The following is a 72,089-nucleotide window of genomic DNA, read 5'->3' on the forward strand; positions in this document are numbered from 1 at the left end:
TAATATTAGTCCCATTGGATGTTGCTATTGTAGATTGAAGTTGCTTAGTGTAGTGGATTGTTGTAGTATCATTAAGGGACGATTTTGAAGTATGTTGGCTAAACTACTATTTTAGAAATGAATTCCATGATGTTCTCGTAAGTTTCAAGCATGGTTGGCTCAAGTTCCTAATTCCTATGTTCCGAGTTATTCCTTATAAACTAGACTATTCCGAATGAGCCTTATGTCGAAAGATATATGTTCAAAGTACGGGCTGTATATTAAAATATTATGGCTTTGAGTCGTGTTCCAAATTAAAGCTAGTATGCCAAATTGTATGAGAAAAACTCGACATACTTAAGACTCTTAATTGCTCATATGTGTACCTAAAGTCTTGATTGGAAATGCCTTGATGTTGATAATCTATAAAGATGCTCGAAAGTAAAAGAAGTGAGTTGAAGATATAAAGTGTGGCCACTGTGCCAAGAATGAAAGTTATACTTGTGGCTAGAGGTGCCAATGAAATGAGATGATGTGAGAAAGATTATGAAATGAGCCTTAATTCAACTATTCCAAAATTACTTAAAAGGTAGATTTTCCTAAAAGCTTATGTCCTCAAGTCATGCCCTAATGTGGCTGTTTTAACTAATGTTATGCTTTATGAGTATTTTCAATATGTTTTGCATTCTTACTTATTCGTGAGTGGAAATTGTGTATTGCCCTTTTTGGGAAAAAAGTATTTCAAGAATAAATTGTGTGTTACTTGTTTATGATTTTAACTTGTGCTTTAATTGCCAATCATTTTACTCCATTTCTTGGAAAGAAATTCATTGTGTTTGAAGTCTACATTACTAATGAACCTAAAGTTGTGATTTCTGGGAATATTATATATGTTGATATTTATGATGATGATCCATGAAAGGAAAGAAATGAAAGTGTAGAATATGAAATACGGCCATTGTGTCATGAAAGAAGAATCATATGTATGGCCAAGAGAGCCAATGAAATAATGATGTTGTAAGAGGATGAAAATGTCAATGAGGCTATAAATGGTATGAAAGATTATGAGGTAAATGCATTTGTATTGTTGTTTCCTTTGTATGCAAATCAAAAATATTTTTGGGAGTATCGATAGTCACCGAGGAAGAGTAGGTTGAAATAACCTAATCCCGAAACTACACGTGCCGGTGTAGTAGTGGATTGTGATCATTCCCCTTATTTGGGATGAGATTGATGTGATAAAATTATTCCCCTTATTTGGGATGAGATTGATGTGATAATATTATTTCCCTTAATTGGTATAAATTGATTGATACAAAAGGATGATGTCGATCTACACGGCATTGTGGTGATATGGCCTAGCCGATTGGGTCGTGATCGGACGCCATGCCACACACATGGTGGTGAATGTGCTGGAAATTGTAATTGAAATTGTGATTGTGGTTGATGTCTCGGATGAGACGGCCCAGCCGATCGGGTCGTGATCGGACTCCGTGCTAAAAGTATGATGGTATTGATATTGTGAAAGGTGGTATTGTGAATAGTGGTATATCGGTGTTAACGATCTCCCAACCAAAAATAATATTATCTTCGTATTTTGGAAATTATTATGTTTTAACTTGGCATTTGAATATCATTGATTGTGACTTGTTGTTTCTATGATTTTCCCTTTCTCATATTGGCATTCTATTTTGAATGTGGACAGTTAGTTTTACATACTAGTACTATTCCATATATATTAACGTTCCTTTTGCCGGGGGCACTGCATCTTCAATGGATGCAGGTGGTTCATCAGTGGGCAGCTTTGGTCCTCGTTAGCAGTCACTCTCTATTCAACAGGTTTTGGTGATCCCCACTCTATTCTGGGGCCTGATGTCATTTGAGTTGTACATAGTGTTTTAAGGTATAGCCGGGGCCTTGTTGCTGGCACTTCCATACTACTTTTCTGTTGTACTTAGAGGCTCTGTAGACAGGTTGTGGGTGGTGTTTGATGTGGGGAATTGAACTAGAAATGTTGGTATTTAGCAAACATGTTTTTCATTATATCTATAAACTTGTAATATTTTGTAAGTTATGAATGAAGTTGCTAATGAAAATGAAATGGGAGTCGTTAATAAAATCACTTCAGTGTTTGATTAATGGAGTGCATCTCCTCTTTATTCATGGATGAGTTTGGGTAGAATAAAATCTAACAGGCTTGCTCGGCCGGGTTTACTCGGTTGAGTGCCGGTCGCGCTCCCCGAGTTCGGGGCGTGACACTCCATTCCGGAGTCATCTTCACACAAGTCAAACTACGGTCAACTCCTACGACTTAAACTTCCAACTTAGGGACTATGTGTCCTATTTTACTCCGAAGCTCACCCGAAACCAAAACCAAATACCCCGGCGAGTCACGTAACCACAATATAACATAGAGGAAGCATAAATTAGGGGATCGCGGCTAAAATACTCAAAACGACCGGGCGGGTTATTACATCCTCCCCCTCTTAAAACAAACATTCGTCCTCGAACGAGTATAGAGACATACCTGAAGTGGTAAAAAGATAAGGATAACGACTACGCATATCATGCTCGGTCTCCCAAGTCGCCTCCTCGACTGGCTGACCCCTCCACTGAACCTTTACTTAAGCAATGTTCTTCGACCTAAACTTTCGAACCTGCATGTCCAAAATGGCCACTGACTCCTCAACATATGACAAATCCTTGTCCAACTGTACTGAGCTGAAGTCTAACACATGAGACGGATCGCCTTGATACTTCCAGAGCATAGAAACATGGAACACTGGATGAACTGCAGCTAGACTAGGTGGTAGTGCAAGTCTATAGGCCACCTCTCCAACCCTCTCAAGAATCTCAAAAGGTCCGATATACCTAAGGTTCAGCTTGCCCTTCTTCCCACCTCATAACACCCTTCATGGGTGAAACCCGTAGCAAGACCCGCTCCCTAACCATGAATGCAACGTAGCGAACCTTTCGATATGCATAACTCTTCTATCTGGATTGGGCTGTACGAAGTTGATCCTGAATCAATTTAACCTTTTCCAAGGCATCCTGAACCAAGTCTATACCCAGCAGCCTAGCCTCACCTGGCTCAAACCAACCCACCGGAGACCGCCATCGCCTACCATACAAAGCCTCATACGGGGCCATCTAAATGCTCGATTGGTAACTGTTGTTGTAGGCAAACTCCGCGAGTGGCAAGAATTGATCCCAAGAATCCCCAAACTCCATCACACACGCACGAAGCATATCCTCTAATATCTGAATAGTGAGCTCGGGCTGTCCGTCCATCTGAGGGTGAAATATTGTACACAAATCCACCCGCGTGCCCAACTCATGATGTACGGTCCTCTAGAATCGCGATGTAAACTGTGTACCCTGGTCAGAGATGATAGATACCGGCACGCCATAAAGCCTGACAATCTCGCGAATATAAACCTGAGCCTGCTACTCTGAAGAGTAAGTAGTTACCACTGGAATAAAATGAGTTGACTTGTCAATCTATCTACAATCACCCAAACTGCATCGAACTTCTTCTGAGTCCGTGGGAGCCCAACAACAAAACCCATAGTGATCTGCTCCCATTTCCACTCTGGGATCTCTAACCTCTGAAGCAATCCACCTGGCCGTTGATGCTCATACTTCATCTACTGACAGTTTAGGAACTGAGCTACATATTCCACTATGTCCTTCTTCATCCGCCTCCACTAATAGTGCTGCCTCAAGTCCTGATATATCTTCGCGACACCTAGATGAATGGAGTACCGCGAACTGTCATCTCCAATAGTGACCTCCTTGGCATCGCCGTGCTAAACCATGTCCTTGAGGACAAACAGATGGGGTCGTCATACTGACACTCTCTGATACAATCATAAAGAGAAGACTGAGAAACCACACAATCCAAAACTCGGCTCGGCTCAGAAACATCCAATCTAACAAATTGGTTGGCCAAGGCCTGAACATCCAAGGCTAATGGCCTCTCTGCTATGGGTAGATATGCTAAGCTGCCCAAACTCTCCGCCTTGTGACTTAAGGCATCGGCCACTATATTGGCCTTCCCAGGATGATATAAAATGGTGATATCATAGTCCTTAGGCAACTCTAACCACCTTCGCTGCCACAAGTTAAGATCCTTCTGTTTGAACATATGTTGTAGACTCTAGTGGTCGGTGTAGACCTCACAAGGGACACTATACAAATAGTGCCGCCAGATCTTCAAGGCATGAACAATAGATGCTAACTCGAGGTCGTGGACAAGATAGTTCTTCTAATGCACCTTCAGATGTCTAGACACGTAGGCAATCACCCTACAGTCCTGCATTAACACCGCACTGAGAACAATATACGATGCATCACAGTACACAGTATAAGACCCCGAACCCGAAGGCAACACCAACACTAGGGTTGTGGTTAAAGTTGTCTTGAGCTTTTGAAAACTCTCCTCACACTCCACGATCCACCTGAACGGAGCACCCTTCTGGGTCAGTCTGGTCATAGGTGCTGCAATAGACGAGAAACCCTCTACAAATCGGTGGTAATACCTCGCCAAACCAAGAAAACTCCAGATCTCCATAGCTGAAGACGGTCTGGGCCAACTCTGCACTGCCTCAATCTTCTTCGGAACCACCTTGAACCCCTTATTTGATACTACATGACCCAAAAATGCCATTGAATCTAGCCAGAATTCACACTTTTAGAATTTTGCATATAACTTCTTTTCTCTCAAGGTCTGAAGCACAGTCCTCAGGTGCTGCTCATGATCCTCCCGGCTCCGGGAGTATACCAGGATGTCGTCAATAAACACAATGACGAATGAGTCAAGATAGGGTTGAAATACATTGTTCATCAAGTGTATGAATGTTACTGGGGCGTTGGTTATCCCAAAAGACATCACAAGGAACTCGTAATGACCATACCGAGTCCTAAAGGCAGTCTTCGGGATATTTAGCTCCCGAATCTTCAATTGATGATAGCTTGAATGCAAGTAAATCTTGGAGAACACTCTGGAACCCTGTAGTTGATCAAATAGGTCATCAATACGAGGCAATGGATACCTGTTCTTCAGTGTAACCTTGTTCAAGTGGCGATAATCAATACACATGCACATAGAACCGTCCTTCTTCTTTACAAATAAGACTGGAGCACCCCAAGGCGACACACTACATTGAATGAAGCCTTATCAAGCAACTCTTACAACTGCTCCTTTAACTCTTTCAACTTTGTTGGGGCCATAGGATAGGGCGGAATAGAAATGGGCTGAGTGCTCGGTAACAAATCAATTCCAAAGTCGACATCCCTGTCTAGCGACATGCCCAGAAGATCCGCCGAAAATACATCCGGAAAATTCCTCACTACCGGAACTTAAATGGTAGGAGTATCAACACTGACATCCATCTCGAAGACTAGATAAGCATTAGACCCATTTCTCAACCATAAGTCGAGCCTTTAGAAATGAGATAACTCTACTAGGAACATAATCTAAAGCACCTCTCCACTCTAACTGTGGTAATCCTGGCATAGCCAGCGTCACGGTCTTGGGGTGACAATCGAGAATAGCATGATAGGGCAAAAACTAGTCCATGCCCAAAATAATATCAAAATCTACCATACTGAGAAACAATAGATCGGCTCTAGTCTCAAAACCACAAAGAACAACTAAACATGACCGCTATACACAATCAACAACAATAGAATCTTTCACAGGTATGGACACAGAGACAGGAGAACTCAAAGAATCACGTGATACACCCAAATATGGAGCAAAATAAGATGACACATAGGAATAAGTGGATCCTAGATCAAATAAGACTGATGCATCTCTATGACATACCAGAACAATACCTGTGATAACTGAGTCGGATGCAACTGCCTCCGTCCTAGAAGGAAGAGCATAATATCTGTCCTGGCCTCCCCCTCTAGGGCGACCTCTACTTGCTCTACCTCCACCTCTAGCAGGCTGTGCATGTAGAATGGAAACTGGTGCATCGACCATGGACTGAGAAGCCTGAGGACCCGGTGGAATATGCGAAGCCTGAGTAGTCAGTGGAGGTGCACCCCTCCTGAGTCTAGGGCAATCCCTCACCATATGACGAGTGTCAGCACACTCAAAACAAGCTCTCGGAGGACGTGGCTGTTGTGGCTGGTTCAGGCCTGATCGACTGGACTAACCACTGAAAGCACCCCATGAAGGAGGTGCACTAGACAATAGCGGTACATAATAGGGAGCCTGGGGCCTAGGAGTGGCCGGAATACCGCTGGAAGCAGAGAGTGCTGAATGAACAGGGTAACTCACATAGCCCCTACCATGGCGAGCTGTAACTGGGGCACAGGTACCACTAAATGTGCCAGAATCTCGAGGCCTCTTGGCCTCCCTCTCCTCTCTCTCCTGAGTCAACATACCCTCTAATATCCTAGCGATCCCCACTTACTGCTGGTATGCGATGTCCATCTCTAACTCTCGAGCCATGCTAAATCTGATACCGGGGTTGAGCCCCTCGATAAATTGACGGACTCGCTCTCTAACAGTAGCAACCAAGGCTGGTGCATGCCTAGCCAAATCATTGAATCGGACCGCATATGCCGACACGGTCATAGAACCTTGGCGCAACAATTCAAACTCTGCGCGCCATGCATCTCTGAGACTCTGGGGAACAAACTCCCTTAAGAACATATCCGAGAACTGAGTCCAAGTGAGTGAAGCTGCCTCGGCTGGAATACCCAACTCATATGCTCGCCATCACTTATAAGCTGCGCCCTTAAGCTAGAACATAGTGAAAGCAACCCTACTAGACTCCACAATACCCATAGTATAGAGGATACGATGGCACTCCTCAAGAAAATCCTGGGTATCCTCTGACATTAACCCGCTGAAAGTAGGAAGGTGGTACTTCTTGTACCTCTCGAGCCTAAGCTGCTCCCTCTCAGAAACTACTGCCCTAACCTCGAGTTGAACTGGGGAGACCGGCTGTACGGGTATGATCTCTGGGACCTGGTCAACCTGGACCCGCTTTTCTATGGTACAAGCGGTGGGAGTCAGTTCTCTTCCCCCGACCTGAGATGTGGTAGGAGTAAGTGGGATCAACCTTGCCTGAGCTAAAGCGCCGGACATACTCTGAAACTGGGCGAGAGTCTCCTGGAGTGCTGGGGGCAGTAACAGGCATCTCAGGTGCATGTCGTCCAACTGGAGCTACTAGTGACTCCTCTGTACCAGCTCGTGCAGGTGCTCTGGCTGCACCACATGGATGTCCTCGGCCTCTACCCCAGCCTATGCCTCTCAAGGCTCAAGCAGGGGGTGCAGGTGTCTGGTCATCTGATCCGATTGTACGTGTCCTCACCATCTGTGAAAGAATAGAAAGACATAAATTTAGAATTCCTAAGTCAAAAATTTCGCACGATAAGGAATCAAAGAAGTGAAGATTTTTCCTATCAGTTCCATAGCCTCCCGAAGATAAGTAAAGACGTCTCCGTACCGATCCGCGAGACTCTATTAAACCTGCTTATGACCCATAACACCTATGAACCTAGAGCTCTTATACCAACTTGTCATGACCTGAATTTCCCTCCGTAGGATGTCATGACGGCACTAGTCTTTAAGACTAGGTCAGCCTAAACAACATGCAAAAATGGTAAATAAAAGCTTAGAATTTCAAAACTCCAACAATATCATAAGTAAACTGTAAACCCAATACGTACTATTCCCAAAACCTGGTGAGATATAAGTCACAAGCTCTAGATACAGTACCGAACAATCCTATACATCACTGTCTATAAAAATGTAAAGAAACAAAGAAGAACAGGGTAGAAGGGGACTCCAAGGCATGCAGACGCGGGCAGGTGTACCTTGAAGTCTCCAAACGAAGCAACTCAACGCGCTATTACCGGGACTAATAAGATGTACTTGGATCTGCACAAAAACATATGCAGAAGCGTAGTATGAGTACACCACAACGGTACCCAGTAAGTGCCAAGCCTAACCTCGGTAGAGTAGTGACGATGTCAGGTCAAGGCCCTACTAGAGATAATAAGAAACAAGATAGCAGATATAATGATATAATGGTAATTACAAGGAAGTGAAACCATAAAGAATTTATGGAAGGTAACAACACGGAATCAAGAAGCTAGTACAACACGAAAGGAAAACAAAGATTTTACATGTTAAGGAAAACAACAACCAAACAAAGTACATCAAATAGAGAAAGATCAACATGGGCACTCCCGAGGTACCTCCTCATAGTCCCAAATCATAAAAGTGAATCACAGTCTTTCCTTATATCACCGCGGGGGCCTTTACATTTAGTTTAAAAATTCATTTTTCCCCCGAAATAGCACCCCGCATTTTAGCCCCCCTTATCACACCGCATCGATTCTAGTAGTTCCCCTACTAGTCATGCTTATCAAGCCCACCTTATCTCATCACATGCGTTTCAACACCCAGATCTTATACCACCGTATATGTATCAATAGTAACAACGGCACAGCAGAAATCTCGTGCAAATAGTAACAACAACAGCACGACAGAATCCTCGTACAAACAACCAAACAATCCTCTCAATAATAACACGAATGCCAAAAAAAAACACAACTCAATGAAATGATATTTCACAACTTGCACTTTGTTTCAATAGAAACCACGGCCTTGGCCATTCACACCAAACTCAACAGCGAGATATTTCAAGAATAGCAACTTTCAAGTAAGAATTCAACAGTTTAATAATGAATATCGAATAAAAGAAAGCAAGTAGTTCAGCTAAACATGGAGGGCAATTTGCATATAAGAGGTACAACAAGTAGACATGTGAAATTAGACTAAACATGATTGCTATAACATATTAAAGTAACTCAATTAAATAATGAAAGGAAACTACATAGCTAAAAATCAAAATGTTCACATTTAGCCCGTGTACGCACTCGTCACCTTGCGCACATGGCTTTCACATTTTACAATTAACACAACAATACCAAATCATAAGGGAAATTTTTCCACACAAGGTTAGACAAGTCACTTACCTCAAACTACACTAAATCAATCAACTAGAAGGCCTTTCCCACAATTTTCCAACTCCGAACGACTCGAATCTAGCCAAAATAATTTCATATTATAAATATAACTATAGGAAACTAATTTAAACAGTGAAATTATGATCTTAGTAAGGAATTAAAAAATCACCCCAAAGAGTTGACCCGGGCCAGCGTCTCGGAACCCGACCAAAACTATAAAATCCGGACACCCATTTGATATCGAGTCTAACCATACAAGAATGATCCAAATCCAGCCTCATTTCGCCTTTCAAAACATAAGAATTTAGTCTAAGGACTCCTACACTTTTTTCCCAATTTTAAACTCCAAAACACTATTTAAAAAATGTAATTAATAGTAGATTCATGGGAATTAATCAAAAACGAGTCAAGAATCCTTACCCCAACAATTCCTATGAAAATCCCTCAAATTTTTGCCTCAAACCGAGCTCTCGAAATCCCAAAATGCAAAATGAAGCAAAACCTTCAAAAAAATCACTTTTTTGCCCAGTTACATCGCACCTGCGACCACAGTGCCGCATCTGCGGCTTCGCACTTGCGGAAAAACCATCGCAGGTGCGGACTTCACTTAAGCCCAAAGAATCCGCTTCTGTGGAAAAAGGCACGCACCGGCGTATTCGCACTTGCGGATCACGCGTCGCACCTGCGCTTATGGACGCACCCCTGATCCTCTCCATCACAGAAGCGAAGCCGCTTCTGCGGATCCGTTTCCGCACCTGTGAGCCTAGACCTAGGCTGCCTTCTCCGTTTCTACGCTCCCCCACACACACGCATGAATCCGCACCTGCGGTCATTTCCTCCGCAGGTGCGATGACACCAGAAGCTGGAAGTTTTCAAAAATTGCACAAGTCCAAAAATGATCCTATATCGATCTGAATCATACTGGGCCCCCGGAACCCCATTCAAATATACCAACCTGTTTCAAAACACCTAACGGACCTACTCGAGGCCAAAACCCACATCAAACAACAAGAATTCAATGAATCGCAACCCAAATTCAAGCCTATGAACTATGAACTTCCGAATTCTGAAACTAATGCCGATTCATACCAAAACAACTCTGATTGACACCAAATTTTGCACACAAGTCATAATTGACCTATTCCAACTTCCAAAAATGGAATCCGACCCCGATATCAAAAAGACCATCTGGTTTTCCAACTTTTGCCAATTTACGCTGAAATGACCTACGAACCTCCAAAACAACATTCGGACATGCTCCTAAGTCCAAAATTACCCTACGGATCTATTAGAACTGTCAAAACTCCGTTCCAGAGTCATCTTCATACAACCCAAACTACGGTCAACTCCTATGACTTAAACTTCTAACTTAGGGACTATGTATCCTATTTCACTCCAAAACTCACCTGAAACCAAAACCAAACACCCCGGCTAGTTACATAACCATAATATAACATAGAGGAACCATAAATTAGGGGATCGGGGCTAAAATACTCAAAACAATCGGCCGGGTCGTTACATTATCAATATGATGAAGGGTGTTTACAAATCTCCTTGGGGGCAAACGGATGACATTAATTACATGAGTCAAATCGCACAATCCCTGAACATAGAAGTTCATCATTGCTATAGAAAAGGAAATGAAACTGTTAATGCCTTAGCTAAATTTAGAGCCAATTCACAAATTTCTACAGAGGCAAAGATATTCTCTCAAGTTTTGGAATTACCAGCTAAAGCAAGAGGAGATTTTAGAATGGATAACGCCCAATTCCCATGTTTTAAAATTAGGCATAGGAGGAGCGGTACAAATTCTAATAATGACCATGTATGTAATTAGCCTTGTGTTTTTGTATATCCTCTATCATTATGGACAACGAATTTGTCATACCCCGACCTTGGAGAGCGCCACCGACGCTCAACAGGGATACCCCGGTCGAGCAAGCCTGCACAATGCTGTCTACCCAACTCGCCCATTAATAAAGAGAAGAATACATTTCATTAATTAGACTATAAGAGGTCATGTGAACAATGCCAGTTCATTTCCATAAGTTACATCATTAACAAGTCACCAAAATAGTACACTATACAATTATAGTTAAAGTGGAACAAGTGATACGATTATAACATTTTTAGTTTAACCTTCTTAAAACAAGGTACAACCCACACTACGACTACGGAGCCTCTAACAGATTCAAAAGAGTGCTACGACGGTGCCAGCAACAAGGCCCCGGCTATACCTCAAACTGCTATGTACAAAGTACAAGAGATACAGGACCCCGAAATGAAGTGGGGCTCACCAAATTTGCTGGGAAGAGGGTGTTCTACAATCAATGATCAATGCCACCTACTGCGGAACCACCTGCATTCATTAAAGATGCAGTGCCCCCGACAAAAGGGACGTTAGTACATATGGAATAATACTAGTATGTATGACTAAACACCCTCTCATTAGAACAGGTAGCAATACATGAAAGAACAGTCACATAATCGATGGAAGCCTCAAACAATACTAAACTTCAAGTTAGGAAAAAGATAAGTTTTAAATTAGATTTCCATTATTTTAGGTTGGGAGATCTTATCACCGGTCTAGAAATACCACCGTGTATTTTGCATGGAGTCCGATTACGGCCTGATCGGCTAGGCCGTCTCACCTGAAGAAATCAACCACAATCACAATTACTATCACAAACTTCAATCATTATCTCAATCACAATCTCTAACACAATCACCACCATGTGTGCGGCATGGCGACCGATCACGACCCTACCGGCTAGGCCGTCTCACCACAATACCGTGTGAATCAACATCACCCTTTTCTTGCAATCATCTTATCCCAATAAAGAGGAATATTCTCATCACATCAATCATATCCCAAATGAGAGGGAATAATTACAATCCACTCCTGCACCGACATGTGTAGTTTCGGGGTTAGGCTATTTTAACCTACCCTTCCTCGGTGACTAACGATACTCCCGAAGTGTTTATTATTAAAAGGATTTACAACTCATTTCAACGTCTTCTACACGCCTCTTTGTTTCGTTGGTACTAATGGCCCCAAATGTAATATCATTCTTGGCACGTTGGCCGTATTTCATATTTCATGCTCACCTCTTTCACTTTCAAACATCATCACAGATCATCGACAACAAAGTATTTCTATTCAAGACTTTTAAGTAAACGTGTGAGCAAGTAAGAGTCTTAAGCACATTGAGATTTCTTATACAATTTGGCATAATAGCTTTCATTAGAATCATGACTTGAAGTTATAACATTTAGATATGCAACCCATACCTTGAACACATTTTCAAATAGTAACACAACATAACAAGAACATTTGGAATACGTATTGAACACATATATCTTTTGACACAAGGCTTATTCGGAATAATTAATTTATAATGAGTAACTCGGGACTTACAAGGACATTGTGGGGTTCAATTCTAAAAGAGAAGTTTAGCCAACATATCTTGCTTGAGCTTTTTTGTATTTTACTACAACGTTCCGAAACTCCTAGTGACTTCAATCTAATTAAAGACATGACAAAATTTAACTATAATTTCGAATATTCTCGGGGGTTCAGCTCATTTGAGCATTTAATCAAGCACTAGATGTGCATTAAAGTGCATTTAATCAAGCACTAGATGTGCACTAGATGGATTACTTTACCCCACAATCAACCCCTACTTCAATAAGCCACCCACAATTACTCCACAGCCTCCCTACCACCTATATTAGTACATGCATGCATAAACAACAACCCTCATTCTCAATACCTTCCTCCCCATTACCTATTCCCAAATAAAATTTCGAAATTGAAGGTTAGGGCTAGAATCTTACCTCTTGGTTGAAGACCTTGTGAGCTTTCTTTTTGAATTTGAAGGCTTGAGCAAGATTTTGGATGAACAATTAGCTTAGGGATTTCTCCTCTCACTCTAGGGCACTTTCTCTATCTAAAAATATCAGATATTTCCTTCAAAAATGGTCTGTTATGTCTATTTATCGAGATAGGGCCAGGTTATAATAATTGAAGAATGGACCCTACGAAATCCGGATCGCGCTACAGACTAGGCTAGGCGAGCTTTGCAGCGAGCTGTAGACCAGGCTTCATGAGGGATATAGCATGGTTTAGCGCGCTATAGACTAGGCTTCTTGAAGGATATAGCACGGTCTAGCACGCTAAATGCTGGGCGACGCGAGGGCAAAATGATTCAACTCCCTAATGCATTGTGCAACCCAAAAAGTCCAAAAATACAATACATTAGCCTACTTAGGCACCACAGAACATTAAATTACTTGCTGGAAATTTACAGGTCCTTATATCCTTCCCCACTTAAGATCATTCGTCCTCGAATGAGGGACAAAATCCGCCATTAGCATCCAATATGATTCAGCAATTACTTCACACACCAACAGTTCCTAATTTTTTTTGACTAACTCCCTAAATTTCCAAAATATTTGCCAGAGTTTCCCCTGTAAGTGGACCTATCCACCTGTCAGAGAATCCCTGAAACAAAACCTAACAACATATACATAAACAACTGACGCAACATAACATGAAAACAACGCCAACCGTGGCCTCATGAGCAGTATATTACCAAAAAGAACACCCTTAACATCAATTGTACAAGCGAAACATAATTCATAGAAGGTAAACTCTTAGCATTTTCATAGAGCACAACTTCATAAATACATAGCTTTTCAAACAAATGAGGGTACTTCTTCTTCATTTCTTCCTCGGCATCCCAGGTGGCCTCTTCGACCTGTTGGTTTTGCCATAGTACTATCACAGAGGCAATTTCTTTATTTCTCAGATACAGACTTGCCTATCGAGAATGGCAACTGGAATTTCTTCATAACTAAATTCCTCATTAACCTCAATAGTCTCAAGTGGAACAATAAGCGTCAGATCTCCAACCACCTTCTTCAGCATGGATACGTGAAACACCGGGTGCACTAATGACATTTTTGGAGGTAGTTCTAGCCTGTAAGCCATCTGACCAATCCTCTTAATGATTCTGTACAGTCCGACATACCTCATAATCAATTTTCCTTTATTGCCAAACTGCATTATACCCTTCATAGGGGAAACCTTCAAGAATACCCAATCATCTTCTTTGAACTCTAAATCCCTACGATGAACATCCGAATAGGACTTCTGATGACTCTGAGTAGTTTTCAACCACTCCTTAATGATCTTAACCTTCCCCATAGCCTAATGCATAAGGTCTGGTCCTATCAACTTTGCTTCCCCAATCTCGAACCATCCAATGGGAGATCTATATTTACTACCATATAAAGCCTCGAATGGTGCCATCTGAATGCTAGCGTGATAATTGTTGTTGTAGGCAAATTCTATGAGTGGAAAATGATCATCCCAACTACCTTTGAAGTCAAGAACACAAGCACGCAATATATCCTCAAGTTTCTGAACAGTCCGCTCTGCCTGCCCGTCAGTCTGCGGGTGAAAGGTTGTACTAAGATTCACCTGAGTACCCAAACCTTGCTGAAATTTATTCCAAAAATTAATTGTGAACTTTGCCCCTCGATCTGAGATAATAGAAACTGGAGTGCCGTGCAACCTGACTATTTGCTTGATATACAACTGAGCATATTATTCTACTGTGTTGGTAGCCTTAACAGGTAAGAAGTGTGCTGATTTTGTAAGTCGATCCACAATCACCCAAATCGAGTCGAACTTACGAGGAGTGCGAGGCAGACCTACCACAAAGTCCATGTTTATCATCTTCCAATTCTATATTGGAATTTATATATTCTGTGCCAACCCACCGACCTTTGATGTTCGGCCTTCACTTGCTGACAATTTGGACATCTTTCCACAAAGTCCGCTACATTCATCTTTATATCATTCCACCAGTAGACTTCCTTAAGATTATGATACATCTTCATAGAGCCTGGGTGCATGAAATATCTAGAAGTGTGAGCCTCGGTCATGATTCTTTCCCGGAGACCATCCACTTTTGGAACACATAGTCGCCCTTGGTACCTTAGCGTACCATCATCCATGCCAAGAGAAAAATCTATAGTCTTATGTTTATGAATCCCCTCCTTCAACTATACCAACAATGGATCGTCGTACTGCTTCTCCTTGACTTCCACAACCAGCGATGATTCAGCCTTGTTTTGCACAATTACCCCTACTTCACTAGAGTCTGTAAAACGAACTCCCAAACTAGCTAACCGATGAACTTCCTTGGCCAACGACCTTTGATATGCCTCCAAGTGAGCCAAACTACCTATAGATTTCTGGCTAAGAGCATCCGCCACAACATTAGGTTTCCCTGGATGATATAGAATATCGATGTTGTAGTCCTTGAGTAACTCAAACCATCTTCTCTACCTTAGATTCAATTCCTTTTGCTTGAAAATATATTGAAGGCTATTATGGTCGGTGAATATATCCACATGGACCCCATACAAATAATGACGCCAAATCTTCAATGCAAATACCACCGCCACAAGCTCTAAGTCATGTGTTAGATAGTTCTTCTCATGATTCTTGAGTTGCCTAGAAGTATAAGCGATCACCCTGCCATGTTGTATCAACACATACCCTAGTCTGATTCTCTAAGCATCACAATATACCACAAACCCATCCGTACCCTCTGGTAAGGTCAACACTGGTGTCGTAGTTAATCTTGATTTCAATTCTTGGAAGCTCTTTTCACAAGCATCTGACCATTGGAACTTAACTGCCTTCTGCATCAATTTAGTCAACGGAGAGGCAAGAGTAGATAACCCCTCCACAAACTTTCTGTAATACCCATCTAAGCCCAAGAAACTGTGAATCTCTATTGGAGTTATAGGCCTCGACCAATTCTTCACAGCGGCAATCTTCTGTGGATCAACCTTAATTCCTTATCTAATGACAACATGACCCAAGAATGTGACAAATTTAAGCCAAAATTCACATTTCAAAAACTTCACGTACAACTTGTGCTGATATAAAGTCTGTCGAATCGCCCTGAGATGATTGGCATGGTCCTCTCAACTTTGTGAATACACCAGAATATCATCAATGAACACTATCACAAAGGAGTCGAGGAAAGGCTTGAAAAATCGATTCATAAGATCCATGAAAGTTGTCGGGGCATTTGTTAACCCAAAACACATTACCAAAAATTCAAAGTGCCCATACCGGGTTCAGAAAGTTGTCTTTAGGATATCCTGCTCCCTGATCTTCAATTGGTGATACCCGGATCTCAAATCAATTTTGGAGAAGTACTTAGCACCCTGCAATTAATCAAACAAGTCATCTATCCTTGGAAATGAGTACTTATTCTTGATCGTGACCTTGTTGAGTTGCCGATAGTCAATACACATTCTCAGTGACCCATCCTTCTTCCTTACAAAGAGGACCGGTGGGCCCCAAGGCGACACACTCGACCGAATGAAACTCTTCTCGAGCAAGTCCGTCAATTATTCCTTTAGCTCCTTCAATTCTGCTGGTGTCATTCTGTAGGGTGGAATTGATATAGGCTGCGTGCTTGGCATCACATCAATCCCAAAATCAATCTCCCTATCTGGTGGGATCTCAGGGAGCTCATCCGGAAAGACCTCCGAAAATTCATTCACCACTGGCACAGACTCCAATGTAGGTGCCTCAGTATCAGTGTCTGTAACCCAGAACAAATGATAAATACACTCCTTGTTGATCATCTTTGTGGCCTTAAGGTAAGAAATAAACCTATCCTTCGGCACCACATCATTCCCCTTCCATTCGATCATTGACTCATTTGGAAATTCAAACCTAACGGTCCTAGTTCGGCAATCAAGCTTGGCAAAACATGAATAAAGCCAGTCCATCCCTATTATTACATCAAAATCAACCATCCCCAATTCAATGATATCGGCCATGGTGTCCCGACCACGCACTGTAACAACACAATCCCTATAAACCTGTGCGGCCACAATAGACTCACCAACCAGAGTAGATACAGAGAACGGCTCATGAAAGTTGTTCCGGTTCTATCCCATATTCCATAGTAACATAGGGAGTGACATAGGACAAAGTGGAACCGGGATCAATAAGAGCATATACATCATGAGATTGGACAGTCAGTATACATGTGATAACATCTATAGAAGCCTCTGCACTCTGGCGACCACTCATAGCATAGAAACGGCTAGGTCCTCCCAAACTCTGTGCACCACCCCTAGCTACACCATGCCCTGCGGGTGTTGGAGTGCCTTGAGCTGGAGGAGGTGTTGCGGATGTAGTAGCTGTATAACTGGCTGGCTATGCCGTACCCCTGCCCGCACCCTGGCGGGACAGACGACAATCTCTTTGAATGTGACCCCTCAATCCGCACCCATAGCATATGGGTATGTCCATGTAGTACACTCCTAAGTTCATCTTCCTGCACCTAAGGCATGGGAGCCTCCTCTGCTGCTGGAATCCCCCACCAGGCCGACCCTGCTGGTAGGATTCCCAGTTGCCCTGATCGGGACTAAAATGACTCCACTGCTACTGACTGGGCCCTGATGGCGTGCACTAACTGAAGACTGAACAAAAGACTGGGATGGCCCTGATAACCCTCCCCTGAATGCTGACCTAACACCACCACCACCAAATGAACCACCAAAGTTGCCCGCGGACCGGGCCTTGCTGCTACCCTCTAGCTCCATTCTATTATTCAATTTACGGTTCTATGTAGCTTGATAAAATGCCACCATCTTCCCATAGTTCATATCAGAATTCAAGGCAGCCGTAGCGGCCTCATTAATAACCAATGGGCCAAGGCCCTACACAAACCGGTGCACTCTAACCTCCATAGTGGGCAACATATAGATGGCATACTTGGACAGGTGCGCAAACCTCATATAATACTCCCACCCACTCATGGTACCTTGTTTCAAACTTTCAAACTCGATGGCACGGGCTACCTTAGTCTCGACAGGCAAGAAATGGTCAATAAAGGCGTCAGCAAACTCACTCCACCTCGCCGGAGGGCTCCCCTCCTCAAGAGACTCCTCCCACATCTCAAACCAAGAATAAGCCACCTCTTTCATGCGGTAAAAGGGCAACTCCACTCCCTCCGTCTTAGTAGCATGCATAACTCGAAGAGTCTTGTGCATCTCATCAATAAAGTCATGAGGGTCCTCCTCGGGATTAGTACCCGTGAACATTGGAGGATATAACTAAAGAAACTTGTTCACAGTGGAACTAGTAGATTCCCTGGCTGACTCGAAGAAGTACGTGCACCATTAGATCTCTGGGCCTGGGAAGCCACTATCTGAGCCAACATCTGTATGGATCCCCTAAAATCCCTATCAAAAACACCCGGACCGAAAGCTGGGGCTGGAGGTGGAACAAGTGCACCCTCAGTAGGTGTAGGAACTGATGCAGTCTGATAAGGAGTAGTAGAATCAGCCAGTGTAGTAGCTGGGGGAATATCCTCACCCCTCGGGTACTCACCCACATCGTCAGGTATAGAATCAACTGCCACTCCTGGGGTGGAAATGGCTCTTTGGCCAGTTCTTGCCTTCTTCCTAGTCACCATATACAAAAATTTAGAGCAATGCACGAGTTAGAGGAGGGACAGTCAAACAATTAGCTCTATCGCACGATCTAGAACATCAAAGAAGGGTATTATTCCTAAATGCCCAAGTAGCTTCCTAATTATAGATGTGGTCGACAACACACCGATAAGAAGGACTCTACTAGACACGGCTCCGAGACATCCTAGGACACTTTAAAACCTTAGGCGCTAATACCAAGCTTGTCACGCCCCGACCTTGGGGAGAGAGACCGACGCTCAACAAGGATACCTCGGTCGAGCAAGCCTACACAATGCCATCTAACCAACTCGCCCATGAATAAAGAGGAGAATACATTTTATTAATTAGACAGTAAGAGGTCATGTGAACAACGCCAGTTCATTTCCACAAGTTACATCATTAACAAGTCTCCAAAATAGTACACTATATAATCATAGTTAAAGTGGAACATGTGATACAATTACAACATTTTTAGTTTAACCTTCCCAAAATAAGGTACAACCCATACTACGTCTACGGAGCCTCTAACAGAAACAAAAGAGTGCTATGACAGTGCCGGCAACAAGTCCCCGGCTATACCTCAAAATATTATGTATAAAGGATAAGAGATACAGGACCCCGAAATGAAGTAGGACTCACCAAATCTATTGGAAAGAGGGTGTGTTGCTATCAATGATCAATGCCACCTGCTGCAGAACCAACTGTATCCATTAAAGATGCAGCACCCCCGGCAAAAGGGACGTTAGTTCATATGAAATAGTACTAGTATGTATGACTAAACACCCTCTCATTAGAACAGGTAGCAATACAAGAAAGAACAGTCACAGAATCAATGGAAGCCTCAAACAATACTAAACATCAAGTTAGGAGCAAGATAAGTTTTCAATTAGATTTTCATTATTTTAGGTTGGGATATCTTATCACCGATATAGATATACCACCGTGTATTTTGCACGGAGTCCGATCACGACCCGATCGACTAGGCCGTCTCACCCAAAGACATCAACCATAATCATAGTTACTATCACAAACTTCAATCATTATCTCAATCATAATCTCAAGCACAATCACCACCATGTGTGCAGCATGACGTCCGATCACGGCCCGACCGGCTAGGCCGTCTCACCACAATACCGTGTGGATCGACATCACCCTTTTCTAGATATCATCGCATCCCAATAAAGAGGAATATTCTCATCACATCAATCTCATCGGAAATAAGAAAAATAATTACAATTCACTCCTACACCGGTATGTGTAGTTTCGGGGTTAGGCTATTTCAACATACCCTTCCTCGGTGACTAACGATACTCCCAAAGTGTTTATTATTAAAAGGATTTACAACTCATTTCAACATCTTTTACATGCCTCTTTGTTTTATTGGTACTAATGGCCCAAATGTAATATCATTCTTGGCATGTTGGTCGTATTTCATATTTCATGCTCACCTATTTCACTTTCAAACATCACCACGGATCATCAACAACAAACCTTTTCTATTCAAGACTTTAAGTACACATGTGAGCAAGTAAGAGTCTTAAGTACGTTGAGATTTCTTACATAATTTGGCATAATAGCTTTCATTAGAATCACGACTTGAAGTTATAACATTTAGATATGCAACCCATACCTTGAACACATTCTCAAATAGTAACACAACATAACAAGAACATTTGGAATACGTATTGAACACATATATCTTTTGACACAAGGCTTATTCGGAATAATTAATTTATATAGAGTAACTCGGGACTTACAAGGACATTATGGGGTTCAATTCTAAAAGAGGAGTTTAGCCAACATACCTTGTTTGAGCTTTTTTGTATTTTACTACAACGTTCCGAAACTCCTAGCGACTTCAATCTAATTAAAGACATGACAAAATTTAACTATAATTTGGAATATTCTCGGGGGTTCAGCTCATTTGAGCATTTAATCAAGCACCAGATGTGCATTAAAGTCTCAAGGTCCTCATATGGTGGATTCCTTTACCCCCACAATCAACCCCTACTTCAATAAGCCACCCACAATTACTCCACAACCTCCCTACCACCTATATTAGTACATCCATGCATAAACAACAACCCTCATTCTCAATACCTTCCTCCCCATTACCTATTCCCAAACAAAATTTTGAAATTGAAGGTTAGGGCAAGAATCTTACCTCTTAGTTGAAGACCTTGTGAGCTTTCTTGTTTAAATTTTAAGGCTTGAGCAAGATTTTGGATGAACAATTAGCTTAGGGATTTCTCCTCTCACTCTAGGGCACTTTCTCTATCTAAAAATATCAGATATTCCCTTAAAAAATGGTCCCTTACGTCTATTTATCGAGATAGGGTCGGGTTATAAAAATAGAAGAATGGACCCTCCGAAATCCGGATCGGGCTATAGACCAGGCTAGGTGAGCTCTGCAGCGAGCTACAGACCAGGCTTCGCGAGGGATATAGCACGGTCTAGCGCACTACAGACCAGGCTTCGCGAGGGATATAGCACGGTCTAGCGCGCTAGGAGCTGGGCGACGCGAGATCGAAATGATTCAACTCCCCAACGCAATGTGCAACTCAAAAAGTCCGAAAATACAATACATTAGCCTACCTAGGCATCACAGAACCTTAAATTACTTGCCGGAAATTTATGGGGCCTTACAGAATTAATCCCTCCTAGACTCTCAGTAATCACCACTCATGTCGCACGATCTAGAACATCAAAGAAGGGTATTATTCCTAAATGCCCAAGTAGCTTCCTAATTATAGATGTGGTCGACAACACACCGATAAGAAGGACTCTACTAGACACGGCTCCGAGACATCCTAGGACACTTTAAAACCTTAGGCTCCGATACCAAGCTTGTCACGCCCCGACCTTGGGGAGAGCGACCGACGCTCAACAAGGATACCTCGGTCGAGAAAGCCTACACAATGCCATCTACCCAACTCTCCCATGAATAAAGAGAAGAATACATTTTATTAATTAGACAGTAAGAGGTCATGTGAATAACGCCAGTTCATTTCCACAAGTTACATCATTAACAAGTCTCCAAAATAGTACACTATACAATCATAGTTAAAGTGGAACATGTGATACGATTATAATATTTTTAGTTTAACCTTCCCATAATAAGGTACAACCCACACTACGTCTACGGAGCCTCTAACAAAAACAAAAAAGTGCTATGACAGTGCCGGCAACAAGGCCCCGGCTATACCTCAAAATGTTATGTATAAAGGACAAGAGATACAGGACCCCGAAATGAAGTGGGACTCACCAAATCTGTTGGAAAGAGGGTGTGTTGCTATCAATGATCAATACCACCTGCTGCAGAACCACCTGTATCCATTAAAGATGCAGCGTCCCCAGCAAAAGGAACGTTAGTACATATGAAATAGTACTAGACTAAACACCCTCTCATTAGAACAGGTAGCAATACAAGAGAGAACAGTCACAGAATCAATGGAAGCCTCAAATAATACTAAACATCAAGTTAGGAGCAAGATAAGTTTTCAATTAGATTTTCATTATTTTAGGTTGGGAGATCTTATCACCGATATAGATATACCACCGTGTATTTTGCACGGAGTCCGATCACGACCCAATCGGCTAGGCCGTCTCACTCGAAGACATCAACCACAATCACAGTTACTATCACAAACTTCAATCATTATCCCAATCACAATCTCAAGCACAATCACCACCATGTGTGTAGCATGACGTCCGATCACGGCCCGACCGGCTAGGCCATCTTACCACAATACCGTGTGGATCGACATCACCCTTTTCTAGCTATCATCGCATCCCAATAAAGAGGAGTATTCTCATCACATCAATCTCATCCCAAATAAGGGAAATAATTACAATTCACTCCTACACCGATATGTGTAGTTTCGGGATTAGGCTATTTCAACATACCCTTCCTCGGTGACTAACGATACTCCCGAAGTGTTTATTATTAAAAGGATTTATAACTCATTTCAACATCTTTTACATGCCTCTTTGTTTTATTGGTACTAATGGCCCAAATGTAATATCATTCTTGGCATGTTGGTCGTATTTCATATTTCATGCTCACCTCTTTCACTTCCAAACATCACCACGGATCATCAACAACAAACCTTTTCTATTCAAGACTTTAAGTACACATGTGAGCAAGTAAGAGTCTTAAGCACATTGAGATTTCTTACACGATTTGGCATAATAGCTTTCAGTAGAATCACGACTTGAAGTTATAACATTTAGATATGCAACCCATACCTTGAACACATTCTCAAATAGTAACACAACATAACAAGAACATTTGGAATACGTATTGAACACATATATCTTTTGACACAAGGCTTATTCGGAATAATTAATTTATAATGAGTAACTCGGGACTTACAAGGACATTGTGGGGTTCAATTCTAAAAGAGAAGTTTAGCCAACATACCTTGCTTGAGCTTTTTTGTATTTTACTACAACATTCCGAAACTCCTAGTGACTTCAATCTAATTAAAGACATGACAAAATTTAACTATAATTTCGAATATTCTCGGGGGTTCAGCTCATTTGAGCATTTAATCAAGCACTAGATGTGCATTAAAGTCTCAAGGTCCTCATATGGTGGATTCCTTTACCCCCATAATCAACCCCTACTTCAATAAGCCACCCACAGTTACTCCACAACCTCCCTACCACCTATGTTAGTACATCCATGCATAAACAACAACCCTCATTCTCAAAACCTTCCTCCCCATTACCTATTCCCAAACAAAATTTTGAAATTGAAGATTAGGGTTAGAATCTTGCCTCTTGGTTGAAAACCTTGTGTGCTTTCTTGTTAAATTTTAAGGCTTGAGCAAGATTTTAGATGAACAATTAGCTTAGGGATTTCTCCTCTCACTCTAGGCACTTTCTCTATCTAAAAATATCATATATTCCCTTAAAAAATGGTCCCTTATGGCTATTTATCGAGATAGGGTCGGGTTATAAAAATAGAAGAATGGACCCTCCGAAATCCGGATCGGGCTATAGACCAGGCTAGGTGAGCTCTGCAGCGAGCTACAGACCAGGCTTCGCGAGAGACATAGCACGGTCTAGCGCGCTACAGACCAGGCTTCGCAAGGGATATAGCACGGTCTAGTGCGCTATAGACCAGGCTTCGCGAGGGATATAGCACGGTCTAGCGCGCTAGGAGCTGGGCGACGCGAGATCGAAATGATTTAACTCCCCAACGTAATGTGCAACTCAAAAAGTCCGAAAATGCAATACATTAGCCTACCTAGGCATCACAAAACCTTAAATTACTTGCCGGAAATTTACGGGGCCTTACAAAATTATTCCCTCCTAGACTAGCAGTAATCACCACTCATGTATCTCTCCTCATAGGATTTTTCGTATACTTAATAGAACTAAGTAGGCCTAACTCTGACTATGACCCAGAGGAAGATCGGGCATTATGTCCCCTCCTCCATGTATTCACTTTTTGGCTTTTAGTAATATATAGGTATGGGGTCATGTCTTAACCCCTACACCACAACGGTGACATTTGTTTTTAAAAAAAAAAGGCTTGTCACCTTGAAATCGCCGAAAAAGATATGAGAATAGTTAGCAGTTGAAATACTAAAATGATAGACCGGTGAAAATACTGCTTAAAAAGCTGGTCTCTTATGTAAATTTTCCAAAACTAAAATTCAGCATAAACAAATAAGCCAAGTCCTTGAACCATATCCTTCCAACTAAATGAGCCTTACATGAAACAGATATCAATTAAGAATCGAGAGAATGAGTAAAAACAATTATGGCGTGTCCTATTTGAACATTGTTATTTAATCTATGGCTAGTTTTTTAAAAAGTTATTTAACTTGCACCAATTTTGGCAAACATCATACAAACATATGCTGCTTTTTTCTTTGAACTTTTATGTTGGAGCAAGAACTAATATGCAAGTCGATCTGTTACAACCATCACGGTTGTTCTTATTTTATTTTCTTCTTCTAACCTTAATCATTTTACTTCAACGGAGTTATTTTGTTCCACATGCTAAAAAGAAAAGAACTTAAATAAAAATACTTAATAGTATGACGATATATTTATGTAGAACTTCAATCCCGAGTACACGTAATGGAAATACAGACAGTCAAGTGATATTCAATCCACCAAATAATTTGATTGTATAAGACCTAGGTGATTAACCCAGCATGTGGAATCTCAACTCTCGTAGTAGAATAATTAATTATATTTTGGTAATAAATTCAATTAATTATTGGGGTCTATTTTTTATGGAATTTAAAACTTATGTTTCAAATTTTATGCTATTTGGAATAGATTTGGGTGTTAAATTGTATATTGAGTTATTGAAATTTGAAGAATAAATTACTGTTTTTGGGCAAAATTTGTTCACCGGAACTTCAACCATATGTGCCTAAAGTTCAATCATGTATATGGCCTCTCAACTTCTGATACAAAATTTAGAGTTTTTTACGCACTTGATCCCTTTTTAACTATTATTTAAAAAAAATAGTATCATTTATTGTTTATTTCATAAAGAGCATTTTTTATTATTATTAGTATATTACAAAAATTAAGCCCAACATTCATCTTCTTCACTCCATTTTTTAAAATCTGATGCATATGTGAATGCCACTAAATTCAAGATGTATTGATTTATACGTCTTTTATACTTTGTATATCAAGTATCACTTTAGTTCAAAATGTATTTTTATGTATATAATTTTTATATATTTATTTATGAAGTGCCATCTTATTTTAAGATGTATTTTTAATGTATATTTTAAATGTATTTTATATGTTAAGTGCTATTTTAATTCAGGATGTATTTTTTATATATATATTTTTTGTATATTTATATGTCGCCTTAATTAAATTTTAGCTATATTTTTTATGTATATTTCACATGTCTAAGTGTCATCTTAATTGAAGATATATTTTTTATGTATATTTTTTGTATATTTTATATGTGTTAATTCAATATATATTTTTTTAATATATATTTTGTATATATTACAATAACAACAACAACAACAAACCCAGTTTGAGCCCAACATGTGGGGTCTGGGGAGGGTAGTCTGTACGCAGATCTTACCCCTACCTAATGTAGATAGAGATACTGTTTCCAATAGACCCTCGGCTCAGGAAGGGCAAGAAGAAGAAGAAGAGGAAAGCAAGGAAGGAAGAAAGATAGAAGAAAAAAGAAAAGGGAGAGATAAAGGATAAGTAGTACCAAATAATAGCAGCAGGGAATACAATACCTGAGGCGAACAAAATCACATAACGTAATAAAAATCTAAGAATATGAAGGGACATGCATGCCACTAAGACTATCGGTGAACAACTATAAACTACCTACTAACCTTCTACCTTAATCCTCGACCTCCACACCCTCCTATCAAGGGTCATGTCCTCAGTGAGCTGAAGCAGCACCATGTCCTGCCTAATCACCTCTCCCCAGTACTTCTTAGGCCTTAACGTATATTATTATCGAAGTAAGATCTTTATGTTAAGAAAGGAAGAAAGAAGGAAGAGAAAAAATTAAGACAGATAATTAAAAAGAAAACGAATGGAACAAATTTAGAAAAAATATTGGCTTCGGCAGAAAATAAAATTAAGAAGATGAAGAAAAAGAAGGAAAGCTAATAGATAAAGAGAAAAAAATGCATGATTTTTGTGCAAAGAATTATTGACTTTCCATTCAAATTGCTTATGTTTAGAAATTAATAATTAATATTCCTATTTTAATGGAACTGTGTGCTACAAATATAAATATTTTCCTGCCATAACTGTAATATTGGATTTTATGCTACGAATTTGTTATATTTCTTTTAAATTATGACAGTTACGTAAAGTTACCTAAAATTTATTATTTCATATGCATACTTTTACAAGTTCAGTCTCGTATGATTCAAATTTGTTCCTAATTGACTAGATTTACAAAATTATTTGAACATAGGCTATTTATATAGGGTCCAAAATCGGCTATCTGTGCACTTGGTGATTTGGCCCAGAGAATAATGGAGCAGGCCCAGCTCTATCTAACGATTGCATTTCAGAGGCCCATTACCATTTTCAAAATCTCCGTTCTCCGTCCTCAGCTCGCCTAGGGCTTTTCCAGTTGATTGAAACCTGAAAATAAAACCCCAAACACAGTGTGTAAGAGTAAAAGCAAAAACAAGTAATAAGAAAACCATCAGAAATGGCGTCGTTTATTCAGAAGTTCTCGTTGAAAACGAAGAACATTGGGAAAAGGGCTACGAAGAAGTACTTGGAAGATGCACTTTACAAGAATCTGTTCAAGGAAGGAGGCGAAGAGAACCACGTTAGGAAAAATCTGAATCAATTCTTGAAATCCCACAAAAGTGCTTACAAATGGGAAGTTGGAAAATCCCTCAAGGTCTTACGCCAACGCAAGCTTTACGCCCCAGCACTCAAGGTCTCTCATTTTCCTAGTTTCTGTACCTTAGACCCTAAACCCTCTTTGTATTTTAATAAATTTTCATTATTTTACTTGAAAATATCTTAAATTTTTGAATTGTTAGCCTTAAACCTTGGTCTTGACGTAACCGGTAAAGTTGACTCCACGTGACCACTAAGGCTGGGTACAATATACCCTTGAGGTCCGGGCTTCCCGCTCATAGCGGGAGCTTAGTGGACCGGGCTGCTTTTTTTCTTTTAGCCTTAAACCTTCCTTAAATTTCGATGATACGACCTAAATATAGTTCTTACTTCCTTTCACTTTGGAATTATTTTTGCATTTCTGTTGATTTCCATGATTTGGCGTTAGAATAAGTGTGGTTTTTTTTCTTTTTGGGGATTGTGTGCCTCCAATCTTGAACCTCGTTGCATGTTTTTATCTGAAAATAAATCTTGAGTTTTTGAATTGCTTCTTAATGAAAGAGGTCATCACATGACCTAACCATTAGCGTTTCCATATAGATTGTAGTATGTGGCCTCAAAACATATGGTTGTTAATTTGAAAGACACACTACCTTCAACTTCAAGGTCTTCCATTTTTGAAATTGTGAACTTTAAACCCTAATTTGTTTGTGTAAATCTGTATCTTGTCATGGTTTTCACTTCAAGCTATCTCTATTTGATTTTAGCTTTAAAATTGATGCATATTCTAGCTATAGTTCCCACTGCTGTGGTTTTCGACTAGTTTATTTTCTTTTTTACTTAATTCCTATGTTATCTTTTGGTGGCAGCTTGTATCAAATAGTGAAAATAACTGCTTAAGGGATTATACCTTGATGCAATACACATATTGTAAACTCCTATTTAAGAAACCCAAAAAGGGGGCTCATTTATCTCTTACTGTAGATCGTATTACGGCAGCACAGAATTTGAAGTGGAACAGTTATGTATAACATCCTTAGCACTATCAGATGTGACTTGTAAGCAAGTAGTAGCATTTTATGGTTCTATGGTTTTTTATAGCAAAATGAAATGTTAATGTTTGCTAGTTGCTATATGCAGTTATCAGAAACAATGGAAAAAAGGGGCATGAACAAGACTATTAGTGATCAAGCTATACATCTGGATCTTGTTGCCAAGAGTAAAGGGATTGAAGCAGCAGAGACTTATTTTTCGGATCTCCCAGAGGCATCGAAAAATCTTCTCACCTATTCTGCTCTTCTGAATTGCTACTGCAAGGAATTAATGACTGAAAAAGCTGAGGCGCTGATGGAGAAAATGAAAGAACTTAACTTAGGTTTAAGCTCCATGCCTTATAACAGCTTGATGACTCTCTACTCAAAAACTGGGCACCCAGAAAAAATTCCAGCCATTATTCAGGAAATGAAGGCCTATGATGTAATGCCAGATTCTTACACCTACAATGTTTGGATGAGGGCTCTTTCTTCTATGAATGATATTTCTGGGGTCGAGAGGGTTATTGATGAAATGAAGAGAGATGGTCGTGTAGCTGATGATTGGACTACATATAGCAATTTAGCATCGATTTATGCAGATGCTGGCTTAACCGATAAAGCAGTGAAGGCACTCAAGGAACTGGAGAAGAAAAATGCATGTCGCAATGTTACTGCTTACCAGTTTCTGATCACATTGCATGGCCGTGTTGGAAATTTGTTGGAAGTATATCGTGTATGGCGTTCTTTGAGGCTTGCTTTTCCCAGAACGGCAAACATAAGCTATCTTAACATGATCCAAGTTTTGGTTAACTTGAATGACTTACCGGGTGCTGAGAAATGCTTCAAGGAATGGGAATCTGGATGCCCAACTTATGACATACGCGTAGCAAATGTTCTTATAGGAGCTTACACTAAACAAGGTTCTTTGGAGAAAGCTGAAGAGCTCAAGGAACGGGCCCGAAGGAGCGGAGCTAAGCCTAATGCTAAGACATGGGAGATTTTCGGGGATTATTATCTGCAAAATGGGGATATCAAATCAGCAGTTGATTGTGTTGACAAGGCAATTTCAACTGGTAGAGGTGATGGTGGCAAGTGGGTTCCATCATCTGCTATCGTTAGAAAATTCATGAGTCATTTTGAACAAAATAAAGATGTCGATGGTGCAGAACATTTTATGGAAATTTTGAAGAAGGCTAAGGATGAGTTGGGGGTTGACATATTTGAATCTTTTATAAGAACTTATGTAGCTTCTGGAAAAACCAGTCCTATCATGCGTCGGTGGATTAAAATGGAGAATATAGAGCTGAGCGAAGAAGGTAAAAGATTGTTGGACTCCATCTCTGTGGAGTGAGATCATTTGTTAGGTAATTGACATGCCTTGAGCTTTCACAAACTGAAATAGAGATCTGAGTTTTCAGCATATTGTTGCGAGATTTGGAGCTACCCTTTTTATTCCAAATAGGATCTATTTGGACAGTGTATGCTTGAATTTGTAGTCCTCGCTGCCATAAAACGAAATAAGCGTAAATTGAAACACAGCCTTACGCAGATATTTTCCTTGGGTAAATTGTAGACTTTTCAGCTATTTATAGATCCACATGCTAGTTTATTATGGATTACATGATTGTTTTGTTTTTGGATCTAGTGTTGATAATGAATATTGCCCGAGATTAATGTTTACACGGATTATATCCGGCAAAATTTTTATACAAGTGTACTGAAAAGAATATTGATCACAAACATTTTCATCTTGTGTTACTTAATCATTTATACTTGGTCTTTCCAGTTTTGGTATTTAGTCTGTTCAACAAAACTTTCCTTCTAGTTGGCAGCTCTAGCAAAACATGAAATATCTTTACAATTTGAGTCGTCAGCACAAGATTCACTTCAGTTTATTCCTGCCACTCAATTGGTACTGACAAGCTTAGGCCTCCACAATTTCCATACCAGCAACTTGTTTTCTTTAGGAATATGTTCTACCAACCTTCTGCTTGCACTTAGACACCTTACTCTGAATTTCTCATCCTCGACTCTCGTGGTTGTACTTTCTTCTATTGGGATTTCTGGACTTTTTGCTTCAGTTGCCTCCACGAGCCTATTCACCATCTCCAAAACCTCACTCATTTTAGGACGATTTCTGGGGTGTTTAGTTAAACACCTATTCGCTATGGCAGCTAACTTCTGTGCAGATTTAAGGGAATAGTTCCCATCTAGTCGAGGATCCAAAATTTGTTCAAACTTCTTCAGGTCTGAAAGATGTGGTCTCACCCATTCCAGAAGTTTCTGCTCATTTTTAGGTTTATTTCTGTCCAATGGACGCCTTCCGGTAATGAGTTCATATAGAAACACCCCATAGCTCCATACATCGCTCTTGGATGTTAGGCGCCCAGTCTGTATATATTCTGGAGCAGCATATCCAACAGTTCCCACCACCTGATGAAATCAAGCACATTCATCACTAATGTATTGGTCTAAGTGTGTTTATTCTTAGAAAATAGAGAATTTCACATAATTATGGCATTTTAAAAGAAAAATATAACATCTATAATATGTTTGGAGAGTGGATTGTGAGTTTGAGTCACCCCAAGAGCACCCTCCACTTCCAACCAAGATGTTGTGAGTTCGAGTCACTCCAAGAGCAAGGTGGGGAGTTCTTGGAAGGAGCGAGTCGAGGGTCTATCGGAAACAGCCTCTCTACCCCAGGGTAGCGGTAAGGTCACACTACCCTCCCCATACCTCACTAGTGGGATTATACTGAGTTGTTGTTGTTGTTGTAACATGTTTGGAGATAATCCATGATCCTACAAACTATCCTAAATAGACTATTACAATCCAAATCGTGACATTTGAATATGAGATTACTTTCAATATACTTGGTTAACTAAAACTTTATTATTTAATAATAGGTGTAGTAGTTTCACCCCGCGGCTTTGGTCTAGTGGTTAGAGCAGCATTCCGAACTGTGCACCACCAGCCCTCAGTGACTTGTCGATTTTTGAAAAAAGAAAAATATTAATAATAGTAGTAGTAGTAGTATTTTCATCCTAGCAATAGTTACTTTCTAAATTTTGAAGTGAAATATCACACCAAATGTTGGTGAAATAGACCATCAATTCAAGTGGTGCGGAAGGTGTAGTACAGTAGTAGACTTCCAAACACCTGAATTACTTTATGTAGAAATATATATAAAATTCAATGGAGGTATTGAGCATACCGCAGTTGAGACATGGCTTAATCCATGAGAAGGGCCTAATCTTGCCAAACCAAAATCTGAAAGCTTTGCATTCCATTTCTCATCCAATAGAATGTTAGATGATTTGAAATCTCTAAAGATAATCTGCATTAATAAGACATAAGCATAAGTATGAAGAGTTGCTGCAATGCAAATATATAGAATGAACTACCTGAAACTCCATTCCCTCGTGAAGATAGGCCAAGCCTGTAGCAGCATCACGAGCGATACTTAATCTAGTCTCCCATGGCAAAGGTGACATAAAACGACTAATTAGATGATCCTGTACGCTCCTGTTGGTCAAGAATTCATACACCAATAGGCGCTGTATTCCTCTCTCGTCATCCTGCGCACAATACCCTATGAGCTTCACAAGATTCGGATGCTCAACCACACCTAGAACGTTCACTTCTGTCACCCATTCCTTATGCCCCTACAATCAATTTCAGAAAAAAAACATGTCATACCATCTTTTAATTTCACAAACCATCATATATCAATAAAGTTTATACTAAGAGAACTAGCCTGCAATCCTCTCTGGCTTAGCTGTTTAACGGCGATATCAGTTCTCTTATTCGTGTCACGTAAAACACCCCTGTAAACGCCTCCAAACCCGCCTTCTCCGATCATGAGGGATCGGCTAAAGTTCCTGGTGGCAGTCTTCAACTCATCGACTGTGAAGACCCTAAGGTTGCAGGGCCTTTTATGAGACGACAAGCACGAAAATGAGAGCCTAGAACTGGACTCGGTGCTTATGTCGGATGCAGAAGACTGGCCTGAATTAGTGAATCCTTTAAACTCAGGATCAGTTGAAACAGAGGCACAAGACTGGCCTGATGTAGACTTTGTAGTCTTGTTGTTGTGATCATCATTCTTGTCTGAATTTGAGAACTGGAAACACTTCATAGCCCTTTGAAACACCTACCTGCAGTATATCACAATCACATCAAAAACATATATGCAATTCTTTTTTGTTACTGTATATTATTAACTTTTAAAAGAAACAGTTAATTATCATTGTGCTGATTAACTTTAGATATACCTACAAGTCTATTTAGTTAGCCTTTGAAAACAATAACAGCAATAGAGGTTGAATATTTAAAATAAAACAAAAAATAGAACTCACAAATTTCAATGACTAAACACAGCCTAGACAATTTTAGTAGTCGTTAGAGAAACAGATGTGCAGTATTTGTAAGTACTAATTAAATAGTGTATTGAGAGCTCTCGAATTCTTCAATTTTCCATAATCCCAACAAAGGAAGCTTTATTTCTTGAATTATCACATTATCAATATACTAACCATAAATGGATTTTTAAAAATATAAAAGAATTTCAAAAAGCGGAACATAAAGGAGAAACAAAGAACTAGAAGAAAAAGGTAAAGTCACCTTTGATTAAAATCAATAGATGATCAAGAACAAAAACATGCAGAAACAAGAAATTGTACGAAAAAAGGTGTAAAAATTAAGGAGGGGACAGAAAACTCGCATTAAAAAAAAGAAAAAACTATTTCCATGAATAAAATGGTAGATGGTCATGAAAAATTCATTTTTGAAAGAGAGAATTAGAAGAGGAGGTATATGTTACCTTAAGGGAAAATGGAGAATGATTGGGCAACAAAGAAAGTTGAACTAAAATTCAAAAAAGCCCTAACCAAGAACTGGTTTTAAAGAAGAAAAGAAAGGAAAGGAAATCAAGAATACAAAGTAAGGAACGAGCATCCCATGATCTAAGGAAGTCAATGCTTGGCAGCTGGATTTCAGCTTACCAACTTAAAACCCCTTAGGAAAATTAAAAATTAACACTTGTAAAAATAATGAAGGATAAAAATAGAGGGAGGGTTTGATTTTATTGAGAAAAGAGAATGATTCCGGGGAGGGGCTATGAGAATCGGCGGTTTCATTCATTTGACAATCATGTTTTCAATTATTTTATTTAGGTGAAACATAGACTAAAAGGTACAGTTGGAACTTAGATACGTTCCAAGGAGTACACGGTTTGCATCATGTCCACCAAACTTTTGAACTCTCATGTTTATTTGGCAGTTGCTTAATGTGCCAAGTAAAAACAAGGTCCCACTTGGGTATCTTTTCTAGTTCTCTTTTTTCCTTTTCTTATTTTATTTTTCTTCTAGAACTTAAGGCTCACCTCTTTTCAAATATATGCCCTTTATTTACTACGTAGTACTTTAGAAAATTCGTTTTTCCCCTACGACCTTGAGAGGTAAATAGTCACAAAATTTGATGAGCAAGTACAATTAAAACAAAATAAAAGTTCAAACCTAAAATCTAGTAATATTTACCGCTATAACTACACATTAGTTTCCGATAACGGTACCAAATTTGATCACACCCAAATTTAACCCTAAAAAGGATAAGCGGTCTGTTGCTCCCAAACACACAAGCAAGTATACGTGGTCGTACAAGTAATATAGGTCTGTAAATCCAGATACCGTACCCACAATGACTTATGATTTACTATTTACTAAATTAAACTAAGACAATTAATCTATTCAAGCGATATTCTAAAGTATAAATATTTAAATAAAACTAATCTAGAGTAGCAAACTAAGAAATTAAAGAAAATATGTCCGCAAGCTTAGAGACGAATTCAATGGGAGAAAATATTGCAGAGCTATGGGTTAACAAACAATCCCATTGGGTTTTCTACTTAAATTGTCTAATTAATTTATCTGATTTATTGATTGACTTAGTTAATATTACTCGTAGTATTTTTTCGAAGTACTACTCGCCTATTCAAGCTAACCTAACACCTATATTCCTATGGAATTAAGATTAACAAGAATGCATTAATAGTTCTCGTATAATAACCAAGCAAGACAATTAGGTATATCCCTATCCTAACTGCAAATTCGTTCCCGAAACTCAGGTTCAAGATCTCGCTCTACTCAATCTTATATGCAATGTAGAATTCTCTCTCTCGAGTTCAATCCTAGATTCGTAAATAGTATTTAATTGGTGATCAAGCAATCAAATAATTAAGCGCAAGATTGAATAAACAAACCAATATGATAAAATAATAAGAATAATTCAAGCTTTAACTACAACGTTCATGTAACACTCCACAACTCTAGAACTAATATACTATGAGATTAAAGGAAGAGAAGAGAAGAAAAACTAGTTGAAAGCTTCCTCCAAGCGTGGTTTATGTTCTCCCGTCCAAAGTGACGTATTCACCTCCCAAAAATATGTTAGATCCCCTCCAAATTAGATTTAGAACTCCTTTTATACGAGTTGGGACCGTGTAGGACTGAATTTATATTGTCCCAAGCGAAGTAGAAGAGTACGTATCACCTAGCGTCCAGGCCAGCGCGCTGGCCCTGGTGCTAGAGGCAGTAGCATTTCTCAATTTCAATTCATGAATTGTAATTCCTCTTCTCTTTTTTTTCTTGCACTTGGGGGACAAACACCAAAGGGTGTCCCCTTTTTTCCTCCTTATTTAATTATTTCATTTTCCTTTTTTTTTCTTCCGTATTTTATCAATTTTACTCTAAATATTTTAATTTTTACATCGCTTTATTCATACATAATTAAAGTATAATATTAAGCATAAAGTAATATAATTAATGCTCAAAAGAAGATTAAAAGTACTAGAATGTGAGGCAATAATAGTTAAATATATGCATTTTTATTGAACATCATAACCCGACACTTAAACTCTTGCCCGTCCTCGAGTAAACATTAAAATCGCTCTCAATAAATCACGCTTAGAAATGCCACCACTTCGATTGATACTAACAATTAGGCCCTATAGCAACTCAAACCATCAGATATATACTTACCACTTAGTATATTATACGTAAAAGGTTTCTGATACATCTGGAAAAATCGAAATCAAGACTAGAAAATTTTAACAAACAAGATCAAGAGATCATCATGCAAGATATATAAGTCACAAACAAACAACAAACTTCTAACCTCCTAACCTCATATAGGGACTCTAACTCACCAAATTTAAGCTCGCTCACCTAGTCTATCAAGTAAAGCTAATAGCATCACTTATTGTAATGACCCGACCGATCGTTTTGAGAATTAGCATCCCGTTCGGTGGCTTAAGATCTCGAGAAGCTTCGTACTATGTGTTATGACTTGTGTGTGCGGTCGAGTTCGGTTTTCGGATGATTCAGGATCAATTTGGAAAAAATATTCTTGTTTTAGAAGCTTAAGCCGTAAGAATTGATCGGAATTTGAATTTTATGTAGACGACTCCAAAATGGCATTTTGATGATTTCAATAGTTTCGTATGGTAATTTTGGACTTAGACGTGCGCCCGGATTTGGATTTGGAGATCCGTAGAGTAATTTGATGCATTTTGGTGAAAATTGAAAAGTTGAAATTTTGAAAGGTTGCCTTATCTCACCGTATTTGTTTAAACACCCAGACCTTATACCACTGCATGCATATCAATAATAACAACAACACGACAGAAACCTCGTGAAACACAATAACAACCGCACGACAGAAACTTCGTGCAAATACAATAACAACCGCACGACAGAAACCTCGTGCAAACATAATAACAATCCTTTCAATAATAACATGTGTGCCAAAACATAACAACTCAACAAAATGACTTTCATAATATGTGCCCATATGCCACAACATTTCCTGAAAATAGTTTCAGTATCACAACCACGTATAGCCCTCGATTCAATAACACTGAATACAACAATAACAATAACACTAGAATACGACAAGTAAATCAACACAAGAACTTAACAACACAAAGAAACGGAAGAACGAACTCACAAAGAAAGACATAACAAGGAAATAATAGTCTCAACAAGAATAGTTCAACAAGGGAGAGGTAATGTGTAACAATGATTCCACGAAAGTGCAATTCGACAACAAGAGAGATAGCATGAATAAATGACCCCAAATAAGAATACGTCAATAATGAAAGGGATAACAAACTTCCATTAAGGCTAAGCAATTATGGAAGAGATAATAATAATTTTAATTAATGTTAAGCAATTACAGAATAATAATAATAATTTCAATTAAGGTTAAGCAATTATGGAAATGATAGCATGACGATAAAAGAGGCAACAACTTCAGTTAAGGTACATAAGAGTTTAATTAGTAATAAGGGTAGAACATGAAGTAATTAATTCCAATTAAGACACGTAAGGGTGAATTTAGTAAATGGGAGATTTAACAAGACAAACAACTTCATATATAATGAACATAAGAACCTAAGAGTCCTAAACGGTAAAAATTCCATAAATAAGCCCTAGCACGTACTCGTCACCTCGCGTACACGGCCTCCATATGACACAATTAGCACAAATGACTCAAATCCTAAGGGGTAGTTTCCCCTACATAAAGTTAGGCCAGATACTTACTTCAAAAAAGCTAGACCGATACTCTAAAATGACCTTCTAGAGTGAAACAACCTCCGGACATCTCAAATCTTTCCAAAATAACTTCAAATCATAAATAAAACTCATAGAAAATAATTCCGGATAATAAAGCTTTAATCTTTAACAAGAACTAAAAAGTCAACCCAAAAGTCAACCCCCTGGTTCGCACCTCGGAACCCGATAAATTTTACAAAACCCGAACACCCATTCCGATACGAGTTCAACCATACCAAAATTATCAATTTCCGACATCAATTCGTCCTTCAAATCATCATTTTATATTTTGAAAGATTTTTATAAATTTCCAATTTAATTCACTAATTAAATGATGAAAATAGCAATGGATTCATGAAATATAACAAGATTCGGGTAGAGAACTCTTACCCCAATGAGTTGCTTGAAAAACACACGAAATATCTCCCAAAACCAAGGTCTACAACTCTAAACATGATAACAATCCTCAAACCTTTCGAAAAATATGATTCTGCCCAAGGATCCCGCTTTTGCCGTCAACAGGTCGCTTTTGTGACTTCCGCTTCTGCGGAATTTATCCGCTTCAAAGGAAATGCCTTGCCTTAGCCAAAGTCGCTTTTGCGACAGCATATGCGCTTCTGCGACAATATATGCCCTTCTGCGACAGCATATGCGCTTTTGTGCTCAACAACCGGCACATGGGACTTCGCATGTGCGCCCAAAACATCCGCTTCTGCGATCCTCCCCTTCCAGCCTTGTTCCGCATCTGCGCCCCTTCTCTTCCGCACCTGCGATCAATGCACTTGCGCCTAGGGTTCACAGGTGCGACCACACCAGACCCCTGCCCAAACCAGCTTCTCTCAATATGATCCAAATGATCCGAAACCTGTCCAAAACACACTCGGGACCCCCGGGACCCCGTCCGAAAGTACCAACAAGTTTCATAACACAACACAGACCTACTCGAGGCCTCAAATCACATTAAGCAATATTGAAACTACGAATCGCACCTGAATCGAACTTATGAACTTTCAAATCTTCCAACTTCCAAAACACGTGCTGAAACATATCAAATCAATCCGGAATGACGTCGAATTTTGCGCACAAGTTCCAAATGACATAACGGAGATAATCCAACTCTCGGAATCGCATTCCAACCCCGATATCTCCAAGGTCAACTCTTGTTCAAACCTCTCAACCTTCCAAAACTTCAACTTTTCAATTTTTTCCAAAATGCTTCAAATTACCCTACGGGCCTCCAAATCCAAATCAGGGCGCACACCTAAATCCAAAATCACCATTCGAAGCTATTGGAATCATCAAAACACCACTTCAGAGTCATCTACACAAAAGTTAAATTTCGGTCAACTCTTACCGCTTAAGCTTCTAAAACAAGAATCCTTCTTTCAAATTGATCATGAATCATCCGAAAATCGAACTCGACCACACACGCAAGTCATAACACATAATACAAAGTTGCTCGAGACCTTAAGCCACCAAATGGGATGCTAAATCTCAAAATGACTGGTCGGATCGTTATATTCTCCCCCTTTTAAACAAACGTTCGTCCTTGAATATGTCAAGAACCATTCCGAGGTCATCAAATCACTGAGTGAACTACCATACATACACCCTCGGGCGATCCCACGTTACCCCAATCCACATAGGCCCGACGACACCATCCCAACGTAAAAATATCCCTTTCACCTACACGGGTAAACCTTAGAATCGAATTTCTCACCATCCAATCATTTCCAAAAGACCCGATTCCTACATCAGCACACAATATTAGCCTCAACCAGCTGCAACAACTTATGCCTACACCCACAAGATACAACCACACGACGTAACACATCACACATATGCCTTAACAATAACTCTAGCCATAATAGCTGCCCATAATCTAATCCAGCATCGACAATTAGCCTCATAACCACTAGAATCATGTTTCAAACCTTCCAACACTGTTAACGATGCAAGAAACATGAAGACCTCATAACTATTCACCCGAAACAACAAGACACATCTAATACCACCTGGGCACACACCTCACAAGATAAAACTCAATAAGCAGCACGAATATGACTGAATATACAAGGAAACACATAAGAGAACTATCAAACAAGCCCGACGGGCACCACTCCCTATCAGTATCATACTACAAATCAATTTCACAAGGGAGAATCAAAACATATGAACTAATCGCAAGGATCTCATCCTGATATAAATCGCAGGGGTCTCACCCTCAACTCTGAATCACAAGTAGAATACATATCATACCAACTGAAACCTTCCTCTAATTCAATTTTCGCTAACAAAGTCACAACACATACTGAACTCCCACACCGGTAGAGCATCTAATCCACAATTCGTAACCAACCATCCAGAAATCACATCAAAACTACCGAAATGAGTGACAGAAAGACACTTCTAGTTTCATAGCTCTCAATAATGAATGAAAACAAAATGATAGACACGGACTACTACTATTGAATCTCCCAACAGGGGTAAACAAATAAGTAGAGTACCAAATCACTAAACTCACCCGTATGAGAAGTAACATAGAAGATCTCACCCCGATAAGCAAAGTCGAAACAAAATACGAATGATGCTCCTTTATAACAAATCAAAACCATACCCATACAATATCATCTGGTGTAGCGGCCTCATCCCTACCATAGAAATCACATCAACGAGATGAGCCTCCCCCTCTTGGGCGCCCTCTACTCACCTTACCTTCACCCCAAGCTGGCGGTGCAGGGATATCAGCAGCTGGAGCAGAACTCATAGCCTGAATACCCCGTTGTGACACATCTATCCAGAGTCTCGGATAACCTTTCACCATGTGGCTGGTATTCCCACACTTAAAAAAATCTCTCCACAGACGTGGCTATAAAAGTTATCCGGTACGGGTACCCTGAGACCTATGGGTACCTGAAATACTGTGCAAATCCTGGAGTGCAAACTAAACTAGCTGACACATAAAACCTCTACCATACCATACCCTGCCTCCAAAATAGGGACCAGGATATTCTCCCAGTCTACGAGGCCTCTTAGCCTCCCTGTCCTCTCTCTCCTGACCCTATATGCCCTCTAATCGACGGGCGATCTCTACTACCTACTGAAATGAAACATCCGACTCTAACTCCCGAGCCATGCCAAACTAGATATCATAACTGAGCCCCCCTCCCCCTCCCCCCCAATGAACCTGCGGACTCGCTCTCTGATTGTAGAAACCAAATCAAGTGCATGTCTGGACAAATCACGGAATCTAACGGCATACTCTGACACCAACATAGTGCCCCGGCGCAGTTTCTCAACTCCGTACTCCATGCTTCACGAAGGATCTGGGGAACAAACTCTCTCAAGAACAACTCTGAAAACTGAGTCCATGAAAGTGAAGCTGCATCGGCCGGACTATCCAACTCATATGCTCGCTACCACTGATATGCCAAGTTGGACTATACTAAAAGCAACCCCACTCGTCTCCACAACACCCGTAGTATGGAGAATACGGTAGCTCTCCCCTTGGAACCCATGTGCATCCTCTGAAGCCAAACCACTAAAAGTAGGAGGGTGATATTTCTTGAACCTCGCAAGTCTAAGTTGTTCTTTCTCAAATGTTGTTTCCCTAACCGCGGGCGGAACTGGGATAATAGGTTGTGTCGGCATGACACCTGGAACCTGACCAACGTGTACTCGCTACTCTGGAGTACGGCTGATGGGATTCTGAGCTCCTTCCCTGATCTGTGAAGTAACTAGTGCAATCGAAATAAACCCCACCTGAGCCAATGTACCAAACATGCTCAGGAACTGTGCTAAAGTCTCCTGAAGTCATGGGATCGCAACAGGCGCCTCTGGTACCTATCTCCCAACCGGAGCTACTGGCAGCTCCTCAACAGTTGCTCTGATAGGTGTTATAGTTGTAGCACGTATTCCTCCTCGACTTCTGCCTCTGCCCCTAGCAACACCATCTCTGGGGGCAGCATCATCGGTAACTGCAGTTCGTATCCTCACAATTTGTGAGAGAATAGAATGAGAAAGGTTCAAACTCCGAGATCAATAAATTTGCACGATAAGAACGAAGGAAATGAACTGTCCTAATAGTTCTGTAGCCTCTCGAAGATAAGTACAGACGTCTCTGTACCGATCCACAAGACTCTACGAACTCGTTTATGACTCGTAGTACCTATGAACCTAGAGCTCTGATACCAACTTGTCACGACCCTAGTTTTCCCTCTGTAGGATGTTGTGGCGGCATCTAGTCTCTACGACTAGGTAAACCTAATACTTAACGAAATAAACTGACAGAAATTAACCAATAGAACTATTAAGCAGATACCGAATGTTTCTAAATGAACACAACATTTACAACATGAAATAGCATCCCAAAACAGGTAGTACAAGTCATAAGCTCTACTAAGTTTACTAGAAAAATCCATGAATACAATTGTTTGGAAAAGAATTAAACAGTACAAGTACAAGATTAGAAGGTGACTCCGAGGCCTGCGAATATGACAACAGGTTTACCTTGAGTCTCCATAGCAATGCTCGACCAACCAGCTAATAATCAACAATAACCGTGGCACCTGGATCTGCACAAAAATATGTAGAAGCATAGTATGAGTACACCACAGCGGTACCCAGTAAGTATTAAGACTAACCTTGGTGGAGTAGTGACGAGGGACAGTCAAGACACCTACCGAACTAAATAACCTGAACAAGTGTGAAGATGAACTAACAGAGAAACAATATTAATATAAAGCTAAGCAGGATAAGGAATACCAAATAATGCTTGCAATGATACACTAGTAAAAACAATAATTAACAGGAAGCAGTCAGGTAACAGTGCAGTAAAGTAAGCTGAATACGGTTTACGTCCGGTGATTCCAAATAAAGAAAAACCAGCAACAACTCAATAAGGACAACTGCTTTTACACCGGATCTCTCAAGCATTTTCACGAGGTACCAAACCTCATAATCACAGCTCGCGGGTTCCAATTCATGAACCCTAATCACTTAGCATCTTGTACTCGCATTACAACTCATAACCGCACGGACGACTCACGTGCCAGGAGAACAACTCTCACACAGAAGGCAAGTAAACAAGAGTACATGTAATGGTCAATAGCGTCAGGATTCATCTTCTTAAACCGATATGGGTGATTTATCTACGTGTATGCTTGTGCTAGTGTTCTACCACAATTCAAGTCAACCAATGAGAGTAGAGACAACGAATGGCACATAAGAAACGATCACCACGAAATGTACAGTGTAAGCAAGATAGCAATGAAGTTGAAGCAACGACAAGCATAACAAGATTGGCTACATAGAACTAAGCAAATATTGCAACACGGAGGAAGACAATTAATAGTATGCTAAGGAAACAACAATAAAAAACAAGTACAAAAGAATGGGAACTGACAACAAGAGCCCTACCGAGGTACTGCCTCGTAGTCTCAAATCATAAAATAAATCACAACTTTCCTTATATCACCACGGGAGCCTTTATATTCAGTTTTGAAAATCATTTATCTCGAAATAGCATCCCGCGTTTTAGCCCACCTTATCACACCGCATGACTTCTAGTAGTTCCCCTACTAACTATGTGTTTCAAGACCACCTTATCTCACCGCATGCGTTTCAACACCCATACCTTATACCGTCACATGCGTATCAATAATAATAATATCACGTCGGAAACCTCGTGCAATATAATAATAACCGCACGGCAGAAACCTCGTGCAAATACAATAACAACCGCACGGTAGAAACCTCGTGCAAACACAATAACAATTCTTTCAACAATAACATGTGTGCCAAAACATAACAACTCAACAAAATAACTTTCACAATATATACACATATGCCACAACATTTTGTCAAAACAGTTTCAATATCGCAACCACGCATAGCACTCGACTCAACAACATTGAATACAACAACAACAACAATAACACGAGAATACGTCAAGTAAATCAACACAAGAACTTCAAAACACAAAGAAACGGAAGAACGAACTCACAAAGAAAGACACAACAGGGAAATAATAGTCTCAACAAGAATAGTTCAACAAGGAAGAGGTAATGTGTAACAATGATTCCACGAAAGTACAATTCGACAACAAGAGAGGTAGCATGAATAAATGACCCCAAATAAGAATATGTCAACAATGAAAGGGATAACAAACTTCCATTAAGGATAAGCAATTACGGAAGAGATAAAAATGATTTCAATTAAGGTTAAGCAATTACGAAAAGAAAATAATGATTTCAATTAAGGTTAATCAATTACGAAAATGATAGCATGGCGTTAAAAGAGGCAACAACTTCAGTTAAGGCACATAAGAGTTTAATCGGCAATAATGGTAGAACATGAAGTAATTAATTCCAATTAAGATACGTAAGGGTGAATTTAGTAAATGGGGGATTTAACATGACAAACAACTTCATATCTAATGAACATAAGAACCTAATAGCCCTAAATGGTCAAATTTCCACAAATAATCCTGAGCACGTACTCGTCACCTCGCGTACACGACCTCCACATGACACAATTAGCACAAATGACTCAAATCCAAAGGGGAAATTTCCCCCACATAAAGTTAGGCAAGATACTTACCTCAAAGAAGCTAGACCGATACTCTAAAATGACCTTCTCGAGTGAAACAACCTATGGATGGCTCAAATCTAGACAAAATAACTTCAAATCATAAATAAAATTCATAGAAAATAGTTCCGAATAATAAAGCTTCAATCTTTAACAAGAACTAAAAAGTCAACCCAAAAGTCAACCCCTAGGCCCGCATCTCGGAACTCCATAAAATTCATAAAACCCGAATACCCATTCCGATACGACTTCAACCATACCAAAATTATCAATTTCCGACATCAATTCGTCCTTCAAATCATCATTTTACATTTTGAAAGATTTTTACAAATTTTCCCCAAATTTTTAATTTAATTCACTAATTAAATGATGAAAATAGTAATGGATTCATGAAATATAACAAGATTCGGGTAGAGAACACTTACCCCAATGAGTTGCTTGAAAAATCCACGAAACATTTTCCATAACCGAGGTCTACAACTCTAAAAATGATAAAATCCTTAAACCCTTCGAAATATATGATTCTGCCCAGGGATCCCGCTTTTGTGGTTAGCAGGTCGCTTCTGCAGAATATATCTTCTTCTGCGGAAATGCCTTGCCTCAGCCAAGGTCGCTTCTGTGATAGTATATGCACTTTGGCGCGTGCGCTTCTACGCTCAACATCCCGCACCTGCGACTGTGCAGGTGCGCCCAAAACATCCGCTTCTGCGATCCTCCCCTTCCAGCCTTGTTCCGCATCTGCGCCCCTTCTCCTCCGCACATGCGATCAAATCACCTGCACCCAGGGTCTGTAGGTGCGACCACACCAGACCCCTACCTAAATTAGCTTCTCTCAACATGATCCAAATGATCTAAAACCCGTCTGAAATACACCTGGGGCCCCCGAGACCCCGTCCAAATTTACCAATAAGTTCCATAACACAACGCGGACCTACTCGAGGCCTCAAATCACATCAAACAATATCGGCACTATGAATCGCACCTCGAATCGAACGTATGAACTTTCAAATCTTCCAACTTCCAAAACTCGTGCTGAAACATATCAAATCAACCCGGAATGACGTCGAATTTTGCACACAAGTTCCAAATGACATAACGGAGCTAATACAACCCTCGAAATCGCATTACGACCCCGATATCACCAAGGTCAACTCTCGGTAAAACCAGGTCCGGCCTATATTTTTCAAAATTACCCCGTTCGGTCAAAATCGATCATCATTTCTTTATCCGACAACTCTTTCATCCTTCCCGGGTAAAGAGGGGCAGCTGTTGATACCCAATTTTACCTCATATTTTATATATATATATATATAGCACATATGCATCATCATTTGATTTACAAGCATACACAAGTATTTTTCATAATTTTTCATAATTTTTAAATCCAACAATTACCCTACAAATTATTTTTATAATGATTTAATCATCTAAACTTATCATTTATACCAATATGAGGTTTTAAATATTTTTAGTTTAGGGCTTGAAACACGTGGCTTGTAGGGGAACTACTGGAAGCCATGCGGTGGGATAAAATGTGGGATACTATTTCGAAAAAAATGATTTTCAAAATTAAATATAAAGGCTCCCGCGGTGATATAAGGAAAGTTGTGATTCATTTTATGATTTTAGACTACGAGGCGGTACCTCGGTAGGGCTCTTGTTGTCATTTTCCCATTCTTTTGTACTTGTTTTTTTATTGTTGTTTCCTTAGCATACTATTAGTTGTCTTCCTCCGTATTGCAATATTTGCTTAGTTCTATGTAGCCAATCTTGTTGTGCTTCCCGTTGCTTCAACTTAATTGATGTCTTGCTTACAATGTGCATTTTGTGGTGATCGTTTCTTATGTGTTATTCGTTGTCTCTACTCTCATTTGTTGCCTTGAATTGTGGTAGAATACTAGCACAAGCATACACGTAGATGAATCACCCATATCGGTTTAAGAAGATGAATCCTGATGCTATTGACCATTACATGTACTCTTGTCTACTTGCCTTCTGTGTGAGAGCTGTTCTCCTGGCAAGTGAGTCGTCTGTGTGGTTATGAGTTGTAATGCGGGCACAAGATGCCAATTGATTAAGGTTTATGAATTAGAACCCGCGAGCTGTGATTATGAGGTTTGGTACCTTGTAGAAATGCTTGAGAGATCTGGTGTGAAAGAGGTTGTCCTTATTGAGTTGTTGCTGGTTTTCCTTTATTTTGTATCACCAGACTTAGACTGTGTTCAACTTACTCTACAACACTATTACTTGACTGCTTCCTGTTAAATATTGTTGTTACTAGTGTATCATTGCAAGCATTATTTGGTGTTCCTTATCCTGCTTAGCTTTATATTAATATTGTTTCTCTGTTAGTTCACCTTCATACTTGTTCAGGTTGTTTAGTCTGGTATGTGTCTTGACTGTCCCTCGTCACTACTCCACCGAAGTTAGTTTTGATACTTACTGGGTACCGTTGTAGTATACTCATACAACGCTTCTGCATATTTTTGTACAGATCCAGGTGCCATAGTTATTATTGATTATTAGCTGGCTAGTCAAGCATTGCTATGGAGACTCAAGGTAAACCTGGTGTCTCGTTCACAGGCCTCGGAGTCACCTTTTGATATTGTACTTGTACTATTTAATTCTTTTCTGAACAGTTGTATTTAGGGATTTTTTTAGTAAACTCAGTAGAGCTTATGACTTGTATTACCGGTTTTGGGATGTTATTTCATGTTGTAATGTTGAGTTCATTTAGAAATATTTGGTATCTTCTTAATAGTTCTGTTTAATTTCTGTCAGTTTATTTTGATAAGTGTTAGGCTAACCTAGTCGTAGAGACTAGGTGCCATCACGATATCCTACGGGGGAAAAACTGGGGTTGTGACACCTATCTATCATGAAAGAAGTGCCCTTACAAGAATAAATAGTCCATATACTCAAATCAAAGAATGAATATAATTTAAGGACTTAGCATCAAAGAACAACTCTCGCACTCACAAAAGAATTCACATTTATGCACAAAGAACAATAAGCTTGCCCATTATGTACATTTCTACTAATTAAGTATGCTCGAATAGAATCAAATAGGATTTTAACGGGTTGTAATGTTGGCTAGGGGATGGGTAGGGGAACTATATAATAGTGACTTGCACTTTCCTAATCACTCTGCCCTTTTAGACTTCTTCACCCATTATTTTCTACTCTTCACTTTATTTTTCAGCCCTCTCTTCATCAATTGTTTTACAAATATTTCCCTCTATCAAGAACGTTTCATTTTTTTTTCAAAGCAATTTTTTTTTTCATTCATTTTTTTTTCTTTTTCATGTCACATTCCTTCTAAGAGGGCATTTTCATCACTTTTCAGCCATCATTGGTCACCATTTTTTACTTAATCATCCCTTTCTTCAAATTTAATAATTAATATCACAGTCTAAGAAACAGTGCTCAAGGAAGCAGGGTACAAAAATTAAGGATTCAACAAAAGAATCAAGGCAAAAATACGGCTTCCAAACAAAAGGCTATAGGCTCAACGGGCTAACTAGTGGTACAATATCTGAAAAGGCTAAAATTCACAAGACATATCAAAGAAAACCTATTTTCATCTTCTAAACAGAGCAACACTTTTATTTCGCTTTAATAACATGCATGACAAGTTCTAGACTAAGATGCAAAACATGAAATATATGTAAGAAATCCTCACCTCACATGACACAAGTATCAATAAAGATGGATAAATTCTACTCTAAGACAGACAGGTGCTTCACTTGCTCTCTTTAGCACCTAGATATTCTTCAATACCTTTTGCAATCTTCCATGCAAGATGAGGGAGATCAATTACCAAGTCAACTCCTATAGTCTCATCTTGTTAACAAAAACTTAAGCTATTAGTTATGAGAGAGATCTATCTGTCTAAACATGCCTCCAGTTATAGGAGTTTCCATCTTTTATTTCTCTCTGAAGTTTCATGCAACAAGATTGGTCTTTGAAATTTTCTCAGCAAGAAATACTCAACTGAATAGAAGAAAATATACCAACTGTGCCTTCTCCAGGACCATGTGCTGCTATATAAGAAAAACCAACATCTGGAAACAGCCCAATTCCATTTTCTGGCATCGCTAGAACAGTCCTCTGGAACCCAAAAAAAAGTGTAACTAAGATGTACTTGCAAAAATGAGTAATCCTCCATAGACGTAGAAAAGTACCTCTGTGATAAGCTTGTAACGACCATGACCAGATAAACCAATTCCAAAGCCCATTGTAACGCCATCCATGAAGCTGATGTAAGGCTTTTTGTACTCGAAGATTTTACATATTAGAGGATACTCAGCTGTGAATACCTGTTACATGCATTTCTACTTTCACATAAAGCTCTTCTTCTAACTCAGCCACGGTATTCAAATCAATATAAGCATAAAATAACACATTCAAGCACTACATAGGAGGATCAGATACTTCTGTATAAATTGTGGAAGAACAGATTGGAGCATGTTCTGGTGATGATTTGGAGTTAAGAGGCTCCTAGATACACGTGTGTGCCTGAGAAAGAGAGCCTAAATTATCTTTCACATGGAAAGAACTTAAGATGTATGTACCATATACTGCTACACGCATGTGCATACACATGAAGGGATAAGCGCTATGATTGCATCAGATGATCAAAGATTGTTAAATAAGCACCCAATTGGTTGCATAGGATTAAGTGCACTACCAAACTTAAAGATAAGCATGCTAAAAGAAAGGTCCATAAGTCTTCTAACATGCTTATCTTTGAGTTTGACAGTTCACATAATCTTACACAACCAATGACCACTTATACAAGTCTTAGATAGTAGTAAAAGAACTTAGTGGGGAGCAAAACCATTTGCGACATTCATAAAAATATTGACTTGTGAAAACAGATATTGTTTACATCAGAAGAGTAGAACTTAGAGAAAAAATTAAACTATCTTCAGGATGACACAATTATAATGTGGCTCAATGTTGTTTTCTATAGGTTTAACAAAACTCTCTCTAACTTCACAGAGTAGGGGTAAGGTGTGCGTATACTCTACCCTCCCCAGACCGCACTTTGGGGTCTGGACGGCACAATTATAATGCATCGTCAGGAAAAGTCAAAATTTTTTGATTTTTTTTCTCTTTTTTCGTTTTTTTTATACTTCTTTTTACAAAAACTAGTACACTAAGAAAGAGTACTACAACTAAGCTAGGATAATACAGAAAATCACCCAGACAATCTCCTCACCCCACACTTAAAATTGTGCAATGTACTCATTGCATACAATAAATAAATAGAGGGTAAAAGAGACTCTCTAGTAGGCTAATGGCCAAAGTATTAGCAGCTCACGTGATACTCAGACTTCTCCCAGACATGGTCCTTATTTTCAACCACCTGCTCGATTTTTCACATGCCAATTGGCTTTGACTCCATGCTCCTACTCCTACAAAGCACAAAAATAATACTGCAACAATAAAAAAATTAAAAAAAAAACAAAAACAAAAAGAAATAGTAGAATTGGGTTGCCTCCCAACAAGTGCCTTATTTAACATCGCGGTACGATGCCATCACTTTCACCACTTTTTTCTCCACCTTGAAGATATGAATTGCGCCCCCAGTTTCGCATCAATTTTTCTGTCACGTTCCAGGGGCGGTAGTACGAATCCAAAAGAGCCACGTAAACAATGTCGCATATTGCACTTCTTGGCCTTTAAATGAGGGATGCCATTTTGTCTCCTTGGCATCACAAATTTCAGAATATATGCACTTTATTCCTCATCCATTAAATTCTCCATATGCTCGAATGGATCAATTCTCATGTCACCAGCCAAACACATTATTGAAAAATGGTTAGAATGAGGTCCAAAGCGCTCCAACTCTAGAATCGCTTCACTTTTGACATCCTCACTTTTGCACACTTCGTCAACCTTGGCATCATTAATAATATTTTGGTCAAATAGTAAAAATTTCTCTTTTCGCTCCACAATCTGGCAGTATCCACAATAATTAGTTGCAGGGCATCAGACACCTCAAGTTTTTATTTAATTGAGCATGCATGTCATGGATACCTAAACTAAATTGGTCTATCTCCTACCTGAGATCAGTTTTTCCGTCTATCAGCTATTTTGTCATATTTGAAAGACCATTACGGAGAAACCCATGAAATTTTATTAGTTGAGTTTGTTCCTCTAGACAAGATTGACTCACTATATATGCTTCTTCAACTTTTATCTCTTGTAGGAACTCACCTTCTTCAGCCAATTCTTCCACTCTAGCCTTCATTCTCATGATTTCTGCACTAATTCTTTTTATAACTTTTTGATTTTCATCTTGTTTCTCGGCTACTTGCCTCACCATGTTCATAATACGGGCAGCACGTTCCACATCTTCCACTTTATTTTTCTTATCTAACTCATAAATATTATTAGAAATATCATAATTAGGGCTCAAAGAACGGTAAAAAGAATTAGGACAGCCATCCCAATGACCACCTTGACCACCACACACATTACAAATATCCACGCAAAAGATTGAGATGGTGCGCCTAACTCGCTCCCGAAAATATTCTCACAATTTTGCCACAAGTACGGTCCTCTAGAATATAGACAAGGATCACCAAAATAAGAATAACCAATATTTGATAAATTCTCATTCCAATATGCCATGTAAACAACGATAATAAAATATTAAACTAAGCTAAAACTAAAAGAAAATTGAATAGACAAAAAGTAACAATCTAATTTAGTAAAATAGTTAATTTCTAAGTCCCCGGCAACAGCGCCAAAAACATATTGCTCCCAAACGCACACTCAAGTATACATGGTCGTATAAGTAATATAGGATTGTAAGTCCAGATATCGCACTCACAGGGATTGTGATTAACTATTTACTAAATTAAACTAAGATAATTAATCTATTCAAGCGATATTCTAAAGTATGAATATTTAACTAAAACTAATCTAGAGTAGCAAACTAAGAAATTATAGAAAATACATCGGCAAGCTTAGAGACGAAATCAATGGGAGAAAATATTGCAGAACTATGGATTAGCTAACAATCCCGTTGAGTTTTCTACTTAAATTGTTGTAACGACCTGACCGGTCGTTTTAAGCTTTAGCGTTCCATTCGGTTGTTTGAGACTTTGAGTAGTTTCATATTATGTATTATGACTTCCGTGTATGGTTGGTTTCGGTTTTTGAGCGGTTCAGGATTGATTTAGAAGAATGATTCTCGTTTTAAAAGCTTTAAGTCGAAAGAGTTGACCAATATTTGACTTTTGGGTAAACGGACTCGAAATCGAGTTTTAATTATTCCAATAAGTTTGTATGATGATTTTGGATATATCCACAAAGTTTGGTTAAATTTCGATGAGTTTTGGATTTGGATTGTATGGTGATTGTTTTCAATTTCGACGTTGATTTGAGCATAAAGTTTACCATATTGAGCAAACGGCATTTGGTTCGTGTTTCGACTAAAATATTATCTCTGTATCATAATTTTGGAACCATAACAACTGAAATCATCAAGTTTCGACATTGTATGATGAATTTATGGTTATTTCACTAACAATTGGGTTGCTAAATTTTTTTAGATTAATTACGATATTGCCACTGAATTTGTATTTAAAAATCTTCACTATTTTCAAATATTGAAACCAACATATCTCCTTCATTATAAGTTCAAATGGAGTGATTGAAAAGTATAACTTGGCTGAACTTTCACGAGGAATCTATTGGAGGTATCAAAAGTGAGTTTCGGGATCATTTAGCACAAGAAACGAGGCAGAACAACTGAGCATTTTTTGCTATTAATGTTGTTGGAGTTTTTCTCATCTTGAAAATTTGGGATTGGAAGAATTCAAGGACGTTCTTCAAATTTCTTTCATAGGGTAAGGTCTAAACCATAACCTAAGTATTTTTCTTTGATTCATTCCCTTGGTTTAAGCTTTAATCCATGATTTTAATTGAAAACCCACTTAATTCTTTTAATCAAGACCTAGGATTATGTCTTACATTTTAAAAATTGAAAATGAGCTAGATGCGCCCGATTCCTTTTGGGGTGTTGTTCTCCTATATTAGGAGAATAATATACTCGAATTTGGCAAGTTTTGGAGGAGTATTTAGGGAGATATAGGACCCAACTAGTATGGGTTGGACTCTTGGGTTATGAACACCCAAGAGCGATGTTTTGGCAAAATGATTGAGCTATCGGACTCCGATTGAGTCGGTTTTATTTCGTATGAGCTTGTATTGGTTCGAGCTTCGCTCGGGTAAGCTTGGTTTTATTTCGTGTGAGCTTGTATATATAGCACCCCCACAACTCTAGAACTAATAACCTATGAGATTAAAGGAAGAGAAGAGAAGAAAAACTAGTTGAAACCTTCCTCCAAGCGTGATTTATGTTCTCCCATCCAAAGTAACGTGTTCTCTTCCCAAAAATATGTTAAATCCCCTCCAAATTAGGTTTAGGACTCTTTTTATACGAGTTGGGATCGTGTAAGGCTGAAATAACCTTGTCCCGAGTAAAGTAGTAGAGTATCCCGTCACCCAGTATCCAGGGCCAGCGCGTCGCGCTGGCCCTGGCGCGGGAGGCAGTAGCGTTACTCAATTTCAATTCAAGAATTGTAATTCGTCCTTTTTTTGTCTTGCACTTGGGGGACAAACACCAAAGGGTGTCCCCCTTTTCCTCCTTATTTAATTGTTTCATTTTCTGTTCCTTTTTTCTTATGCATTTTATCAATTTTTCTTCAAATCTCTTCGCTTTATTATCACATAATTAAATTATAATATTAAGCATAAGTAATATAATTAATACTCAAAAGACGATTAAAAGTGATAGAATGTGAGGCAACAATAGTTAATATATGCATTTGTGATCGAACATCACGGTCGCTACAAATATAATCTGGTCTAAGAGTCCGGAGTCGAATACCACAAAGAACTAACATTTAGCTATAACTGTTCACTATCACTAACAAGACAAGTTCGAATAAATTATAAAGATTATGAATTTTATTTATGATTAATTAACTAACAAATATTAAATCAGTATAACTATTAACTAACGATACTAAGGGTTGAAGACAAGATTAAGAGGTCTAGGGTTACAATTTCCTTAATGGTCAGAATCCTTCTTGCTACTTTAGCTATAATTTCACCAATTTATTCTCTATTGATCGTGAGTACTCAACTTACTGCAATTTTCTCTTGAGAAATTATACTAATTTACTAGACACATTCTCTCGAACTATGCTAGCTGGTAATGAGGATGTTGAGATGGATGTGCGGACATACCAGGTTGGATAAAATTAGGAATAAAGATATTCAAAAAAAGATGGATGTAGCCGTTGTGGAGGACAAGATGCGGGAAGCGAGACTTAGATGGTTCGGGTATGTAAAGAGGAGAGGAATTGATGCCCTAGTGAGTAGGTGTGAGAGGCTGGCCTTGGAGGGCTTAAGGAGAGGTAGAGGTAGGCCGAAAAAGTATTGGGGGTGAGGTGATTGGGCAAGACATGACGATGCTCTAGCTTACCGAGGACATGGCCCTTGATAAGAAGGTATGGATGTTAAGAATTCGGGTAGAAGGTTAGGTGGCTGACTGTTTTCTATTTTTCTTGTTCATACCAGTGGTATTAGTGTGCTACGTAGTTTTAGTCTTGTATTTTTTTTTATTCTTATATTTCTGTTATCACTTGTTGTTCGTTCACTTCGATTTTCTGATTGGTATGCTGGTGTTACTACCTACTATTACTCCTTTCTTCTTATTTTTCCCGCACCGAGAATCTATTAGAAATAATATCTCTATCTTTTCAAGGTAGAGGTAAGTTCTGCTTATACACTACCCTTCGAAGACCTCACTTGTGGGATTATACTTTTTTATTGTTATTATTATTGTTGTTGTTGTTGTTGTTGTTGTTGTTGTTGTTGTTATACGCTAGTTGGCAATGTCTCACAGCTTACTACGACCACGCCAAAGCTGCATTATCCCTAATCCTACTTTTAAACCCGCAATATTATTCTCTCATATACCTAGGGAGTGACATTGTTCAACAACTACCTAAATATATATTCTCTCCCGAGCAATACATAATAAATAGGCACCGTTAATTAAGAGCCTTTCATTAACTAAAATAAGTACGTAGTTGAACAGGAGAAATCTAAAGGCTCAACTATAATAAAACATATCAGGAATTCATCCTAGTTTAAACCCTAATCTCTTTGTGTATATTGATGCAATTTTTTACGGTCAAAAAACAAATTATGTTCGGCATAATATACACAAGTAGCAAGCTACAAATCGCTATAATTCTCTCTCACACAAATTTTGTCATGATCTAAAGTCCGCCAAGGTCGTGATGGCACCTAGCAATGCCGGCTAGGTGAACTAATCAACTAACATCACAATCATAACATGCTTCAACAAGAATAATGATAAAGTCAAAGTGCAATCATAGATAAGTAATGATAAATCTGATACAATACCAAAATTACTACTACTATCCCCAAGAACTAATAATACAAGTCATGAATGACTAAAAATGAAAAAATACAATGTATCTCAAAATACATAGTTGTCTAGAATAAAGGACATAAATAGATAAAAGAGAAGGTGACTCCAAAAGCTGCGGATCCAAGCATAACAACTCACCACGGAATTTTCTAGTTTCAGATCATACGCTATCTCTTAGGACCTACTAGTACAGAACAGAGCCTGCATAAAAATATGTAAAAATATAGTATGAGTACAATTCGAGGGTCTTTTGAAAATAACTTCTCTACCCCCTCGGGGTAGAGGTAAGGTCTGCGTACATACTACCCTCCCCAGACCCCGCTAGTTAAATTTTACTGGATCGTTATTATTCTATAGTATGAATACAATAATTAATGTGTACTCCATAAGTATCAAGTCTAAACCAACAAACTAGTGACAAGTTTTTTTGACAAAAGATATGCAGTTCTCATAACTTGTGCAATTCTTAAGCATAAAAAATAACAAAGAAAAACAAGTGCATCGTATCTATAAGGTGCACATTCAAGCAGAAGATAATAAGCATGCCTCTTCAAACATGTGGCCAGTTACAGCTTATCGGTCATGCTTCACGCAATATCGTATAATTTTTATACACTTTCCATACAACTTGCATATAATTATATTATTAATGTATCTTGTATGCCATTTATATATATTTTAAATATCGTATATTCTTATGTTTCTTTGAGTTTAAATATAAAATTTCAGCCGGAAGCAACTTGAATCTTCATCAAACTCCCTAAAAATTGAGATATGAACTCAACGGTTGTTCTCAATCATATGCATCAATACTCAATTCAAACAAATAACAGTTTTGTATAACCCAATTTTCGAATTCAAAGTTTTAAAACTTTTAATGACTGTCAATGGAGCTTTTTAAAAAGTGATAAATTATCAGAAAAAAACTCATATTGCATAAAATTTAAACTCTTTGATAACATAATTAGATTTTCTTTTCTTAAGTAGTTTGTTGTGTATTTGTGATTGTGATTTTCCTTGCAGGATTAGAAGAAATTCTTCAAAAATGGTCTCAATAATAGAACTTTTGATGATTATAGAGAAAGAAACAAGAAGATATTAGATAGAGAAAGGGGTTTTAAAATGGGAAGAAAAAAATTAACGTGATTACATAGGTGAGATTAGCTCAGGAAGATGAGAGGCGTAGGGCGGGGGGTTACATTTTTACCAATTTAATAAGCTAGAATTAAGAGATCCGATTTTATTACCAATTTGTATAGGATTGATAAATATAATTATGCTATATAATTAAATAGGAACCACCATAGTAGTGGTAATTAGGATTATAGTTATGCATAGATAGGTAAAATATTCCTTAATTGTTTTCTATTCATTTTGACTTGCGTTTGGTTTGAGCTTAGAAGTTCATTTGATTTTCTTAAAGAACTTATATCAAAATAGTGAATTAAACATAAATCAATTTATAAAGACTTTAGTTAGTCATTTACTTATGAGTGATACTAGAATAACCAGACACTGATTATAATTGTGAGATTTTTTGATTCAATAAGAGCTACTTAAATAATGTGAAATTGTGAGTAGAAATAAATGGAAGAAAAGGGACTGGTAAATAGGTCTAACTTTTTCTCTTGTTTTCCTTTTCCTTATGGCATCAATCACAATGTATGACATACGTTTGGACTGTTACGAGTTAACTTTTCTCTTGTTATTTTTTTTCCTTTTGGCATCAATCATATGTATGATATAGAGTGAGTTTTTAAATGATATTGTCCCTAATTACTTTGGGCAAGTCTATTTTTTCCTTTTATATATACCTATCTTTAATTCCTTAAATTTATTAAAATGGAGCAGCTTTGTTAAAATTAAAGGTGACAACTGAGGTATTAATGGATCCTTTAAAAATTGACTGAATCGATCGAAAACGAACTGTACCGAATCGATTACTAGGTTTATTTTAAAAAAATCACTGATTTTTATATAAATTTATAGCCGTACCAAATAAGAGGTAGGTTTTTAATTATAAATCGAAAAAATTTCGAACCGTACCGAATAAATTTATATATATAAAATATATTTTATATACTAAATTTAAAACTAACAAATCATTAAGTTTTTTTCTTGGGCTGTGAGATTATGGAAATGGATATAAGTGACCAAGTAATTAATACATAAAATTTCAACATCCAAACTTATTCTACCACTCATATTGAAACTAAATTAGTTCCAACATCTTGAGTAGCAAGCCACTAGGTGTTTCAGCGATCTTCAGTAGCAAGCCACAAGGTATTGGATATCTTTCCTCTCGTATGATTTAGATTTCTCTTGTTGGATATTAATCTTCAAATAAATTCTACTCTTGAGTCCCAACTTAATTACTATCTTTCCACTCGCAAGGCTTATATTTTTCTTGTCTTTGCTTAATTCATTTTATGTTACCATAGAATAGTGAGATGGAATTTTATTTTGGACATCTTTCATATTCCTTTGATTCATCACTTTTAAAAGAGTACAAATGTCTAGAGTCGTCACGACCCAAAATTTGACCTGTCGTGATGGCGCCTATCTCAATACTAGGCAAGCCGAAAACATCAATATCCCCCGACTTTCTTTAAGTTTGAAAACATAATATCTACAGCCCAAGCGCCATAATCCGTACGGACAACTCACGTGCTATAATATCCTGCACGAACAACTCACGTGCCATAGTATCCTTACCTCACCAACAGGCCCTCGACCTTACTCAGTCCTCAACCTCTCTAGTCTCTCGGGCTCTCGAAAATCACAAAGATCATCCCAAACAAAGATAACATAGTGCATCGACAAATATCAAGAAAGACTGAGGTATGATATGCAAGTAAAATCATGACTGAGCACAAAATAACAATTAGCAAATAATTCAATAAGTACGTAACCTCTGTGGGTCCCAACAGTACTATCACATAGCCTAAGCATGATTTCTAACATGATTTACAGTCAAATTTCTTCAACACAGAGAGAGCATATAGCTAACAATAAGTTATTCAACTTTACAGTCTTCACGGGACGGACCAAGTCACAATCCCCTCGGTGCACGCCCACACGTCCGTCACCTAGCATGTGCGTCACCTTCAAAATAATCACATGATATAAAATCCGGGGTTTCATACCCTCAGGACCAGATTTATAACTGTTACTTACCTCAAAACGTGAGATTCTTTACTCTGCTATGCTTTTGCCTCGCAAATCGGCCTCTGGATACCTCGAATCTAGTCACAATAATTCGTTTCAGACAATAAAATTTATTGGAATAAATTCCATAAGAAACTACTAATTTTTCATAAAAATCCGAAATTTAGCTCAAAAATTGCCCGTGGGGCCTACATCTCGGAACCCGACAAAAGTTATAAAATCCGAAAGCCTATTCCACCACGAGTCTACCCATACTAATTTTACCAAAATCTGATCTCAACTCGACCTCCAAATCATCAAATCTTATTTCCGAATTTCTAAGTTCAAATCTCCGATTTAAACCTCAAAGACATGTAATCTAGTCGGATTATTCGATGATAATTCAATATTATGGAGTAGAAATGATCACAAGGGACTTACCTCAAGTTTTCCTTGAAAATCTATCAAAAATCGCCTCTCCTCAAGCTCTACTTTGTCAAAAATGGCAAATGGGACGAAGTCTCCTGCTTTATAATTCTTCCTAGACAACCCTCGACACTGCCTCGATCTTGGCCTTCGATCGTGGTCCTCGATCCTAGCTTCGATCATGGCCCTCGACCCTGGCTTCGATCGTGGCTTCGATCCTGGCCCTCGACCCTGGCTTCGATCGTGACTTCGATCCTGGGCTCGATCATGGCCCTCAACCCTGCCTTCGATTGTGCCCCCTGTCTTCGATCGTGGCCCTCGACCCTGCCTTCGATCCTAGGATCGATTCTGGGCACGATTCTGGGAGAAGAAATTTCCAGCAAAAGAAAATTGTAGCAGCTATTTTAGTCTAACTTTTGATCCGTTAACCATCAGAAACTCACCTGAGGTCCTCGGGACCTCAACCAAATATACCAACAAGTCCTAAAACATCATATGAACTTAGTCGAGTCTTCAAATCACATCCAACAACACTAAAAATACGAATCACACATAGATTCAAGCCTAATGAACTTTGAAACTTTCCATTTCTACAAACAACGTTGAAACCTCTCAAATCACGTCTGATTGACCTCAAATTTCGCTTACAAATCGTAAATGATATAACGGACCTATTAAAATTTTCAGAATCGGATTTCGACCCCGATATCAAAAAGTCAACCCCCGGTCAAAATTCTCAAAAATTTAACTTTCGGCATTTCAAGCCAAATTCCACTACGGACCTCCAAATAATTTTCCGAACATGCTCCTAAGTCCAAAATTACCATACGGAGCTATTGGAATCATCAAAATTCAAATTCGAGGTCGTTTACACACAAATTCACATCCGAAAAACTTTTCTAACTTAAAAGTTTCAATTATGAGACTAAGTGTCTCATTTCACCCCGAATTCCTTCCGGACCCGAACCAACTAACCCGATAAGTCATAAATCAATTGTAAGGCATAAATTAAGCAGTAAATAGGAGAACAGGGTTATAATATTCAAAACTACCGGCCGGGTCGTTACAAGAGTCTTATGCAGGTATGCATTTATCGCATTCTAATTTTGAGTAGCGACTTTTGCAAGAGGTTTTTAAAAAATTATTAAAAACTTAAACGAACCGTACCGATACCGTAGAGAAACTGAGATAATTGGAACGATTCGAAAAAAATCTAATTTTAGCTAGTTATACAAAATGGAATAATCTAAAAATTAGTATGGTACAAATTTTATAAAATAATCGACCGAATCGAACCATTGACACCCCAATTTATGTGGGTTCTCAATTCGTCACCGAACTCATAACTTGTCTTAGCTATTGGATTCGTAATTAAATATTTATACATATTTCATGAATTCTTCTAATACAAATACTGAGTTTAAGCAAACGTCAAAGTTAATGCTTTTCCTCCGGCCCTGGTCACTGGTTAAAAAAACAGCAATAAGAAAAGCTAAACCCGTTCCTGATTCCCCAGTACTGCAATCGCCGTTGAAGAGCTTTGATTACGAAGTAAGGCAAGGAGAAAACTCAAGGTAAAACTTTGATTTTCTTTGTTTATCTACTTTAGAGTGGGAATTAATTTTTATAACTTCACGTTAGGTTTTTATCTAAAATTTTCTATCTTCCATCCAGCTCTCAAATCTTTTTCATTTTCTTCCACTAGTTGATCAGTTTTCTGTTGAATTCACGAAACAGTTGTATCAACTATCGAAAAGTTTAGATTTGTTTTTGGTCTCGAGTCATCTAAAAATTGAAATTAATTAAAATCAGTGACAATTAATATTATGAGGCCTTTCATTTGTTTAGCTGATCAAAGGTAAAGATCTCGCATTCGGGCTCACTACTAATGAGAGGCTGAGCGGTTATTCACCTTCGATGGCCTGGTTAAACCTACATCATCCTCATTATCATCAATAATTAATTTGCTCCGTAAAATTTAAAGTTAGTGAGTTCGAGATTTTAGTTATTTTAATTTATTGAGTTATATATTAATAATTATATATACATGGAGTAATAAATTTCTTAAGAGAAATATAGGTTTTACTACTAGAAATCCGATAAAAACCGACCAAAACAACATACCAACTTTGGTCGGTAATGGCCAATAACCGTCCAAAACGCGACCATTTACGTGTGGACAGTATTTTAGGGGCCGGAAAGGCATACCGACCAAAGTCGGTCAATTAAATTCAAAAAATAAAATATTGCAAAAAACAACCAACCAAAGTTGGTCGGTATTTTAATTATGTAATCAAAATATTCACCATCTAGGAATCGAACCGGGGTCTGTACTGTGGCAGGATACTATTCTACCACTAGACCATTGGTGCATTTTGTTTTAAGACTGTCTTTTATTTGATTTATACTCTTTAGTTGTATTTTCGCACGAAAATAACCGACCAAAGTTGGTCGATTTTATTAAAAAATAAAATTACCAACCAAAGTTGGTCGGTTTTTTAAAATGACCGCCCGAATTAACCGACTAACTTTGGTCGCTTTTTTTAATATTAATTTTTATTTATTTTAATTAAAAAACCGACCAAAAATGGTCGGTTTCTTGAAAAATAAATTTCGCGGGACTCAAAAATAGTTTCCCGCATTTTTGCGCCAAAGAAAACCGACCAAAGTTGGTCAGTTTCGTAAAAAAATTAAAAAATAAATAAAATATTTTGAACCGACCAAAATTGATAGGTCGACCTTGGTCGGTTTTTGCCAAATTTCTAATAGTGAAATTTAAACCAAAGCTAATAAGTTCGGACAAACCCTCGCCTCTACTCGTCTTCGTGGGGTCCTTATTTACTGCTACTTGACGAGGATGTAAGAGACAAAAAAATTGAGTGTTTCTGATTATGTTGTTCGAAGTTTGCCTCCATTAACACGAAAAATGAAGAAAAAAGTTACTACTACTACATAAGAAACAAAAATAGGATCAAAATGAAACAGAGAATTTTATAGTTATTTCTGGTATCAGTGTAGCAGACATGTCTTGAACACTTCCTATTCACAGGATTCGACATGGTAGGCCCAATCAAAATCTTAAATATCAATTATATAATTGATAGATTAGGAGTTGGCGGATAAAGTTAAAACTGGTACCTAATGCATGTTTGAATGAAAATTTAATATTTTGTTTCTTCTTTCTTTCTTTTTCAATTCGAGGAGTGGACTTTACGTTTCAGCTGAATTTGCGTATTCAGGAGCAAGCTAGTAATATACCACTATATTGATTTCTTTCTAATTTTCAAGAACTTTTTTCAAACTAAATTGAGCGTGCACTTTTTGTTAGAGATTTTACGAACTTGTTTGGCGCATAACTTCAATTTTCTACCAATATATATCAAAGGGTCACGATTGCTCTTTATTAGTGTTTACCCGAAAAACGAATAACAATTGAATTTATACGCGGTTCTGAGAATATGTGATACAACTTGGCACAAATTGAAAAAATATATATATTAATATTGAAATCAATTGTAAAAGAAATAAATACAAACTAGACGAATCAATTAGCCTTGGCCCTCGAGTCAGATCACCCTCGAACCAAGTGGAGATTCCGCTAGAATATGAACAAAGTAACAAAATATTGAAAGTTGAAAGAAGATAGTATGTAGCTTTGTATTGCGTGAATGTCATGCCCCTCTACAAATGATCAGTCCCCCTTTATATAGTAGGGAAGTCCTACTCTTAATATAATTCTAAATAAAATAAGGAATCTCATGATAGGTTAATTAATTGGTCTCTCCTTGATATGCGTCGGGATTTCCGCCGACTCTCAATTGCGGATATTCCGCCTTTTCTGTTTTTTGGCTCGATAAGCTTTCCTCGGTCTTGCTCAATCTCTATTTTGCTCGATCTCGATCTTGGTAGATCTCGATCATGATCGGTCTCTATTTTGCTCGATCTCGATCTTGGCCGATCTTGATCTTGATTGGTCTCTGGGTCACGAGCTTGGCAACCTAACTTCGCATCATGGCTCGATATTACACGAGGTTGAACCTTTGTCTATCATGTTCCAGTCTCGATTAGTCATACGAAGGGCAAACTCAGTTTTGACCGTATACAGATAGTCCCCTCGTTTCTCGGAAAGAAGATGGCGAGAAACGATATGAATTTCCGAACTCCGACTCGATGGGTAATGGCATCAGTGACGAGCCCGATTATGATGTATGCGACGAAACGTCCTGTCGGTCCAGTTACCAAGGTATTAAATGCTTGTCAGTTGTTGGCCGGCCATTATCGGTTCCGAACCGTCGCCAACAACCTATAAGAAACTTATCTTTTCTCATTCAAACTTTACACTCAAAGCTCTTTCTACTCTTGCTTCTTCTTCAGAAAATCCCTTTGCTTCATAATTTTCACACACAAATTTCTAGAACTCTAATCAAACCGCATACCATCCTAATTCTCTTTTCCCTTGTTCATCAATGGCAAAAACCTCCAAAACTGTGCCGCAAAAAGAGGTCGCTTCTTGTGATGACCCAAAAATATCATTTTTAAATTTAATAAGTAATTTTATGTTCTAAGACCTCGAAAAGTACTATTTATCATTCATCGACTTGTGTGCGCAGTCCGTACAAATTTTCGAAAAGTTTTTATGTAAAAAATGGATTAAAATGGGAAATAGAGCTTTAAAACTCAACTAAGTTGACTTTGGTCAACATTTTGAGCAAACGAACCTGGATCAGTATTTTGAAAATTACGGTAAGTCCGTATCGTGATTTAGGACTTGGGCATATGCCCGGAATCGAATTCTGAGGTCCCTAGCTTGAGATATGGAATTTTGATAAAAACTTAAAAGCTTGAAAGCTTAATGATTTCTAAGAAATTACTGATGTTGGATTTATTGACCTTGGGTCCGTATTTTGGTTCCTGAGCCCGGTATAGGTCCAATATAATATTTATGACTTGTCTGCCAAATTTGGTGAGAATCGGAGTTGATTTGACGTGATTCAGACGTCCGGTTGTAAAAAAATAAGTTTTAAAGTTTTCTTGAAACCTTCCTTTGATTTGGTGTCCGATTCGTAGTTCTAGGTATTATTTTGGCGATTTGATCGCGCGAGCAATTTCATATGATATTTTAAGACTTGTGTGCATATTTGGTTTGGAGCTCCGAGTGCTCGGGTGGGTTTCGGATAGGCTACGGGATGATTTCGGACTTAGGAAATCTGGTTTTCTGCAGACTTCAGGCTTCAAGTGTGTTGTTCTTCGCGTTCGCGAAGGTACTCTCGCGAACGCGAAGAGCAAATTGGGCTGGCACGTTTTGTGCTTTGCATTCGCGACATAGTGACAGCGTTCGCGAACGCTTGAAGTTCAAAGCTTCACCTTCGTGATAGTAACCTCGCATTCGCGAAGGGAAAGAGACTGGCCAGAAAAAAATTAGCCTTCGCATTCGCGAAGGGCATCTCGCATTTGCGAAGGCCAAGCCAGGCATGCATCGCGTTCGCGAGATAGCCCTCGCGTTCGCGAAGAGTAAAATTTGACAGCCCATAATTGTGCTTCGCGAACGCGAGGCACTGACCGCGTTTGCGAAGGGTAAAAATCCCAGAAACAGAACTTAAGTTCTAGAAATGGGGTTTCGACCCATTTTCAATTCTTTCCCTTTTTTGAGCTCGGGTAAGGCGATTTTTGGGCGATTTTTATGGAAAAATATTGGGGTAAGTGTTCATTATCCTATATTGATTATATTTCATGATTTCATACTCATTTATATCATGAATCCGTGAATTTATGGAAGAAAAAATCAGTTTTTTATAAAATCATCCAAAAACGAAAAATTAAGATTTGAAGGTCCATTTGATATCGGAATTGGACAAATTTGGTATGGTTGAACTCGTATCGGAACGGATGTTCAGATTTCGTGAGGTTTTTCAAGATTTGAGATGTGGGTCCCACTGCCGAATATTTTAATAAATTTTAGATTTTTATCCGAAAAATTTATAAATTCATATGGAATTAATTCCTATGATTAGTATTGAATATATTGAATTGTTTGTGAATAGATTTGAAGCTTTTGGAGGTAAATTTAAAAGGAAAAGCTGTGGTTGAATAATTGATTGGAATTTGCAAAGCGACGTAAGTATCGGGGTTAACCTTGACTTGAGAGAATAGAACCCTTAAATTGTTTGTTATGTGAATTGCATGTAAACAACGTATAGGCGAGGTGACGAGTGTCTATACGTCGTCAAATTAATTGTTTGCCTGCTTACTTAAAAAATCATAAATTATTTTTAATCATAAATTAATTATTATAATAATTATTTGTCTCTTACTCTTTGCAAATATCAATTCTTGAATTCCTGCATTAATTGTTACATGCTATTTGAATTATGTGCCTAAATTGTTATTTGACATTTAGTATAATAAATATTAAACGGTCTATTTGCTCCCTGATTTCCATAATAATTTGCTAATTGTCATTGTTTGCTTCATAATTAAACCATAATTATTGTATGCTTGTTGTCTTGTAATTTTATATTAATTGTTACATTTATTGGGAAATTTTTTTCTATAAAAATTGGTAAATGAAAATATTGGAGGAGCGGGTTGCACGCCGCAACATGATTGATTATAATGAATATATTGGAGGATCGGGTTGTACGCCGCAACAGACCTATTAAAAGTCTATATTAAAGGATCGGGTTGCACGCCGCAACAGACTTATTAAAAGTCTACATTAAAGGATCGGGTTGCACGCTGCAACAGACTTATTAAAAGTCAATATTGGAGGATCGGGTTGCACGCCGTAACAGACTTATTAAAAGTCAATATTGGAGGATCGGGTTGCACGCCGCAACAAACTTGATTAAAATGAATATGTTAGAGGAGCGGGTTGCATACCGCAATAGAACTGAATGTGGATATATTGTGAGAGCGGGTTGCACGCTGCAACCGAAATAATGAAAATGAAAATGATAATTGGTTATGACTGTTGAGATGCATTCAATTATTATAAATAAATTACCTGATTTATTCCTATTATTATTGTTGTTACTAATATTACGTACAGGTTAATGTAAGTGAACCGCCTTAGCCTCGTCACTACTTCATCGAGGTTAGGCTCAGCACTTACCAGTACATGGGGTCGGTTGTACTGATATTACACTCTGCACTTCTTGTGCAAATTTTAGAGTTGTTCCCAGTGGCGTACCATAGACTTGCTCGGATTTCAGCTATCAGAGGAGACTTGAGGTATAACTGCATGGCGTCCGCAGTCCTGAAGTCCCCGTCTATTGTACTTTAGTTGTGTGTTTATTTTCAGACAGGTTTATTTTATTCAGACCTTTATTTGTATTTATTCTAGAAGCTCGTGCACTTGTGACACCAATTCTGGAATGGTATTTAAACACCGTTATTATTATGGATTATTTCAAAATTGCTTCCGCATTTGCTTCCTTGTTATTAATAAATTTAAAAATTGTATTAGAAATGGATAATGTTATTCTAACGTTGGCTTGCCTAGCAAGTGAAATGCTAGGCGTCATCACGGTCCGGAGGTGGGAATTACGGGTCGTGACAGTTGGTATCAGAGCACTAGGTTACATAGGTCTCACGAGTCACGAGCAAGCTTAGTAGAGTCTGAAGGATCGGTACAGAGACGTCTGTACTTATCTCTCAGAGGCTATGAAGTTTAGGAACAATATCACTTCTTTCTTATCCTGTCGTGCGATTTTATTCTATCATCGATGATTGAACCATTCTACTCTTATTCTCTCGAAGATGGTGAGAACGCGTAATACCTCTACTGATGGACAGGGACCAGAACCCCCGGTGGCAACTATGGCCAGGGGTAGAGGTCGAGGCCGAGCTTGTGCTAGAGGCCGAGGCAGAGGCCGAGGTAGAGCTCAGTCCAGAGCTCGAGCAACTGCACCTGTTGAAGAACCTCAGATAGACCTTCAGGAGGAGGTCCCAGTTCAGAATGTACCAGTTGGACCAGTTCAGGTCCCGGAAGGATTCATAGCCACTCCAGTGCTTTAGGACGCTCTAGTCCGATTGGTGAGTCTTATGGAGGGTGTGGCCCAGAATGGTACATTTCCAGTGGCATCAGCCGTCTCACAGGCTGGGGGAGGAGCACAAACTCCCACTACTCCCACCCCGGAGCAGATGGCTCCCCAGAATCAGGCTCCAACAGCCCCGCTAGTTGGGGTAGTTCAACCAGTTTTTGCGGCACAGACCGGTGATAGGCCCGCCATGTCTTTTGAGGCCTTATTGAGACTGGATAAGTTCACTAAGCTCTTTATAGTTCACTTCAGTGGTACACCTTCTGAGGACCCATATGATTATCTTGAACGCTTCCATGAGGTGCTGCGAAACATGGGTATAGTTAAGACTAATGGAGTTGATTTTTCTTTATTCCAGATGACGGGTTCCGCCAAGAGATGGTGGAGAGATTACACATTGACCCGACCAGTCAGATCGCCTGTACTTACCTGGGAGTAGTTCTCTCAGCTATTTCTGGAGAAGTTCCTCCCCATCATACTGGAGAGGAATTCCGCAAGCAATTCGAGCGTCTACAGCAGGGCAGTATGACTGTTACTCATTATGAGTCCCATTTTGTGGACTTGGCCTGTCAAGCTCTCCTTTTACTTCCTACGGAAGGAGAGAGAGTGAAGAGGTTCATTGAGGGACTCACTCACCCTATTAGACTTCAGATGGCCAAGGAGACCAGAAATGAGATTTCTTTTCAGGAAGCTGCTAATGTCGCAAGGAGGATCGAGATGGTTCTTGCACAGGAAAGAGGGCAGAGGTCCGATAAGAGGCCTCGTCAGTTCGGTGGTTACAGTGGTGCCTTGTCTGGAGGCAGGGGTAATTTTGGTAGGGGTCATCCTCCCAGACCGTTTCATTCAGCACTTCATGTATCTCCCGGTGCTTTAGGGAGTCACGGTCCTATTATGCCTTACTTTGGGCAGCCAGTATTCAGTGCACATTCAGCTCCTATCAGTGCACTACCACTCTAGAGTTACTATAGTGGTTATCCGGCCTTTCTGGGTCAGCTTCAGCTTCAGCAGCCACGACATCAGGATGGGTGTTATGAGTGTGGGAACATTAGTCACATCAGGAGGTATTGCCCTAGATTGGCGAGTAACAGATCTTGGCAAGATTCTTGTGCCATCATACCGACACCGGTTGCTTCACCGCCTGCTCAGCCAGCTAGAGGTAGGGGTCAGGCAGTTAGAGGTGGAGGTCAGACCGTTGGAGGTGGAGGCCAGCCAGTTAGAGGCCATCCCAGAGATGCAGTTCAGAGTGGTGGGGCCCAGCCCTGATTTTATGCTTTTCCAGCTAGGCCTGAGGCCGAGTCATCTGATGTTGTGATTACAGGTATTATTCCAGTTTGCCATAAAGATGCTTCAGTTCTATTTGATCCAGGATCTACTTATTCCTATGTGTCCTCCTATTTTGCTTCATATTTGGTTGTGCCTTGTGATTCTCTGAGTGCTTCTGTGTGTGTATCAACACCGATGGGAGACTCTATGGTAGTAGATCATGTCTATTATTCGTGTGTGGTTACTATTGGTAATCTTGAAACTAGTGTGGATCTTCTACTTCTTGATATGGTAGATTTTGATGTCATCTTGGGTATGAATTGGCTGTCTCCTTATCATGCTATATTGGACTGTCATGCCAAGACAGTGACCCTAGCTATGCCGAGGTTACCTCGATTAGAGTGGAAAGGAACTACTGTCCATTCTACCAGTAGGGTTATTTCTTATATGAAAGCTCGGCGTATGGTAGAGAAAGGATGTCTAGCCTATTTGGATTATATTCGCGATCCCAGTGCGGATGCTCCTTCTATGGACTCAGTACCAGTTGTTCGTGAATTTCCAAAAGTATTTCCTACAGATTTGCTGGGGATGCCACCCGACAGAGATATTGACTTCTGTATTGATTTGGCTTCGAGCACTCAGCCCATTTCTATTCCACCATACCGTATGGCCCCGCCAGAGTTGAAAGAATTGAAAGAGAAGTTGCAAGACTTTCTTGATCAGGGATTCATTAGACCCAGTGTCTCGCCCTGGGGTGCACCAGTATTATTTGTAAAGAAGAAAGATGGATCTATGCAGATGTGTATAGACTATCGACAGTTGAATAAAGCCACTATCAAAAACAAATATCCGCTGCCAAGAATTAATGACTTATTTGATCAGCTTCAGGGTGCCAAGGTATTTTCGAAGATCGATTTGAGGTCTGGTTACCATCAGTTGAAGATTAGGGCATCTGATGTCCCTAAATCAGCTTTTCGAACTCGGTATGGGCATTACGAATTCCTAGTGATGTCATTTGGGTTGACAAATGCCCCATCATCATTTATGGATTTGATGAATCGGGTGTTCAAGCCTTATTTGGATTATTTTATAGTTGTATTCATTGATGATATCTTGATTTACTCTAGCAGTCGAGAGGAACATGAGCAGCATCTTCAAAGTGTGCTTCACACCTTGAAGAATAATCAGTTATATGCCAAGTTTTAAAAATGTGAGTTTTGGTTAGACTCAGTTGCCTTTTTGGGGCATATTGTATCGGCAGAAGGCATAAAGGTGGATCCTAAGAAGATTGAGGCTGTTCAGAATTGGCATAGACCTACTTCAGTTACAGAGATCCAGAGTTTTCTGGGTTTAACAGGTTATTATCGTCGGTTCGTGGAAGGGTTTTCATCTATAGAAAGCCCATTGACCAGATTGACCCAGAAAGGTGTTCCATTCATATGGTCAGACGAGTGTGAGATGAGCTTTCAGAAGCTCAAGACCGCTTTGACTACGGCGCCAGTGTTAGTATTACACGCAGGTTGAGGATCGTATACGGTATATTGTGACGCATCTCACATTGGGCTTGGTACAGTATTAATGCAAGATGGCAAGGTAATTGCATATGCGTCGCGGCAGTTAAAAGTTCACGAGAAGAATTATCATGTTCATGACTTAGAATTGGTAGCCATTGTTTATTCGCTGAAGATTTGGAGGCATTACCTCTACAGTATCTTATTTACTGATCATCGTAGCCTTCAGTATCTGCTCAAACAAAAAGATCTTAATTTGAGGCAGAGAAGATGGTTGGAGTTGTTGAAAGACTATGATATCACCATTTTGTATCACCCCGGAAAGGCCAATGTGGTGGCTGATGCTTTGAGTAGAAAGGCTGTGAGTATGGGCAGTCTTGCGTATATTCCGGTTGGTAAGAGGCCATTAGCTGCAGATGTTCAGACTTTGGCTAATCAGTTTGTGAGGTTAGATGTTTCAAAACCCAGTCGGGTTCTAGCTTGTACAGTCGCTCGGTCTTCTTTATATGAGCGCATCAGAGAGAGGCAGTATGATGATCCTCATTTACTTTTCCTTAAGGACACGGTGCGGCACAGTGATGCCAAACAGGTTGATGTGGGGAAAGATGGAGTTCTGCGAATGCAGGGTCGTATTTGTGTGCCTAATATAGATGGGCTTCATGAATTAATTCTTGAAGAGGCACACAGTTCCAGGTATTCTATTCATCCAGATACTGCTAAAATATATCAAGATTTGTGGAAACATTATTGGTGGAGGATAATGAAAAAGGATATAGTTGCACATGTAGCTCGGTGTCTGAATTGTCAACAAGTTAAGTACGAGCATCAGAGACCTGGTAGTTTGCTTCAGAAGTTAGAAATTCCTAAGTGGAAGTGGGAGCGTATCACAATGGATTTTGTTGTTGGGCTCCCACGGACTCAGAGAAAATTTGACACAGTTTGGGTCATTGTGGACAGGTTGACCAAGTCAGCCCATTTCATTCGAGTGGCAGTTACCTATTCTTTAGAGAGGTTAGCTGAAATTTACATTCGTGAGATTGTCCGCCTTCACGGTATGCCCGTGTCTATTATTTCAGATTGAGGTACGCAGTTTACCTTACATTTCTGGAGGGCTGTACAGCACGAATTAGGCACGCGGGTGGAGTTGAGTACAATATTTCATCCACAGATAGATGGACAGTCAGAGCGCACTATTCAGATATTGGAAGATATGCTTCGCGCTTGTGTTATAGACTTTGGAGGTTCTTGGAATCATTTCTTACCACTTGTGGAGTTTGCTTATAATAATAGCTACCAGTCGAGCATTCAGATGGCTTCATATGAGGCATTATACGGAAGGCGATACCGATCGCCAGTTGGTTGGTTTGAATCGGGAGAGGCTCGGTTGCTGGGTACCGATTTGGTACAAGATGCCTTGGATAAGGTCAAGATTATTCAGGATCGACTTCGTATAACTCAGTATAGGCAAAAGAGTTATGCCGACCATAAAATTCGTGATATTATATTCATGGTTGGAGAACGAATATTGCTCCGGGTTTCACCTATGAAAGGTGTAATGAGGTTCGGAAAGAAGGGCAAGTTGAGCCCTAAGTATATCGGACCCTTTGAAATTCTTGAAAGGGTGGGTGAAGTAGCCTACATGCTTGCATTACCACCTAGTTTATCAGCGGTTCATCCAGTGTTCCATGTGTCTATGCTCCGGAAATATCATGGTGATCCGTCTCATGTGATAGATTTCAGCTCAGTCCAATTGGACAAAGATTTGACTTACAAAGAAGAGCCGGTGGCTATTCTAGCTCGGCAGGTCCGACAGTTGAGGTCAAAGAGTTATCTTTTAGTTCGAGTGCAATGGAGAGGTCAGGCGGTAGAGGCATCTACCTGGGAGTCCGAGTCGGACATGCGGAGTAAATATTCACACCTTTTCTCCAGCTCAGGTACTTTTTCTAACTCCGTTCGAGGACGAATATTTATTTTAGAGGTGGAGAATGTGATGACCCAAAAATGTCATCTTTAAATTTAATAAGTAATTCTGTGTTCTAAGACCTCGAAAAGCACCATTTATCATTCTTCGGCTTGCATGTAGAGTCCGTACAATTTTTCGAAAAATTTTTATGTGAAAAATGGATTAAAATGGGATATAGAGCTTTAAAACTCAACTAAGTTGACTTTGGTCAACATTTTGAGCAAACGGACCCGGATCAGTATTTTAAAAATTCCAGTAGATCCGTATCGTGATTTGGGACTTGGGCGTATGCCCGGAATCAAATTCCGAGGTCCCTAGCTCGAGATATGGAATTTTGATGAAAAATTATAAGCTTGAAAGCTTAATGATTTCTAAGAAATTACTGATGTTGGATTTATTGACCTCGGGTCCGTATTTTGGTTCCGGAGCCCGGTATAAGTCCAGTATAATATTTATGTCTTGTCTACCGAATTTGGTGAGAATCGGAGTTGATTTTACGTGATTCGGACGTCCGGTTGTAAAAAAATATGTTTTAAAGTTTTCTTGAAAACTTCCTTTGATTTGGTGTCCGATTCGTAGTTCTAGGTGTTATTTTGGCGATTTGATCGCGCGAGCAAGTTCGTATGATATTTTAGGACTTGTGTGCATATTTGGTTTGGAGCCCCGAGGGCTCGGGTGGGTTTCGGATAGGCTACGGGATGATTTTGGACTTAGAAAATCTGGTTTTCTGCAGACTTCAGGCTTCTAGTGTGTTCTTCTTCGCGTTTGCGAAGGTACTCTCGCGAACTCGAAGAGCAAATTGGGCTGGCACGTTTTGTGCTTCGTGTTCACGACATAGTGACCGCGCTCGCGAAGGCTTGAGGTTCAAAGCTTCGCCTTCGCGATAGAAGCCCCGCGTTCGCGAAGGGAAAGAGACTGGCCAGAAAAGAATTAGCCTTCGCGTTCGCGAAGGGCATCTCGCGTTCGCGAAGGCCAAGCCAGGCATGCATCGCGTTTGCGAGATAGCCCTCGCATTCGCGAAGAGTAAAATTTGACAGCACATAATTGTTCTTTGCGAACGCGAGGCACTGACCGCATTCGCGAAGGGTAAAAATTTCAGAAACAGAACTTAAGTTCTGGAAATGGGGTTTTGACCCATTTTTAATTCTTTCCCATTTTTGAGCTCGGGCAAGGCGATTTTTGTCGATTTTCACGGGAAAACATTGGGGTAAGTATTCCTTATCCTATATTGATTATATTTCATGATTTCATAAACATTTATATCATGAATCTGTGAATTTATGGAAGAAAAATCAGATTTTTATAAAATCATCCAAAAACGAAAAATTAAGATTTGAAGGTCCATTTGATATCGGAATTGGACAAATTTGGTATGGTTGAACTCGTATTGAAACGGGTGTTCAGATTTCGCGAGGTTTTCCAAGATTTGAGATGTGGGTCCCACTGCCGAATATTTTAATTAATTTCAGATTTTTATCCGAAAACTTTATAAATTCATATGGAATTAATTCCTATGATTAGTATTGAATATATTGAATTGTGTGTGAATAGATTTGAAGCTTTCGGAGGCAAATTTAAAAGGAAAAATTATGGTTGAATAATTGATTGGAATTTGTAAAGCGAGGTAAGTATCGGGGTTAACCTTGACTTGAGAGAATAGAACTCTTAAATTGTTTGTTATGTGAATTGCATGTAAACGACGTATAGGCGAGGTGACGAGTGTCTATACGTCGTCAAATTAATTGTTTGCCTGCTTACTTAAAAAATTATAAATTATTTTTAATTATAAATTAATTATTATAATAATTATTTCTCTCTTATTCTTTGTAAAAATAAATTCTTGAATTCCTGCATTAATTGTTACATGCTATTTTAATTATGTGCCTAAATTTTTATTTGGCATTTAGCATAATAAATATTAAACTGCCTATTTGCTCCCTGATTTCCATAATAATTTGCTAATTGTCATTGTTTGCTTCATAATTAAACTATAATTATTGTATGCTTGTTGTCTTGTAATTTTATATTAATTGTTATATTTATTGGGAAAATTTCTTCAATAAGAATTGGTAAATGAAAATGTTGGAGGAGCGGGTTGCACGCCGCAACATGATTGATTATAATGAATATATTGGAGGATCGGGTTGCACGCCGCAACATGATTGATTATAATAAATATATTGGAGGATCGGGTTGCACG

The 72,089-nt window shown here is 39.1% G+C and overlaps 2 protein-coding genes across 5 annotated transcripts; one reads left to right on the top strand and one right to left on the bottom strand.

The window, feature by feature from the left end:
* Nucleotides 1-26,464: 26,464 nt before the first annotated feature.
* LOC104090679 (large ribosomal subunit protein mL101 (rPPR4)) lies at nt 26,465-29,473 on the top strand. 2 transcript variants are annotated; one of them, XM_070175055.1, is made up of 3 exons: nt 26,465-26,637; nt 26,668-26,917; nt 27,961-29,473. In XM_070175055.1, exons 2-3 carry the CDS (start codon nt 26,681-26,683, stop codon nt 29,203-29,205), a joined length of 1,482 nt encoding a protein of 493 aa, XP_070031156.1. In that variant the 5' UTR covers nt 26,465-26,637; nt 26,668-26,680; the 3' UTR covers nt 29,206-29,473. The 2 variants fall into 2 exon arrangements, with proteins under 2 accessions (XP_070031156.1, XP_070031155.1); XM_070175054.1 differs by having other exon boundaries at nt 26,466-26,917.
* Nucleotides 29,474-29,583: 110 nt separating this feature from the next.
* LOC104090677 (serine/threonine-protein kinase PCRK1) lies at nt 29,584-32,986 on the bottom strand. 3 transcript variants are annotated; one of them, XM_009595840.4, is made up of 5 exons: nt 32,677-32,986; nt 31,612-32,011; nt 31,259-31,519; nt 31,069-31,191; nt 29,584-30,287 (listed from the first exon to the last, which is right to left on the bottom strand). In XM_009595840.4, exons 2-5 carry the CDS (start codon nt 31,990-31,992, stop codon nt 29,760-29,762), a joined length of 1,293 nt encoding a protein of 430 aa, XP_009594135.1. In that variant the 5' UTR covers nt 31,993-32,011; nt 32,677-32,986; the 3' UTR covers nt 29,584-29,759. The 3 variants fall into 3 exon arrangements, with proteins under 3 accessions (XP_009594135.1, XP_009594136.1, XP_009594137.1); XM_009595841.3 differs by lacking the exon at nt 32,677-32,986 and adding an exon at nt 32,478-32,661; XM_009595842.4 differs by lacking the exon at nt 32,677-32,986 and adding an exon at nt 32,213-32,385.
* Between the last annotated feature and the right edge of the window lie 39,103 nt (nt 32,987-72,089).

This window comes from Nicotiana tomentosiformis, chromosome 5 (assembly GCF_000390325.3).
Source record: "Nicotiana tomentosiformis chromosome 5, ASM39032v3, whole genome shotgun sequence".
Taxonomy (NCBI): Eukaryota; Viridiplantae; Streptophyta; class Magnoliopsida; order Solanales; family Solanaceae; genus Nicotiana; species Nicotiana tomentosiformis.

Coding starts and splice junctions, on each gene's coding strand:
- LOC104090677 (XM_009595840.4), bottom strand. CDS start 31,992: ATGAAGTGTTTCCAGTTCTCAAATTCAGACAAGAATGATGATCACAAC. Junction 31,520..31,611: donor TAAGCCAGAGAGGATTGCAG/GCTAGTTCTCTT, acceptor AATTGATTGTAG/GGGCATAAGGAATGGGTGAC. Junction 30,288..31,068: donor TAAGCCATGTCTCAACTGCG/GTATGCTCAATA, acceptor TGATTTCATCAG/GTGGTGGGAACTGTTGGATA.
- LOC104090679 (XM_070175055.1), top strand. CDS start 26,681: ATGGCGTCGTTTATTCAGAAGTTCTCGTTGAAAACGAAGAACATTGGG. Junction 26,918..27,960: donor TTTACGCCCCAGCACTCAAG/GTCTCTCATTTT, acceptor TGCTATATGCAG/TTATCAGAAACAATGGAAAA.